Genomic DNA, 71,408 nt, shown 5'->3' on the forward strand with positions numbered 1-71,408 from the left:
GCATAACTGGGGGAAAATTACACAGCCTACAGTCTGCTTTGTGTCTGATGTGGCATTTCTGTGAACCCTTAATGCTTTCGGGATATCAGTACAAGGAAGACATAGACTTGCTGGAGCAAGTCCAGAGGAAGTCCACAAAGTCCACGGACTGAAACAGACCTCTTGTGAAGAGGGCTGAGAGAGGTTGGGGCTGTTCAGCCTGAGGAAAAGGCTCCAGGAAGATCTTACTGTGGCCTTTGAGTACTTAGATGGAGCCTGTAAGAAATGCAGAACAATCTTTCTAACAGCGCTTGTTCTGACAGAACCAGGGGTACTGGCTTTAAACTAAAAGATGCTAGATTTAGATTAGATGTAAGGAAGTAATTTTTTGCAATGAGGGTGGTGAAACACCGTGACGGGTTGGCCAGAGAGCTGGTGGGTGTCCCATCCCTGGAAGCATTCACATTCGGGTTGGACAGGGCTCTGCGCAATCTGATCTAGCAGAAGGTGCCCCTGCTGACAGCAGGGGAGCTGGACTCCATGACTTCTAAAGGACACTTACAACACGAAAACCCTATGAGTCTATCAATCCTTCCTGACACCGCCCAAGAGGTGAAAAAGGAAAACCCAGGCTGTGCAGCTTGGGTGCTAAGCTCAGCGGCAGCCACCCATAGCCCGGCCTAAGGCCGAGAGGGTACTGAGGAGGGGAGTACGGAGGAGCCGGCCGGGAGGGGCGGCCGCCCCTCATACAGGTGTTCTACACTCCCGGGAACGGGTCGGCCGGAGGAAGGGGTTCCCCGCGATGCAGAGCCAGAGGTCCGTCCGTTCCTCGCCGCGCAGTCCCCTGCCCTGACAGGGGAGAGGCAGGCAGATGAGGGGGCCGGGAGGAGGACGGCGCCGCTGCTACCGCCCCTCCCTTGTCCGCGCCTCACCACCCACCGCTCCCCACTAACGGCAGCGGCTCGCAGCCGGACACGCGCCACGCGGTCCTCCCTTCCGCAGACAGACTACACTTCCCGCCGTGCTTTGCGGCCGCCCGCGCCGGCTTCCGGTGGCGCGTGGTTTCCGGAGCGGATCGGAACCCGGAGTCCGGATCCGATCCGGGTCTGGCCATTCCCCAGGCAGGTAACGCCGGTTCCCCGCGCTCCCGCCCGCTGCCCCCTGCCCCTGTCCCACGCGTGGGACCCTCCACGCGGGACCCCTGTCCCGCCGCTTCAAGCCCGTTCCGCACGGCCTGGTGCGCTGCGCCTCATCTCCCCTCCCCACCGCTCCCTAGGGCGCTCGGGGCCGAGGCGGGGGCGGTGGCGAAGGCTCCCAGGCAGTGGCGGCTGAAGCCGTGCCGCCGCCTCCTCCTCCTCCTCCGCCGCCACCTCCTCTTCCATGCCGCCTGTTCTTTGTTACAGCGGCCGCGCCGCCGCGCACGGAGGGAGGGCAGTAGGGAGAGGGGCGAGGCGAGTCCGAGGCAAAACCCGGCGGAGCCGCTCCCGGATCCCGGGTTGGTCCTCGCCGCCCGCCGGGCTCCGGGCGGCTGCGGCGCGGTTCCGCCGGTCTGCGCCGACCGTGCCTGCGGCCCTCGCGTGGCCGCGCCGAGGCCTCACGCCCCGCGCTCCGCACGCGCTCACAGACGCACCGTGCGGCGTCGGGAGGCCCTGGTCCGCCGCTGGGCTGTGCCGGGCGCTGGCACCGCCGGGGCCGTGTGCCAAGCGGGCTGGGGCGAGCGGCGGGCGGAGCCCGCGGGGCGCGGGCGGCTGGGGGGACGAGCCGCTGGGGCTTTGTAATTGCGGCGGGGACGGGGGCGTTGTCCCCACAAGCAGGGCTCGGCCGGTACGCCCATTGGTCTGGGGAGGACGCGGCCCTGTGTGGGAAACAGCCCTGTTGGGGTTGGTGCCGCCGTCAGCAGTGTTTCCTTGAAGCTGCGGGAGCAATGTTCGAGCACGGATTCGCCTGGAGGGTGGCGGGCCGCTGTCAGGTGTGAGGGCGTGATCCAAAGAGAAGAGGATGGGAGGAGGAGGCGGGTCTTGTGGCCCCGTAGGGGAATCGGTCATTAAGGCCGACCCGCTGCCTGGCGGCGCTGCCCGGCCCCGGCCCCCGCCCCCGCCCGGGCTTTCTAGGTGGTTGTCTTCTGCAGGAAGGCGCGATGTGTTCGTTAGAAGACAAAAGGAAGAAAATCTCAGTCTATAATGCTTCATACACACGAATCTCCTGCATTGCACTTGTTTTCTGCCCATCTTCATTAAACTTTGCGAATACTGTATTGACCCTAGGCAGAATGAAAGTAATCGTGGGCAGGCAACATGAACTCCACACCTACCCTGTTAGTGCTCTGTGCTCCCTCTAACTGGCATGGATTTTTTCTCCCCTCTGCCTTCTCAACAAGAACTGATAGAAAGGCTGTAATTTTTTAGAAATATAAAGCCTCGCTGTAGCTTGCCAGGTACTCTGCCAGGTGGTTTCCAAAGAATTTGAGCAGCAGTGTGAAGAAATGGGGCTGCATCATGAAGGAAACCATGTGTGTTTGGAAGTGTGTTGTATTTGCACACAGGTGTTCCCAGTGCCTATCTGCTCGCATTTTCAACTGACACTAGTAGAATCCCCTTCTAGAACTTCAATGGAAAATTGGAGAAAGAAGAAAGGAATACTTTAGTTTTACTTGATTTGCCATTAAATTCAAATACAGATTTATATGGATTTGGCCTATTTTTTTAAATTCTTGCCTCTATTTTTTACTCTGTTTGCAAGAACAGAATTGCTGACCCCCGGAGCCCGATGCCTTCGGCAGGTTTAAGGGGAAAATACGTGTGTACACCAGGTCTTGGGGTTTTTTGGGTAGCTTATGGCTGAAGTGATTCCCTCATACTAGTGCTATACATCATACAACACATGCAGGTACCTGTGATGCTGCAGCCCCTCAGCATCTTCACTTAGGTTCCCTTGAGTATCAGAAGTGTTTGGGGGCTCCTGTTACAGCTTGAGTTCGTAGTGTGCATAGCTGCGTTCTCTGCTGTCAGGCACGAAGTCATTAATTTAATTCTACAAACAGGAATTAGTAATTTTCTGCTCGTGTACCACCATCAGAATTAGGCCTTTTAACTGTAGTCTGATTTCTGCTGTGTAACTTTGAACCTTCATTACTTAATGATTGCTCTCTGGTTTATATAAAATACCCGGAATTCCCAGAGGCTTTGATTATCTCTGCAAGGCAAGAACATAATTATGTGCAATAGGATGAGTGACTTAATGGAATGTTTTTCTGATACAAATGCTTGGAAAGCAAAAAAAAAACCAGACATGTCCCAGAGCAGCAGCAGATGAGGTTAAAAAGCTCTGAAGGCTGTCTTCAATGTCATTGTAGGAGGCTTGCATGTCACTTTGTGACTCCATTTACCAGCTGAAGCAGGTGCTACAATGTCATTTATTTCAGAAAGTCTTGGGAAATAACAATTGGGATTAGTGAGGAAATCTGTGGGTAACAACTTGTATGTGTCAATAAAGCATGATTGTTAAACTCTTTCTGGGGCATTTCTTCCTCTCTTACCCTTTCTTTGAAGTAGGAAAGGGAGAACAAAAGACTGCACAGGAATTTCTGACAAGGTGCAGAGACTAATGCAAGGTAGCCCTCTTTGTACACCTGCATGTTGAAGTGTAAGTTTAGTTTAGCTGATAAATAATACGTTACCTGGTCTTGTTTATTCCCAAGCAGGTCATTTGCTGAGCATAGGAGAGATGGGTGGTGAAGCAGAAGTGTTGTGACGCGCTTTGACCACGGCAACCCCATGCAGAGCTACAGGCTGGGGTCAGAGTGGCTGGAGAGCTGTCAAACAGAGAGGGACCTGGGGGTGCTGATCGACAACCACCTAAACATGAGCCAGCAGTGTGCCCAGGTGGCCAAGAAGGCCAATGGCATCCTGGCCTGCATTAGGAATAGTGTGGCCAGCAGGAGCAGGGAAGTCATTGTGCCCTGTGCTCTGCATTGGTTAGGCCACACCTTGAGTCCTGTGTCCAGTTCTGGGCCCCTCAGTTTAAGAAGGACATTGAGACACTTGAATGTGTCCAGAGAAGGGCAACAAAGGCTGGGGAGAGGCCTTGAGCACAGCCCTGTGAGGAGAGGCTGAGTGAGCTGGGGTTGTTTAGCCTGGAGAAGAGGAGGCTCAGGGGTGACCTCATTGCCCTCTACAACTACCTGAAAGGTGGTTGTCGCCAGGAAGGGGTTGGTCTCTTCTCCCAGGCAACCAGCAGCAGAACAAGGGGACACAGTCTCAAGCTGCACCAGGGGAAGTTTAGGCTCAAGGTGAGGAGAAAGTTCTTCACTGAGAGAGTCATTGGTCATTGGGATGTGCTGCCCAGGGAGGTGGTGGAGTCCCCATCCCTGGAGGTGTTCAAGAGGAGACTGGACGTGGCACTTGGTGCCATGGTCTAGTCATGAGGTCTGTGGTGACAGGTTGGACTTGATGATCCTCGAGGTCTCTTCCAACCTTACTGATATTGTGAGACTGTGACGTGGCAAATGAAAGTGCTTCAAAAATGAAAATTGCGCTAAGGCTGATGGTAATTGAGGTGGTGTGTCCTTATCAGCTATGTGAGGTCTGTCTGAGGGACCTTTGCCCTTTCTGCCCATCACCTTGAGCAATATTTATGCTACTATGATTTCTCCACCCCTTTGTTGCTCTCCTCATCTGATGGTCACTGAAAAAAGCCTGACATTGCTGCTTGTGTAATGCTGCATGTCATCAGTCTGTGCTTTGTGAAAACCCTGGAAGGTGAATCAAGCAGGTCACACCGTCGTATTGCTGGTCTTGCTCTAGGCACTGTGTCCCCTGTGTATCTCAATTGTTGACCAAGGGGAATATTAGTTAATTCAGCCATATTTAGGATTGAGCTATCTAAAAATAGCACCTCTTGAAATAGTGAAGAGCATCCACAAAACATCTTGATTAAAAACCAAACTATTTCTGACATCAGCCTACAATCTGCTTTCTGTGGCTTTTTTTGTGCTGGGTTTCCCTAAATACCTGGGTTTATGATTAAAATACTCTGACTTCCCCTAAATACCTATTGCATTGTTTATAGTGCTTTCAGAAAAAGAGATTTGGGGAAATTTCATTAATTGCTGCTCCTGCTCATCATTGGGCTTTTGTAGTTTGTGTGTATGAGTTTAGTCCCCAAAAGCCATAGCCAAGACAGACCTAACTTGTGCCCCAGATGGGCAGTTCTCGCCCTTTATTAGGGATGGAAGGGGAGTTGGGAAGGGCAGTGCTTGGATGAGCCATGGGAAAATGCCAAGGTGCCCAGACCTAGTGACTAAAATCCTTAGGCCAGATAGCTGAGATAACTGAGGCCCAGATAACTGAGCAGCAGGATCCCTCCTGCCATGACCCAAGAGCCACAGTGACCAGGTGTCCCTTTGTATTCCTATCAGTTGATGTGCTGGCTTTCCACGCAGTCCATCACGTGTGGTGATGGACTTGTTCATGGCTAACTGGGAGTAGCCTACAGAGAGATGAAGGAATCTGTTTGCTGCTTCTGGTGGAGGCTTGAGGTAGAGCAGAGCATGAGTGTGGCTGGCAGCTTCATATCTCCCTGACATGTGCAGATGCCATTGTGGCATTAGCAGCACACTTGACACAAGTATGGAGTCCTTCCTGAAACTGTGAAAGTGGTTGTGTGTGCCAGGGACTTCACTACAGCGAGAATTCAGCAGAGCCAGTTCCTGTGCAGAAGCAGCTGCTGCTCCAGGCTCCAGCCTGAGACACAGTTCCATGGCTCAGCCAGGCAGAGCACATGAAGCATCAGTGTTCAAAAGTAAACTCATAACGGGGGTCCTGCTCCTATGCTGATCCCCACGGTGGTTGTACTTACGGTTTGGCTTGGCATTTGTTGTAGTAGCAAATGCTTCACTTCTTTGCTTTTGTTTTTTTGTTGGTGGTTTTTTGTTTGCTTGGGTTTTTTTGTGTGGTGTTGGGTTTTGTGATGGGTTGTGTGTGTGTGGTTTTTGTTTGTGGGTTTTGTTTTGGTTTTTTTTACAAGGCTATGCTGATTTGGTGTGTCTTTGGTCACATTTCCTCCTCTGTCCTTCTCCCTCTCACAAGTTCAGTCTCTTACTCCTTCCTCTTTTTAACCTTTCTGCTTGCTGGTTTTTCAGCCTCATTCTCTTTTAAACTTTGTTCATGATCTTTGTGTTGCTTTGCCTCACTCTGGGGCATTGGGAAAAAGGAAAACTGCCTTCTAAATTGTGCTTGTGTTGTGATCTTAGCCATGCATAATCAGGCTATTTGTCAGCCATAATAAAATGTTGTCTAGACACTGCTGAGGAGCAATAGTGTTAATGCCAGTTTCTAATGCATACTGCCAAAACTGATCTATGGAAGTGAATATAGATTGTCCTTTCTTCATGGGTGAAAGGAAATTGGTAAGTTACCATTTCATGGAAGGTCAGGGACAAGGGATGGGATTTGTTTTCCCAGGTTTTCTAATGCTTATTGCCACAGTATATCTTTGCTTTTGGTACAAGTTTGTGGTCATATTTGCAGGTTTTAGGGTCTTAAGATTATTGTTTGTATTAAATAATGATTTATTAAATTTACCTTTTGTAGATCATTTTTTTAAGCTACTGTTCAGTGTGCTGAACCAGATAGGTCTTGTTTCTGCAGCAGTTGTTGCTGGCCTGGATTAGTCCTCTGGCTTTCATTTCTTTAACTTTCTATTGACACTGCTGCCCAGGCAGTAATGTGTTTGAGTGTGCTGTGGATCAGCCATCATCCTTACTCCCCAAAAGGGTGTTTCAATAAGAATGGAAAGTAAAAATCATTCAGAACTAACTTTATCATTTGTATTTTGGCAGGTTTAAAAAAATGGCTGAAGATGGCAGTGATGAGCTTATATTTATTTGTAAGTATTAGAAAGGAGAATGATCTAACTGTCGTTATGTCACTTGGCTACTCAGAATGTTTGGAATTCCAGAGTAAACCAGTTTTTATTTAGAAAACTATTTCTGTAAATGAAGCTCAAACAGCTTATGGAGGCATAGGGAGAAGGTTGGTTATTTTAAGCATACACATTCTCCTGGTTTACACAAAGAGACCTCTGAATGTGAGTTAGCAGAACAGCTTTTCATGGTTGAGGTGAGACTGAAGGCCCAACACTAGCCTAAGCCCTTCATTTATACAGCCAGTTTTAGCAACCAGTGGTGTCTGTGGGGAACTCTGACCTCTGTCCTGAGTTGAAGACCTACACCACTACAGGAGGAGGATGTGGGCTCCTTGTTCTCTCTGGACAAGCCCAGTTTGAGATGCAGCAGCTTCCCTGACAGGTCTCACTCACGGCATTCACTGGATTTTCTTGTGCTCCTGTGTCAAGGGTTGGGGATGGGCTGGCCACTAATGGCTGACAAGTGCTATTAAACACCTCTCCATTCCCAAAGGGGAAAATAAAGGGAATAAGGGAGAGAGTCTTATGAATTGAAAAACAAAACTAAAGCTGCTTTAATGAAAATAATAACAATAAAATTAAAGACACATAAATATACACAAAACCAAAATTGAACCCGACCCTGCTGATGTCAGTTAGTCACCATCACCACCGATGCAGATGGCAGAAGTTCCAGACTGGACTCAGTGGCAGACAGGAGATGGATTCTGGAACATGTGAATGGGAATTGAAGGTAGAACAGGCAGACTCTGCCTTGGATGTTGACAGTTGAAGGAGATATTTTGACCCTTGTGATCCTTCAGCTTTATCTTGAATATATGGAATGGAGTAACCTGTTGCTCAGCTTAGGGCCACCTGTACTGTTCACTTCTTTCTGCAGGTGTGGCCTTTTACTCTGCGCCCCCAGTGTAGTACACAAAATTTAGCAGTGACTTTGGCTTGTAAACCAACCCTTGGTACTAACTAGAAACACCAAGTGTTACCACTGCTAGAAGCTAACAGTGTCTGTGAAGTGGTGTTGTAAATTAATGATCACTCTTATGCAAAGGGGTGAAAGAAATGTGTAGCTTACTCCTGCATGTAGTTTTGGACAGTGCTGTCTGCACCTTCTTCTACCTGTGCAGTGGCTATCTGCAGAAGTGAGGGGTGCCTAGGTGCAGTCAAAAGATAAGGGGAATGACAAAGTGCTTTGTTTCCTTTGGCAGCAAAGCTCATTTAAAAAGCCATCACTCTGGCTGTGCCTTCCTGTCCCCAGTGGTTATGACAACTCTTTGTGGATGATAATCCAGTTCTTTTCAGCAATCTGGTTTCAGTGTTCCTCTGTGGCTCCTGCACCCTCTCTAGTTTGGAAATTTGTATTTAATGCAGATAATTTCAGAATCACAAACTGATTGAATAGTAGGGGTCAGAAAGGACCTCTGGAGATCATCTAATCCAGCCCCCCTGCTAAAGCAGGTTCACCTAGGGCAGGATTGCAACCAGGTGGGTTTTGAATATCTCTAGAGTAGGAGACCCCCCAGCCTCTCTGGGCAGCCTGTTCAAGCACTCTGTCACCCTTGAAGACACTTTTCTTCATGCTCACATGGAACTTCCTCTGTTCCAGCTTGTGCCCATTGCCCTTTATCCTGTTACAGGCACCACTGAAAAGAGTCTGGCCCCATCTTCATGACACCTGCCTTTAGATATTTATGAGGGTTGAGAAGATCCACTGTTGGTCTTCTCTTCTTCAGGCTAAGCAGACCCAGGTCTTGGTCTTTCCTCATAAGAGAGAAGAGAGATTCTCCAGTCCCCTAATCATCTTTGTGACACCCTACTGGACTTTTCTGTAGTTTTTTGTCTCACTGGAACTGTGGAACCCAGAACTGGACACAGTACTCCCCATGTGGCCTCACCAGGGCAGCACAAACAGCTGTACCGGCAGCAGTGATGGGCTTGGGGGCTGCGTGAGCTGGTACTGCCGCTTGTCAAATGGGTGTGGATTTTCACCTCTAAGCTGGTTCTGTTTAGAGAAGGAGAGATAATGTGGAACTGTGCATTGTAGTTTAGAATCCCTTTTCCACATCTTAGAAGGAATCTTACTGTTAGTTCACTGAGACAAATACTGGGAGGTAGAGGTTGCCACTTAAGCATAGAGAGTAGTTTACCAGAGGGGACATGCCCTGGAACAGCATGACTTCTGTCTTGTTCTCATCCCAAACAAGGTGTCACCACCCCTACTTTACATTTTCACTGGATTTGCGTGACTTGCCCTTGTGAGCACGCAGCTCAGATGGAATATTACCCTTGTGTGATGATCTCTTAAGCTACTTCAGCAGATGACCAGGCAGGGCAGTTTGACAGATATTTTTCACCATGAAGCAGTGTCTGTGCATTTGAAATCCTCTTAAGCTGGCTTATTTTAGAAAGCCTCAAATTATCCAGGTCTGAAAATTGTTTCATAGGAGTCATTCAGTTCTGAGTAATTTAGAGCCACTTAAACTGAAAGTTAATTTAGGTAAGCTGATGGTGAATTAAGAAGTGGTTAAAGTATATTGCACAGCCAGATGACTTGTTTGGAAAGACACCAGAAGGCACCTCTCTCCACTGTGGGTAAGAAGCATAAGCTGGCCCAGGCATGGCTCTGGGCAGAGCTGGGCTACTACAGCATCCTCATGCCCTGCTAAGGCCCTGTGCCAGTTCTGATACCAGTAGTGGATTTATGCTTCATGTCACTAAAAAAACCCATAAACATAAACACCCCCAGGCTACTCAAGCTGTTCCTAGAAGTCTGGATTCTGGTTGGACTAGATGACCTTTGGAGGTCCCTTCTAACCCAGACCATTCTATGATTCTGTGGTGAAGGTATGGATATGGTTTTCTTTAGCTGGTACATGTTATGGCACTTTGTCTGAAGAATCATGGCATCTTTAAGCAGAGTGCTTGCTGTTTTCTCTTGGAGAGAGAATTTAGACTATTGTTTTCTGATAGTACTGATCATGCTGTCTTGCTACCTCACACAGGTGCAGCTATCAACTTAATGTTCAATGTTACATGTTCTTTTAAGCTATATAAATAGACATCTGCCTCTATATGTATGGATTTTGCCCAGTGTTAGATTTTGTATTTGGCTCTTGAAAGAAGGAGGCAGCTGTCTTACAAAAGTGTTTGCCATCTGCCTTACTGTATGCTGTCTGCTTCCTTTCAGGGTGCGAAGACTGTGGGCAGTACCATGATTCAGAGTGTCCTGAACTGGGCCCAGTGGTGACAGTCAAAGACTCCTTTGTATTGAGCAGGGCAAGGTAAGGAACATTTGTGTTAGTTCTGTCTAACCCAACACCCATGTTAATTCTTTAAATCATATTTGCTATCGAATGGGTGCCATACTGACAGCTGAAAACTGAAGTCTCAATCTATGGAAGCACGTGGCCTTGACTCAATAGAAAAATTGATGCACACCCCTAAGTACTCCACTGAATTAAAGCTGAAAAATAACCTGCTGCTCATCAGGACTTGTCGTCTTTGCTGAGGTTTCAGCTGGGGTAATGACTTCTGCCTTGGTAGAAGACTTGCATCTTTCTCACCTACTCAGAGGTACCCCTGAGAAGTGTGTGAAGTTTTCATAGTCATATGAATGGTTGTGTTCTGCTTGGTGCAACCTCTGTGGTTCCTTCACTGAGAAGCAAAACAAGTTATTCTAATTTTTGTGAGTCTCCAGGAATGTTTAGGAGTATTGTTTCTGTCAGAAAATGTGACAGCACAGCAAAAACATTCTTGCTTGATGAAAGAAACAACTAGACTAAATCTAATGGGGAGAAAACAACACTAAGTAGTGATTTTTACAGGGAAAGGCAATCAGGCATTGTCAGCAAAATCCATTTTAAGGTGTAAAATGTAAAGCTAAAGAGAAGAAATAATAAATCCAGTACATATCCATAAAGGGAGGAGGGTTCAGATGGCTCCACGTATTACATAATGTGTTTAGGACTTCCCTATTTCTTCTTGGAACATCACAGACAGAAAATGTAGGTATGTGGGCAGCAAGCCTGACATGTGCTGGCTATGTAGACCACTCTGTGTATTCCCAGGGTCGTTTTGTAGCAAATACTGAATGTCCTGTGTGTGCTGCATGGGTGCCCTGACCCCTCTCTGCCTGGGCAAGGTGCTTTTGGTGTACTACAGTTACACTGGCTGTACATGTGCAAGGGCTGTGGTTGTTTTTCTGGGCTTTCCCAAAAAGGAAGCTTGCTGCAGCTCCTGCCAGGCACCATCTCCCTGTGCCTGAAAACCTGCATGCATCATGTGGTGGGTTGAAAATTTCCCCCCCCAACATTAAATTTGCCAGACCAGCTCAGTTGGAAGCAAGTGAAAGCTGTTTTTACAACCAAAACTACAATCTACAATGGAATGCAATGAATATGTACAAAATATACAGGATTTACAATATTTACAGGTATTCACAATTAATAAAGAGCACAAGGACCCCCCTGACCAAAGAGCAGGGGAAGCTAATAGCTTCACCCTCCCTGAACCCCCTTAGCCCCCTGCGCATCAAAGGGACAAGAGAGAGAGCAGAGAAGTTAATACCAGTCACAACAAAAGCGATGCAGCCAAGGTCAAGCAGAAGCAAGTCAGTATCTCCCAGCCTGAAAGAAGGGAGAAGAGAGAGATTATTTTGATACAATTAGTTTAAGTTCCTTATCTCTCCAGTGGGATTGTTTAGAGCTATCATTATTTTCCTCTTTACAGCCAGTAATGATTTATTTACATTTTGCTACTTTCTGTTCAAGATCTGTGAAAAAAATTTCAAAGGCATAGCCTAAAACTACCACAGATCATCTTCTGCAGCAGGTGTTGTAAGTTACCACTGACTTACCAGCCCTGACACTGGAGGTACTTTGTTCTTGATGGTAATATCAAAATGCCTGTAGGAATCATAGAAACTGGGGATGAAAGTGTTTTCTTAGACGTGGAAACTGGGCAGGACAGTACATCTCCAGGCTGTAGTAAGCAGGTTGATAGTTTAATCTGTGGCTTTGTTTGGCATTTTTTCCTCATTTATGTCTTCAATTTTTAGATCATCTCTGCCTTCTAATTTGGAGATAAGACAATTGGAAGATGGGACTGAAGGAGTGTTTGCTCTGACTCAGCTAGTGAAACGTACCCAGTTTGGCCCATTTGAATCCAAGAGAGTTGCCAAACTGGAAAAAGAGTCAGTTTTTCCCCTGAAGGTAAGACAGTGTACATAAAAATCAAAAGCAAGGAGTTGTTTCTACCTGTGATAATTCTTTGCTATCCAACACAATGGAAAACAAAATGTGTGTAGGAGAGTTACTGGGGACATCTCACAGCCATACCCTATAACAGTTTAGCTAAAGCATTCTTTGAGCAAGGTACATCAGAATCAAACTAGAGCCTCTTTCTACAAGTTTGAAGTGAGCATCCTCCTAGGAGACAGGGCTAGGATACAGTCAGCAAAACTACTTGTCTTTCACTGTCTACCTGTGATGATACAAGAGGAGCAATGACTCTGGCAGTTCATTTCAATTGTTTCACTGAGTCCCTCTTCAGTTTGTATTTGCTTAGTGTATTTGACATAAGCATTAGGTCTATGGACCATGCAGAATAAATCATGTTTTCTGTCTTGCATTTGTTTTATTCTTCTCATGGCAAGTTTTGGTAGGAAAAATGCTATGGTAAAAAATGAATTCTGTCTTAATTTTCAACAATACCTAACTTAGAAGTAAAGGTTTAGAAATGTGTCTTGGCCTGATGGCTGTTTCCTATTGTGTTGTTTGAATTCCTCTCCATTCTCTGATGATAAGTCATTCAAATTATAAGAGGAACTGGTGGCTGTGGCAAGAATCCTTAGGACACAAGTTCAGTTTGTTCCCTGGTAGTCTGTCCCAGACAAACTCATCTGAAGATGTGACTGATACATGAAACGTGCCTGGTGCAAGTGTTAAGGGTTGTTTTACCTCTAGCATGCATGAATGGAAGCCATTGCAAAAGCAGAGAATGACAATTATTCTTAACTTTGTGTTATTTATTAGGATTTTATTATAAGCATATTTTGCTTGGTAGGTGTTCCAGAAGGATGGGCCCCTGGTATATTTTGATACCTCAAATGAAGATGATTGTAACTGGATGATGATGGTGAGACCAGCCACCAAATACGAGCATCAAAACTTAACTGCCTTCCAGCATGACAATGATATTTACTTCACCACCTCCCGGGACATCCCTCCAGGAACTGAGCTGCGAGTGTGGTATGCAGCTTTTTACGCCAAAAAAATGGAAAAGCCAGTGCTGAAGCAGGTCACTAGTATTGCCAATGGTATGTGTGGGGGCATTTTTTCCTTCCTAAGGGCCCAGTCCTGCTAAGGACTGATAGTACCCTACTGTTGTAGTTAGCAGTGCTGTTCATAAAGGAAGTTCTGACCCTGAGTTTGTTAGACTTCAGAATTAGGTTAGCCTGCACATGTGGTTACCCTGCAAAAAGAAAGGGTGAGATCCTTCACCTTGATGTAGCTGAGATTTTGCAGACAGATGGCCTCTTCAGGGTGAACACACTGGATAAATAGTTCTTAGATAAAGAACTGGTGGTTGCATCACAAACTATCGCAACAAAGGCTGGAGTCAATACAGCTGACCAATATGATCGAGTATTGTTCCTTTATTGTTCCAGTATTGTAGGCCTATGGTGCGAGTATAGCACAGTAAAGTAAAGCAAAGAAGAAAGGAAAGGAAGGGCAGAAGTGTGTATCAGGGGAACTTCTACAACTTATATAAACTCGGAGAGCCTCGTTGGCATGGCTTCATTGGTTCCCTATGAGTGACCACACATCGCACTGTTATAGATCATTGGTCCAACTACTAATGACACGTGAGGTTGTTGATGCAGGTGCATGTGCTCTTGTCCCAAGATAACTCTCTGTATTTATAGCTACCAGTGTCCTGTTTTAGTTACATGCTGCAGGCACAGCACTGTTTTGCTACACTGCTAGCTGGCTCTGCACTTATGCTGAGCGTGGCCTCCCACCATGTCAGGCTCTAGGCCTACACTGCCAGATTGCTCACACTGCTCGTTGCTGGCATTGCCACAACAAACATTTCTGGCTGGAAGAGCAGACGAACCCAAGTGTTAGCGTAGGTCTGAACATATGTGTGGATTTGCTAAAGAAGCCTTCCATTTTCAGTTGTAGTGAAAATGTTTTAGATTTGTTCAGAACTCTTCTATAGTTCTGCACAACTACTTTCATCTCATGCAGCCTTACGTGGGAGCAGCTGGAATAAGATGCGCTCCAGAGCAAGCTGCTATTCCAGACGATTTCTTAGAGTCCAAACTAGAATTTTCTGAAGGCTTTTGTTCCTCCACCCCTTTCCTTTCTTCTGCTTTTCCATTTCTGCTACTAAAAGGCACGATCCTTTAGCATTGCAAGGGCATTTTCTTTCTGCTCTGGAGTTGGAAATACTCCCTGAATGGTTACTACTAATGAGTATAATTTGGGGTGGCAAATGGCTTGAAGAGGAGTTGTTGCCATCATCTTGCTTTATGGTTGATCTTAACAGTAAGGAGAGCCTTAAGTGCTGCAGCTCAATCAATGCAGTTAACGGATTTCTAAATTCTGAGATGTTTGCTTTTGGTGTTAGTTGAGAGTTTTCATCTTTTTCCTCTTAAGTTTATCCTGTTCCTGTATTCTTGTGGTCAGATGAGGATTTATCGTTTAGGCACATCCTGCGTTCTCTCCTAAGTACTTCACTATACACTTTGGGCTATGAAAGGCTCATTGAGTGAGATTCAGGCACAACAGTGTTCTGGTTAGGATTTGATGTGACAATGTTTTTTGCAGGCTTGCTGTAGGACAGAACTTTACGACTGTGGTTACTGGCTCCAGCACAGAGCAAGAGAATCAAAGGGTCTGGAAAGTAAAGGAACTGTTTTTCCTCTTCACAGATATATGCTTGGTAGTTTTGGAATCTGATAAAGAGGGGGACAAAATCTCTTCAAAATCTTCATCTGCTGTCTTGCCCCATAAAAAACCAAAGAAATCCAGCTTGCCAACAGCTGATCCAGCAGGTATGCAAAATTATGATTTTAAGGGAGACAGAGGGCAGATACAGATTTAGAGAGATGTTAGGTGTATCCCTTGTATGCAGATATGGTTATTTAACTTTTGGCAGTCAATTTAGAGAGAATCTGAAAGTCTGGATTTTTCTTTTTATTTTCATGAGCATAGTGTTTAAAATACTTACACAGGTTAGAAAGTGACAGGGGTTTGATAAACCTTTAGGCAGGTGATTTTCAGGGGAACCACAAACCACAACTACTTCTGATTTTCTAGGTGGTTAATGCTGGGGTGGGGGCAATCCCAAAGAAAATATTCAGTCTCTCTGTGCAAAGTGAAATAGTTCAAATGATGAGGTTCTAAAAGGAAACATGAGACTGAGTGTGGACATAGGAACAGTTCTGTTTGGAAATTAAAGAACACTGGCCATCCCCAAATTACCTGAAGCCTGTGAGAGTTCAGACTGTTCTAGATTACAGGAACTCCAAATAAACTTGTGAGCGATACAGATACTTGTGGCAATGAACATCTGCCTCAGGAAATAACCATGGTGTCACAGGAGCTTGGTCCCCACAGTCAAATATAAGACAGTGCCCCCCTAGCCTGTAATCTCTGGTAAGTGCAACAATGAAATTAAGAGCCCACTGAACACAAATTGCCATGTCTACAAGTAAACTCCGAGTATATAGTATGGGGATCAGGACTGAAAGAAAACCATTCTGGGTCTGTTCTTGGTGAAGTTTACTTTGCTAAATTTTGCTTAGTAGTACTAAAAGTAGCCAGGGGAAGAGGAGCAGAGTTGTTGCAGATGAGTACAGAGCAATTCTTCAGAAAATCCATTCATTTAACTTGGATACTGCCACAGCTAAAATATGAAGTCAGTCAGGGAGTTGTCTTTCAGTTAGGCATCATTGATTTTTCCACCCCCCCCAAGATGGGGAGAAACTAGGAAGAATTTGAACAGCTCCTCCTACGTCCTTCATCCTACTTTCCACAAGTGGAACTTCAATAGGAATAAAACGTTGCTTGTTGTACTTTGGGAATCCTAAATTACTTCCAAAACAAAACATGCCTCTCTTGATTCTGACTCTATGATCCAAGCCCCACAAAGCAGCTGCCCACTGACGGATCATTATCCGTCACGTAAACTGGGCTGCCCTGCAGCTGCCATGGAAGTCTAAAGAAGTGGAAACCTGAACAGGACCTGCTTCTGGGCAAACCAGCGCACAGCTAGGTTTACTGCCTGAGGCAGCTAAAGAGCAAGAGTCAGTAAGTGCAGAGTTGGAGACCATTTTCTAAGACAGACTTGGGTTTTCAGGAGTTGAGACTGGGCTAGCCACTAAACACCTGACAGATGTTCTCTGTTAACCCCTCACCCTTCCCAGAGGAGAAAAGAAAGGGAATAAGGGAGAGACTTTTATGAGCTGGAAAACAGCTTTAATTAAAATAATAATAATGAAAGAAGATACATACAAATGCATCCAAACCCAATAGTGAACCCAGCCCTCCTGATGGCAATTAGTCACATCATCACTGATGCTGCAGCAGGCACTGGGCAGGTCACAGACTGGATTTGACAGGAGACAGGAACCAGGTGCAGAAGCTGGATTCTGGAACTGGATTCAGGAACTTGTGGATTGGGATCAAAGGCAGAACAGAGAGAGATGCTGACCATTGAAGACTGGAGCTTGACCCTTGTGATTCCTCAGCTTTACACTGAATGCAATGTACACAGAATAGAATACCTTGCTGGTCAGTTCAGTGTCCCTCCTGGAAGGTCAGCCTTTTACTCTGTGTCCCCAGCATAGCACGCAGGATTTAGCAGTGACCTTGGCCTGCATGCCAATTCTTGCTACTAGCTAGAAACGTGTGTTATCACTACTAGAAGCTGACACTTCAAAACCATGCTGTTAACTTCAGAAAGTGCAGTCTCTTAGAAGAGGTGTGGCCGAAAAGTAGAATCCCCCAACACAGCTAGTGCTGTTCTAACTCAAAACCAGGACAGTTTTGCAGATAGCACTTTGTCAGTTTGGCTGGCCTGCAGCCTCATGAGACAGATACAGTGGCTTCCATGTTGCTTACCAATATGACTTTTTTTTTTTTAAGTAGAATTGTGGGGGTTAGGTTTGCTGATTTTTTTGCCTTCTGGACAGAGCTCTCGGGTAAGTTCTTTATGCAGCCTATGAAGAAGGAATTTCTGTTGCTGAATTGTTATTCTTTATTACAGCACAGATGAGATCACACCTCTGTAGTACAGAATGCTGAATGTAACTTGTAGCAGGGAATGACCTCTTCCTCAGAGCATCTTTTTTTGGTGGGGTTAAAAACCATCGTTAAAAAGGATGATGTACTCAGGCAGAGAGAGATGAACTCACTTGCTGATCGTACAAGAAACATCATGGCAGAAACTGAGGCAAAGTTTGAACCTCCTGTGCTGCCATTCACTTAATCATTATTTCAGTGCCATCTTCCTCCTTAGGGGGAAGGAGGAACTGGAACATTCAGCTTTATCGGTACAAAAAATTCCCTGAACCAGTCTGGATTTATCAGTTGCTGTTGACAAATTCAGGCACATCATCCAAGGATTTAAAGACAATGGACTGTGAACAGAGTTAATTGTTCTCCTTTTTTTTTTCTGTTTCTCATTCCAATTCCATGTTCCCCTAATTTCTTCTTTATTTATTTGACATGAGCTGTTAATTAAAGCATTAATATGGTGGCTCCTAGAACATCTCATTAGTAAAACTGCTTAAAACCTGATTTTCATTGTCCTTGCTGTTCTATCCTTTAGTCCAAATGTTATTACTCTGCAGTGCTCTTCACGGAGAGCAGAGAGGCTTCTGCTTCTGTCCTCAAGTGACCCAAAAAAGGACTGGTAACCCTGGCTTTAAAGGTGCTAAAAATTACTTCATATTGTGCCTTTGATAATCCCAGTTCTTTGGACCCTCAGGACTTTACAGGAATACAGACACTCTCTTCTGACATCATTTAATTTATGTTCTGACTTCTTACCTTCACAGCTGGAAAATCCTGAAGTGTTCCCAGCTGCCCCTGTGGACCTCTTACTGCTTAATTTGCAACTTTTGATACTCAGGGAGTTCTCACAGGATAAACAAAGCTATGGGGATTTATCACCTTCCTGTTTTCCAGGCTTTTTAGTATCTTTTCTTGTTGTGATTTAGTGAATGCACCAGAAGGCAGTGGAGCTGCAGAAGCAGAGTCCAGCCAGTGGACATGTAAAGTGTGTTCATCTGCTTTCCAGGAGCCCCAGCTGCTGACAGGTAAGAAGTGCTAGAAATCAGTGAGAGAGTACTGAGATGTATCTGGAGAATTCTGCTCCTCTGGAGCAGGACACTAAAGCCATGTCCCATCCACAATGCAGTAAGATAAAGATTATCATTTCTGTGTTCCTTTAAGAAAGGCTGGCAGGGAAGGTAAAACAGTGATACTTTGAATATGGCTGTGGTCAGTCTCTGGATGAAAAGCTGTGATGTTGAAGAAACAAAACTCTTGTCTAGAAGATGCAGCAAGGTGCCAGTGTGGCAGGGTGAGACATACTGGAGTATGTCCAGAGAGGGGCAATGGAGCTGGTGTTGGGTCTGGAGGGCAGGTCTGGTTGGAGGTGGCTGGGGGAGTTGGGGTTGTTTGGTCTGGAGAGGAGGAGGTTGAGGGGAGACCTCATTGCCCTCTTCAGCATCCTCGGGGGAAGTTGGAGTGAGGTGGGGAGTTGATCTCTTCTCCCTAGTATCAGGTGATAGAATGAAAAGAAAGGGCCTAAAACTGTGCCAGGGGAATTTCAGGTTGGATGTTGGGAAAAGTTTCCTGAAGGAGTGATTAGGCATTTGGAACAGGCTGCCCAAGGAGGTGGACCCTGGCGGTGCCCAGGAGTCAACCCTCCTTGGAGGTGTTCAAGAAACCCATGGACATGGCACTTTGGGACATGGTTTGATGGTAGTGGTAGGTTGATCGTTGGACTTGATTATCCTAGAGGTCTTTTCCAACAAAAAGAATTCTGTGGTTCTAAGATAATGTGAATATTAGGAATGCCAAGGAACCACCTGACCAATGTGTAAGGTCAGTAATAAGGTCAGTTGTTAGTTGTTAGCCATGGGAATGTGCTGCCCAGGGAGGTGGTGGAGTCACCGTCCCTGGAGGTGTTCAAGAGAGGATTGGATGTGGCACTTGGTGCCATGGTTTAGTAGTCATGAGGTCTGTGGTGACAGGTTGGACTTGATGATCTTTCAGGTCTTTTCCAAGCTTATTGATTCTGTGATTCTGTAATATCTGTTTATGCTTAGTGATACCTGCCTGATATTTATGGCACAGATCTAGTCAAGGTAATGAAATGTTGGTTTTCTTTCTTTTTCTCTTTTTTCCTCCCTCCATTTCATTTGCAGCTATTTCATGCAGCTTTCAAAAGAATTTAAAATAAGACTTCTGACTATTTGATGAATTCTTTTGAAAAGGAGACATACCCATTATGAGGGAGCACAACCTTTTTAACAGTGATATCTAACACATCTCTTTAAAAACTCAGTCCCTATGAATAATCACTGTCGTGTTTGATAGGTGCTGTGCTTTTATTAAGGAAGGTACTGTGACTGCTTTTGAAATAGTTTGATGTTGAGTCTCTGCTAAGTGAGATTGACCTGATGGATAGGCTGCAACTGAATCAATCCCTTTGAGTATTCCATGACAGTTTCTTTTAATCTTCTTCTCTTGTTCTTTCCCATCCACCCAGAGCACCTGCTGAGTCACCTGGAACAAGCTAAAGGTGCCCCCCAAACCGGCCAAAACGAGGCTGTTGTGGAGAAAGCATCAGAGGCTTCCCCTGAGGACCAGCCAGTGGTCTGTAATGCAGCCAGTGGCAGTACAGATTCAAGGAGGAAGGCCAGGCGGGGAAGAAAGCCCAAAGCAGCAAAAGCAGAAACACCTATTGTCATTGTTGAAGATGAAGATTCTCCAGGTAAAACAAAACTCCCCATTCACACATCCCTTCCTGCATCTGTATTGGTGCCTTCTCAGGAAAGTTTCAAAAGTAGCAGGGAGACAAGATGGAGGTTTTTAGTTAGACCACTGAGCCAGATGATTTATGAATTTGTTAGCAGTCTCTGAGGGCCTTGTCTACACTAAATGTTGCAGCATCTACGCTTACATCACCTGCATTCTCCTGTGAGGGTTTTAGCAATGGAGAGGCTCAGGGCAGTGGGTAGGAGAGACCTGTCTAGCTTTTTGCAAGATGGAACAGCAGAGAGATACCTTCCTCTGTCTACCTTAAGGTTCATTCTTCAAAGTGGCCTTTTTCAGGGCCTCATCTCCCATCAAGGGATGTTCTAGTAGGAAAAGTTATGATGCAGACCCCTTAGCTATAGGCTGAAAAGGTAAGAAATTATCTCTCCTTAAGAGTGGTTGGTTACATCTTACTTGTCACTCAGTAGCCATGTTCTCTGTCTTGCAAGTGTTATCTACTCATTAGCCATCCTTTATTTGTGAGTGGCAGCTAATGTGCTTGTGGACAAATAATGTGCTCAGTGCCACATCTCATTACAGATTCTGCATTTGAGATGTTATGTGTAGGATATCCACATTAACACTGTGTCTTTATCATGTTGGCAGCGGAACATGGAGCTGAGGTTGTAACTGAGGTCCCCCCAGAAGAGGTAGCCCTGCCTTCAGCTACAGAAGAGAGGATTATGGAATTGGTTTTAGGAAAAGTGCCTAACACCACAAATAGCATCAGTCCAGTGACAAAGTAAGTGCTCTGGGATGCAGAGTTTTTGTGTAGATTAATTAAGGTCATGTAGCATGTAACCACTGTGCTCAACTTCTGGGCCTACAGACGCTAGGTTTTATTAGCAAAAAATTGTGTGATCCTGCTGCTGCTACAGGAGCTGACTTTGAGTGCCATAAAGATGGCTTGTGCACTGAGAAGAGTGCATAGATGGTAAGGTGTTTGTGCTACAATGTTAGAGTATAAACCCTAAGATTTCCATTTTGCATCACGTTACATTTTGTTCAGTGTGATTCCAAAAGCCTCCTGCAGCTGTAAGTTGAAGTATCACTGCTGTTGAGTGTTGGTGGTAAATCAGGAACAAAGAGAGTTTTGTTCACAAAATTATTGCAGTTATTACTATGCAGTCCTTCCTGTCACTCTAAGTCAGGAATGACTTCATGTGGATTTGTGCATGTGGTACTTCACATTTAGAGCAGTGGGAGGGGAAAACTGCAGTATAGTAGAACCCCAGGGAGACGCTTAAATATAATGTGATTAATTTAGATTCCTTTATGTTCTTTTGTCTTGGTAAAGTCAGCTTTTTGGATAATTTTTTTTGTGTAATAAAATACTTAATTAAAAAAAAAAAAAAACAGCTAGTTGCTGTATGTTGAAGTCCTTTGCAGAGACAGAGCCACCAAAAATGCATTGCAGTGGGTGGCTGTGTTGGGAAGTAGAGCAGTCCTGCTTCTTGGTGCCCTGCTGTCCTCTTACATATGCCTTTTGCATGCGAACTGCCAAGCTTTCTAAACTGAGGGAGTGCTAATGTGCTAATTGTCAGAGCATAAGCAGAACAGATCCTTTGTGTTCCTCTGAGGGGCCTGCTAAGAGAATTTCTGAGGCTGGTGAATGCTGCTTTTTTCCTCTTTAGTGCTGGGTGAAGATAATTTGGAGCAAGTTGCACTCTGACATCTGCTGCTTTCAGGGGGTGGCCAGGAGGGTACCTTGGCAATGAGGAAGCTCCAGGCATCCCTCCCACCCACCAGAGGCTTAGCATTACACTCCTCTAGCTTTTGCCAGCTGGTGGAGCTTTTTTGCAACCTGTGGGATACCTTTCAGTCCCTGCCTTTCTTTCTCTAATCCAGTAGGTTTGCTCATCACCAAAACACCATGTCCCTCAAAAGAAGTTTAATTCTCTCCAGTAGACATGGTATACGGCGGAAGCTGATAAAACAGCTTGGGGAGCACAAGCGAGTCTATCAGTGCAGTATTTGCAGCAAGATCTTCCAGAACAGCAGCAATCTCAGCAGGCATATCCGTTCCCATGGTGAGTTTGGCTTTGCCTTGCTTGCATATTGATTTTTGTCTCTTGTTGGTTCCACCTTTGATTAAAAGAGCTAGGCTGTTTTTAGGTCATAGAATCATAGAATTGTCAGGGTTGGAAGGACCTCAGGGATTACCTAGTTCCAAACCCCTTGCCACGGGCAGGAACACCTCACACTAGATCAGGTTGCTCAGAGTCACATCCAGCCTGGCCTTAAAAACTTCCAGGGATGAGGCTTCTACCACCTCCCTGGGCAACCTGTTGCAATGTCTCATCACCCTCATGGTAAAGAACTTCTTCCTAACATCCAATCTGAATCTTCCCACAGATACTGGGAAACAGTCGCTAGTTATGCAGACCAAAGCATGTGAAGGTGTTTCACTCAGTGGCTTGGTGACAATTAAAACCAGGGGATTTGAATTTTGATAAATATTTTGAGTGAGAGCGAGGGTGTGATGTTTCTTTCCAAAACTATTCTTGCCTTTCGGTGTGTACATCTATATTGACCCCAACTTCACAGGCACATGAGTGACACTGCTGCGTGTTAGCTGAGTGCTTTCACAGAATATGTCTGGTTGGAAGAGATCTTGAAGATCATCCAGTCCAAACTTTGGCCCAGCACTGAAGGGTCAGCACTAAAACATGTCCCTAAGCCCCAGGCCCAAAGGCCACTTGAACACTCCCAGGGATGGTGACTCCACCACTGCCCTGGGCAGACCATTCCAATGTTTAATAACCCTTTCAGTGAAGAAGTGTTTCCTAATACCCAGCCTAAACCTCCCCTGGTTGTAGCTTGTAACCATTTCCTCTGGTCCTGTCACTTGTCATCAAGGGAAAGAGGCTGCTCCCTCCTTGCTCCAGCCTCAGTATCACAGTAACACCAAGGTTGGAAGAGACTTCACAGGTCATTGAGTCCAACCTGTCACCACAGACCTCATGACTAGACCATGGCACCAAGTGCCCCTCTTGAACACCTCCAGGGATGGTGACTCCATCACCTCCCTGGGCAGCACATTCCAATGACCAATGACTCTCTCAGTGAAGAACTTTCTCCTCACCTCCAGCCTAAACTTCCCCTGGCACAGCTTGCGACTGTGTCCTCTTGTTCTGGTGCTGGTTGCCTGGGAGAAGAGACAACCCCTTCCTGGCTACAACCACCTTTCAGGTAGTTGTAGAGGGCAATGAGGTCACCCCTGAGCCTCCTCTTCTCCAGGCTAAACAATCCCAGCTCCCTCAGCCTCTCCTCACAGGGCTTATGCCCAGGCCCTAAGTACCACCCTTGATGTAGTCATAGAGAGTGATAAGGTCTCCCCTCAGCCTTCTTTTCTCTAGACTCAACAAGATCAGCTCCCTCAGATGCTCCTCATAGGCCATATGCTCCAGGCCCTTCGCCAACCTCGTTGCCCTTGTCTGGACATGCTCTAGCACCTCAATGTCCTTCCTATAGTGAGAGGCCCAGGACTGACCACAATACTTGAGGTGTGGCCTCACCAGTACTGAGTACAGGGGCATTATCACTTCCCTGTTCCTGCTGGGCACATTTTGATATACAAGCCAGGATGCCTTTCTAGCTTGTGGTCTGCAGTTCCCGGGGTCCATAACCTATTTGTAAAGATTCTGTGACAAACAATTGCTGAGAAAGGATGGAGGGACCCAACCAAGTTACTGGAAAAGGTGAAAATCCACCATTTGGATCTCCTGAATTGCTGAATTTTCTCATCACTAGCCTGTAGTTGTTTGTGCTTTGATTCCCCCTGTCTTGCCTGGAGTTGATTATTAGCAGTCACTGACTGCTTGCTTTGTTTTGTTTTACCTCTATTGATCCCCTCAGGTGACAAGCTATTTAAATGTGAGGAATGCGCCAAGCTGTTCAGCCGCAAAGAGAGCTTGAAGCAGCACGTTTCATACAAGCACAGCAGGAATGAAGTGAGTGGCAATAACTAGTAGGCTATTTCTGAGGTCAGATGAAAACATACAGTGAGCTTGTAGGTGCTAGCTGGGGAGTTTGGGCAGTTATGTTTGAGCAGATATCCATGTGAGTTAAATGAGACCGATAGGGAGAGGTAACATCTCCTGTTACAACAGCTGATGAATGTTGTAAAGTGTGGACAAGCTCTTGAGCATTCAAGTCCTTTTTCATGTATGAATTTCCTGTAGAAAGCTTTTTCAGACATAAGTTACAGCAAGACAAGCTGGAGTTAGCGGGACCTAGAGTTAGGGAAGACCTGACTTCAGTTTTTGCTTCTAAATAGAACTGTTCCAGTTTTGCTTGCTTGTCCTATTTCATTTGTCCCCACCTGCAGCATCACTTCATGCATGAACTCTGTGAGTACTGGCTGTGTCATAAAGGCTGTATGCACCTGTAAATGTGCAGTGTTTGCAGGAGCAGCACTATGCCTGTTGGCGAGGGCCAGCCTGTGCTGCTGCCATATAAATCTCAAACATGCCTGTAGTGGGGCTTTAGCAGTGAATATTTCTGTTGCTGCTTGGCATCAAGGTCCCAGGATCTCCGATTGCTGCCATGTGTTTTAGAGCAGGAGGATGAGTCAGATTGCCTCTTCTCAGAAATTCTGTCTCTGTGCTGGACTGGGGGTTAGCAGGAAGGCTGTTGCATGCACACAGGTGCATGGTCTACTTTTAGTTTTGTTTGAGAGGGAGAGCTCCTATGTAGGAACATGGCAGGATGATACAGCATCAGAGCTGTGCACTGTATGCAAACATCCTGGTGAAGGAAGAAGAATTGAAAAAGAGAGAAGTAGAAAAAATAATTGAGATTTAGACTTTTCTCTGTCAGACATGACTTTGCTTTTTTCCCCTCTTCCTGCTTGCCATCCTCAGGTTGACAGCGAGTACAGATACAAGTGCACCACATGTGAAAAGGCCTTCCGGATAGAGAGTGCATTGGAATTCCATAACTGCAGGACAGGTGAGAATGGCTGACCCTTCTGCTTCCTGGTGTCTCTGCTCCTGTGTTGTGGGGATGGCCACAAATCCTCCTCAGCACAGTAACTGCAAAGGGGGAGTAAGCATTTAGATTTATTTAATAATCATAAGAAGCAGCCTGCCTCTCTCCTTCCCCACATTGCTGGGATAAGAGAAGTGTAGGCAGTAATCTACAGAGCAACAAATCTGCTTCTGTGTTGCTTCTTTCAGTGTCTAATGTCCTTACTGGTATTTCATTTGCATGTTCACAGATGCCCTGTTACCATCTCTCATTGAGTTTCTTTCCTGAAACTAAGTTTCACCTAATTTTTTGTGAGCTAGAGGAACTGGAAAGGGGGCCAGGTTTCTGGGATTGTAGTTTTCTTCTGCTTCCTCATGCTTGCTTTCTTTAGAGTTGCAGTAGTCTCACTAGGTGTTTTTTCTTGATGTCACTAAAACCTGTCCTTTTGCCCCATAGCCATCCCTTGTGGTTATTCATGTTATTGATGTTGAGTGATCTTATGCTTAGAAAGTGACATCATGACTACTTTTATGGACCCATGATAACTGCTAGTCCAGAATCATCTGAGTAATTGTCCTTTACAGCATCATTCAAAGCAGGCTTTCTCACTTACTTTCAGACATTACAGCTTGTGCAAAACCACAGCCTTATGAAGGATGGGAAGTAATGCCAAGTGACCCCACTATTGTATTTATTCAAAGGCACTAACTCATTTTTTTCCCCAAGGTGACTGTCACCAAAGTGAGCAGCAGTTTTTGCTGTACTCTTTGGCACATCAGCCTGTTGCTTCTTTGAGAATTGCTGTAGCATTCCACATGAAGGTTCCATCTACAGGGCTGTGCTTTCATGTTCCAACAAAAGTCTCATCTACTGAATGCAAAACAAATTCCCCATAGGTCCGTGGCAACCTAATGGTCTGGAGATTTTATACTTCTGGAATATTCAGTATTGGCTGATATTAGGAACCAGTACTGGCAGCTGTTCATGTAGTGTTGTGTTGCTGTATGTGCAGTGATTTGAACAGCATTAAACACTTGAATCAGCTGTAACAGAATCTATTCCAAACATAGTTGTGTTATGTGCTAGACTGCAATGGAAATAGTCTGTATGAAGAATCACAGAATTGTCAGGGTTGGAAGCGACCTCAAGGATCAACCCCCCTAGCTGGAGCTTAATGATCCTTGAGGTCCCTTCCAACCTCCCTGCCACGGGCAGGGATGCTTTTCACTAGATCTGGTTGCCCAGAGCCACATCCAGCCTGGCCTTAAAAACCTCCGGGGATGGGGTTTCCACTGCCTCCCTGGATAACCTGTTGCAGTGTCTCATTACCCTCATGATGAAGAACTTCGTCCTAACATCTAATCTAAATCTCCCCTCCTGTAGCTTGGATCCATTCTGCCCAGTTCTATCACTACCTCACACTCTGAAAGTCCCTCACCAGCTTTTTTGTAGGCCCCCTTCAGATATTGGAAGGCCACAATAAGGTCTCTTTGGAGCCATCTCTTCTCCAAACTGAGCAACCCCAGCTCAGTCTGTGCTCATAGGAGAGGTGCTCAAGCCCTCTGATGCAAGAGTCAGCGTTCAAGTTAGCATCATATATATTTATTGCCTTTAAAAAGTATTCTCCAGTTCATTCCAGTAATAAACTCATAAATAGCCAAAATTAATTGAGTAGGTTGATGGTTTTTTTTAAAGTACAAGAAAAAAAACCCCATGTTTTTACATTTCTCCCCTCAATCCATATGCTGATGTATTGTACGCTGAAACTCAGGTCTAACAAAAGAACATGTCACAAAGTATGGTTAAAGTACAGTATCTGTTTTCATCTGTGAAGAGCCATGTGGTTTCTCTTGCTTACAGATGACAAGACATTCCAGTGTGAGATGTGTTTCAGATTCTTCTCTACAAACAGTAATCTTTCAAAACACAAGAAAAAGCACGGGGATAAGAAGTTTGCATGTGAAATCTGCAATAAGATGTTCTACCGGAAGGATGTCATGCTTGACCATCAGAGACGACACTTGGAAGGTAAGTATATTGCAGATCAACCTAACTACTACTCTTGAAACAGCAGCAGAAGTGAGAAGGTTAAGAAAATGATTGCATATTAAGATTCTTCTGGATGCTAGCTGTCTTTTTCTCTTCTTTATTTTTTTTGTCAGTTACCTGATCTGGAGTAGCAGCTTTCAGCAAAATCTGACATTCATTGCAATTCATAGTAGCAGATCCTCGAGGGGAATTGTCTAATTCTATGAAAAACGTCCTAAGAGATGATCCTACTTGTTGTATTTTAAGCCTCATGTGACTGTATCCAGTGCTACTGCTTAACCATGCAAAGGTTTAGCTAATGTTAGAATCATAGGATGTCTTAGGTTGGAAGGGACCTTATAGAGATCATCTACTCCAACCTCCCTGCCGTGGACAGGGACACCTCTCAGCTAGGCTCAGCTGCTCAAGGCCTTATTCAGCCTGGTCTGGAACATCCCCAGGGAGAAGGCATCTGCAACCTCCCTGGGCAGCCTGTTCCAGAGTCCTGCTACCCTCATACTGAAGAGCTTCTTCCTAAGATCCAGTCTAAACCTACTCTCCCTTGACTTTAAATCACTCTTTGAATTCTATTGTTTTTTCCTCAAAAAATGCGTGGTAACTAGAAACTGTGAAGATGGCCAATGAGCTTGCAGTGGACATTTGGAAGTGACTACTTTAGAAATGTGGTACAAATGGAATGCTCTGTGATGGTGTCCTTCAAGACCCTGAGAATGTAAGAAAATGAGATTCTAAGGGTTTGCTGTTCCAAATCTCAAACATCTAAGGATGTTATAGATACTGAAAGGCTCTGTGAAAACCTGAGTGGTGGTAGATTGCCAAAACGTGGATTAAAATGCCTCTGGCAATCCTGATGATAAAACCACAAGGGATTCAGATGGGGCTGACTGGCACTGGCTTGCTCTTGATTTTTCAGACCTTTCTGTTGTGAACTAAAGGACAGCTAGAGGACAAGGGGATAAATGGCAATGACAAGCTGTCTCATGTTTAGGTGTCACAACAGCAGCAGCTCTCTTCCCTTCTGAAAGCAGCTGAGAAAGAGGTCTGAAATCCCCACTGAGCATTAAAGATGATGCTGGATGGTTGCCTCTCTCTGCATAAGAGACTGTGAGGGGGAATTTCTGGGCCAGGTAACTGATCAAAGTGGCAAGGCCCACAAGATCTGCCTATTTCTAGGTGTTGACAATAAATGCTTGGTTTCAGACCCTTTACAATTGCAGTGTAGCCATATTACATCACTTCAGCAGGCTGTTTTGCATTCTTAAGACACGGTTTTAATCTAGAAATGATCCTTTTGTTAGCAATTAAATTCTGCATTGAGGCTTTTCCCGGTGTTTCACTCTTCTTTACAGTATTCACCTGAAAAGGGGCTGCAGATTGGAGTGGAAAACCATGGTTTTATTTTGTTTTGTTTTGTTTTTTTGATGGGGACTGTTCTGTTAAGGGGTGAGGCGTGTGAAAAGAGAAGACTTTGAGCACAGCACAGAAAACATGGTTCGCTACAAGAAGGAGCCTTCAGGATGCCCTGTGTGTGGGAAGGTAGGCATCTTTCCTCATGTGTGCCATACAAAGCTGTTCACTGTAGCTCCAGGAATACTCCAGAGATACAGTGTGCCTCAACCCAGTGCCTCCAAATGAGTGATTGTGGTGTAACAACTTACTGCCCGTGTGTTAAACCACAATAGCAGCCTACCTGAATATGCCCACCGCCTGCCAAAGGGTTGAGGTAAAGGATGTACGCTTGGGTACGTGCCAAGTCACATTACCTTGCAACCCGAACAGGCACGTGGTCGGTTACTAGTGAGCTCTGCTGCCCAGTCCAGATGTTAGGCTTTAAACTGCCTTAGCTTCATTACATATCCAAGCACACTGTGGCCAATGGGTGGTGGGGTAAAGGTGAGAGCAAAACTGAATTTCAGCCTAGACAATTTTTCAGGAGGCGTAGCGCAGTGTGGAGTGTAATGTGTCCACTGGTGTATGTTATTTAGAGTGAAGCTCTTCAGCTGGAACATAAACAGCCAAAGCTGACTGTGTGCATCAGGAATCATTTTCTGTTAGGATTAATTTTCTATTAGAAACCAAAGTGAATTCATGTGAAATCAAAATGAAGTCATGACACTGCTGCATTTGGGCGTTTAACGCTCATGATCTAAGTTGCTGTTAGCACGAGTTCCAAGACTCTGGGTTTAACTAGTGATTGTATTAATGATTCATAGTGCAAGATATGCTCAAGCAAGTGAAGTTGGTGTGTAGATGCTGGCATGAATGAGGGTAGATTTTGTGGATGCTTCTTTTTGTAGATAGGTGGAACATTCATGATTCCAAAGATACTGCAGAATATTTCTTAATCTACCCTATGTAATTTTGATGCAGCTTTTTTGCACCTCTGATGAACAGCCAATTGCAGTCCTTGGAACTGCACACCTGTATTTTGCTGTACCAGAAGCTTCTGAGATAGCCTGCTGGCTAGATAACAGGAGCTCCTACGTGTTTCAGGCCCAGATGAACAAAACAGGGCAGTAACTATATTCTGTGCTATCCACTGGGTAACTTGCAAAGAACTATAGCCCTGCTGGGCCTGATACAAACCCACTTTCTTCCTTCTTTTCTTTTAGGTATTTTCATGTAGGAGCAATATGAACAAACACCTTTTAACACATGGAGACAAGAAGTACACTTGTGAAATCTGTGGACGTAAATTTTTCAGGGTGGATGTGTTAAGAGATCATATTCATGTCCATTTTAAGGTATTGTGTTAACAAGTTACTCCAAAAGGCCTGTTACTTAGCAGGCACATAAGCATATCAATAAATATATTGAGACTGTTATGGCCACATGTTCATACTGGCAGCGCAACAATGATTATGCACCCTATGCAGGGATGTTTCTGCAGCATCCTAGCAGAGTTGTTCTCTGATTTACCTGTGGCTCTGTTTCTGTATCTGGATTGCTGCAGAGTATGTGGATTATTGTGTCTGAAGGATTTTAGCTATGGCTACAGAGCACTGATCCTGAACACTACGGAAAAAACTACCCCTGTGGCCTTGGGTGAATCACAGAGGTTGCTCAATTTAAAGCAGGAAGAATAATTTACTATGAAGGCTGCAGACAGATGTGCTGTTCTAGCTGTAGTTTGGTTGGGCTGAGGGGTTACTGTCATCCTCTGTGGGGGGGGGAAAAAAAAATAGAACTTATTGTTCCTGCTCTTCTGACATAGGGGATTGTGATTCTCTTGTATATGCCAACTTAACTGCCTGTTTATTGAGTTCTTACCTGGTTTAATCAAAAAGTTCCAAATCACAAAAAACCCACCCACCCTGTGGTGGGGTGGAAGGGTAAGGCCAAGAAGCCTCCTCCCTTCCCCCTTGTAAGGTAAAAGGGAAAAAAAAATTGAAGGGAAGGGAAAAAAAACTCACAAGCTGAATTAGCAAAGCAGTGGAGCTATATTTACAAAGCAATGTAGGATTTGCAGGGGAATATTTACAAATTTACAATATCTACAATATATACAAAGATATACAACAGAGTAACACAGAAATGAGAGTAACCCCCCTCGGCAGAGGGGGTTCCCCACCTCCGCTCTCCCCTCTCTCCCCCCCTTTCCCCAGAATGGGATAGAAAGAGAAAGAAAAGAGAGGAAAAAAAATGTTAGAAGCAGTTCGTGTTAATTGGAAGGGAGTTAATACCGGCCTGTATCTGGTCTTCAAGGCCGAGGCCTTGGCAGAAAGCCGAGCAGAGAGAGAGAGCTGCTGCACCGTGGAGAGGCGGAAGCAAGACTGACAGAGAAGTGCTGGAAATGCCCAGTTCACTCCCAGTTCAGAAGGTGCTTCCTCCCACTTCACCAATGAAATAGTTTAGATTATTCTTTCCGTTTACCAACTTCCGTCCACCATATTCCCTTTCTTAAGGGGACAGCGTCAACCGGCCACACCACCCTTACTGGTCAATCAAACCCAGCTTATCTTGACATAACTAGGTTAATGCTGAATTGTGAGGAATTGGTTTGGAAGAGAATCATACCACTCAGTGGTGCTCATAAAGAAGCTTTTATGGGTGTAACACTGTGCAAGTTGAGTCTCTGTTTACAGTAAAGTTCCTTCCATACGCAAAAACATGGAGCATTATTTGCTTGGATAAACAGTTGTTCCTTGTTTAGTCATGGACAGAGGAACTTTGTTTACCTGGAATGAATGAAGCAGGAGGATACTTTAAATAAGTAATGCTACAGCAGTTGTTAATGTAAAGCGGTCAGGATGGCGACAAGAACTGACTAGGTGTTAACCTTTCGAAACAGAAGTAAAACCTATTAAAACAGAGTATTCTTTCCTACCCACAGGACATAGCTCTCATGGATGATCACCAGAGAGAAGAGTTCATAGGTAAAATTGGAATCTCATCAGAGGAAAATGATGACAACTCTGATGAAAGTGCAGATTCTGAGCCTCACAAGTATAGCTGCAAAAGGTGCCAGGTAGCTTTAAATACTTTCAAATTAATTTGTTTTGGGATGGGGGGAAGGAATGGAGATGTCTATAAATCATTCAGAATTTTAAGCAACGTTAATGTTTCACAAAGAGAAGGCCAGTCCACAGGGCTGCTCTTTTCTGCAGTGCTTGTTACCTCTAGTCTATGAAGTGATGCTGTTCCCTGGAGACTGTAGATGGTGTTCTGTGAGCCGAGTGCTCAATGCTTGAAAAGAGAATATGCATATGTATGCTTACCTGTGTGTAAGGAAGGAAGGAAGCAAGACTGGAAGAAGAAACAATAAAGGAACATTCAAGTCTTGTGCTACCTTTTCATTGCATGCAAATTAAAATCATTATTGCACTTCTGAATTATATACAGTCCACAGACTGCTTAATTTTTATGAGCTCAGATGGTCCTCAAGTGGATATCCAGTTTGGAGGATTAAGACTGTTGCTTATGTTCGGGGTGACTTGGCCTACTCTCTGACTAACAGAATAGCATTAGAACATGCAGGAACATAGTTTACTCAGTTGTCAGCAGAGAGAAGACTTTTTAAACCTCTTACTACATGTTTTTTGCCATTGATTAAATAAATTATGGGGAAGAATGGGGTCCATAAGACTCATCTGGATTCAATGTCCTTACTGGGCAAGGATGCTGTGCTAGGGTGAGTGGGATGCAAGAGCAATCAGTGGGAACAGGAAAAAGCCAAACTGACACATGAACAAGGGAATTCTGGAAGTTAAGCCACTGCCTTGGCTCCTGGAAACCAGAGTTTATTTCACAGTTTACATTTAATGTGGTTGAAGTGCTTAGTTTATCTTCATTTTAAGAGATACGGAGATAATGATACTTCCATTTTCTGTTCCTGCCTGCAAACTGGTTTTGTGTCAGTAAGCATAAGAAGATATGCTTTCAGAGCAGTTAATCACAGGCTTGCTTTCAACATGGTCATTTTAACACCTAACACTTAATATGTGCAACTATAAACAGTATATAAGCTATATAATATTGCATACTTCCAAATGAGGGTAATTGTGTCATTCACATTAGAAAGCTCTCTTTGGAAGAGGGGGCTTTTAGCACTTGTGCAGGTGTTTTTGAACAGATGTGTAGGCAACAGCTGTGGAAAAGGAGTTGTTACCTAAGGTAAAAAGGGAAAGCTCTTTTTTGGATTAAATGTATCTGTTCTCCTAAGGGAGAACAAGAGATGAATGAGTCTTAGTGAAATAGCTCTTCTGAGCTCTTAAGACTCTTTGGTTTTCCTTCATCAAGCTGTGCAGTGCTGTGAGAAATGCCCAAGTAGTTCCAAAATCAGAGCAAAAGATCATATCGTTGTGGCACTTTACCCTGATGTGTTGGAACATATAATGCATGTGCAGGGTTGCTTATCCCAGGGAGCTAAGTAGTGGAGCAGCTGTCTGTTGTAGCACTTCCAAGAGCTGAGCTGGAATCACTGCTTTGCAATGCCTAGAATTACCATCTGCTCTAGAGTAAGTGCCCAAGCCAATGCCTAGAATTACCATCTGCTCTAGAGTAAGTGCCCAAGTGTGCTATGCAGACTAGAGTTTGCCCTACCCCAAAGATGCTTTCTCAATCTGCGGTGTCATTGCTTTGGCAGCTCATGGAGGTTAAATGTGTTTATCTACAAGGCTTCTCCTCAGTGCATAAATAACTGAAGATCCTCCTCTTGTGCAGTGTGAGAAGCAGAGATGCTATCTCAAGCTGGTTTTCCAAACGAGTTAACTGATATCCTGTAGCAATGCCGTTGTAGTGGCCGAAGAGGTTCAGACCTAAATCCAACTTTCAGTCTTTTCCTAGTGATGCACAGGATATTTATGTCTGCTACCTCTGACTCCTATCAATAGTGTCACTAGATGGTTGCTGTTCCCAAGACCTCTATTTTCCCTTGCATTCACTATTGGTTCATTCCACAGCTGACTTTCGGCCGAGGGAAGGAGTACCTGAAGCACATCATGGAGGTTCACAAGGAGAAGGGCTACGGCTGTAGCATTTGTAACCGACGTTTTGCCTTGAAGGCAACTTACCATGCACACATGGTCATTCATCGGGAGAACCTGCCTGACCCTAACGTGCAGAAGTAAGACGACACACGTTGGACTGATAAGAGGAGCTGGGTTTTTTAAGTTGAAGTGATGCTTTTGGAGAGTTGAGCTATACTGAAATATCTGAAACTTCATAATAAGTGTTAAAATGTTTATTAAAAGGTTGAAATCCAAAAAACCAACTATACATACATATATGCCACTAATGAATCACTTCACAATGTGCTGCCAGCTCTGCTGGGTCTCCCACCCACTCTAGGAGCAGCTTAGCCAGGAAAACAGCCTGACTTGCACAGGTTATCAGGTGCAGAAAGGGTGGAGGGAACAGATCCAAGCTGCTCTGGCCCCATGAGCAAGTCTCTTGGGCTCTTCCCCATGAGGGTGGTGAGACACTGGCACAGGTTGCCCAGGGAGGGGGTAGAAGCCTCATCCCTAGAGGTTTTTAAGGCCAGGTTGGATGTGGCTGTGAGCAACTTGATCTAGTGTGAGGTGTCCCTGCCCATGGCAGGGGGGCTGGAACTACATGATCCTTGAGGTCCCTTCCAACCCTATCAATTCTATGACTCTATGATTCTATGAGCTGACATCCTCCTAGTTTGAGTTTTGTGAAGTATCAGTCCGTGATTTTGGTAAATAGTTCCTAAAACTGTGATTCAAGCAATGCCAGACAGCTCCAAGCTTGCAGAGCATAGTGGGTTTTTTGAGGCTCATATAAAACCTGCATTCATGTTTCAAGGAATGCTTTTTAGTAATTACTATTACCAAATGAAATGCAGTTAGTGACAGAGATGTCTCAATACCAACTCTGTCTCAAGAAAAGAATGACAGGTTCTGGTCTCTTTGGTTTCAGATACATCCATCCATGTGAAATCTGTGGAAGGATTTTTAACAGTATAGGAAATCTGGAAAGACATAAGCTTATACATACAGGTAAAAATATTCTCTTTCTTTATTATTATCAGTATTAAAAAGAAATGTGTCCAGTTCTGGGCCCCTCAGTTTAAGAAGGACGTTGAGACACTTGAATGTGTCCAGACAAGGGCAACAAGGCTGGGGAGAGGCCTTGAGCGCAGCCCTGTGAGGAGAGGCTGAGGGAGCTGGGATTGTTTAGCCTGGAGAAGAGGAGGCTCAGGGGAGACCTCATTGCCCTCTACAACTACCTGAAAGGTGGTTGTAGCCAGGAAGGGGTTGGTCTCTTCTCCCAGGCAACCAGCACCAGAACAAGGGGACACAGTCTCAAGCTGCACCAGGGCAGTTTAGGCTGGAGGTGAGGAGAAAGTTCTTCACTGAGAGAGTCATTGGTCATTGGGATGTGCTGCCCAGGGAGGTGGTGGAGTCCCCATCCCTGGAGGTGTTCAAGAGGGGATTGGATGTGGCACTTGGTGCCATGGTCTAGTCATGGGGTCTGTGGTGACAGGTTGGACTCAATGATCCTCGAGGTCTCTTCCAACCTTAGTGATACTGTGAGACTGTGAAACTTCTGTTGCCAGTGCCTGCCTTATTTTTTTTTCAGGAAATAAGTTATGCATTGTAACTGTTGCAATAAGATAAATGTTATCCTTCTAGAGTAGACTAGTTTTCCAGAGGAGTTAGTACTAGTGAAGGTGTTTAAGCACACAATCCAGATTCCTGGTTCATGTGATGTAGGATTCACCTGCTTAAAAATCCGAACTCTGTATTCTTTTCTTCCTCAAATTCTTCATGCCACCTTCTCACCATTACACAGGCTGAAAACTGCTATTGCAAAATCATTTGTAACAGCTCATTACTATTTCATGCTATTTGGTGTTTTCCTACTTCAGGGTTTGTATTTATTTTATCTTTTTCCCCCAGATCTCACCCAACCCCCCAGCTTTTCTCTGTCTCTCTCCAAAGTCTTCTAAGTTAGTTTGGGCCACAATATGCATGAGAGATGTGGTTGACAGCACAGGTGGACTGTTGCCCTTCTAATTCACCAGTTTAGTCAGTTTTTCTAGGAGGTGCACATTTTTCATTAACATTTTTTTGTTTGTTTATGTTGTCTTTTACATTTATTTTTAAGGTGTAAAAAGTCATGCTTGTGAGCAATGTGGCAAATCATTTGCTAGGAAAGACATGTTAAAAGAACATATGCGAGTCCATGATAATATCCGAGAATACTTGTGTGCAGAGTGTGGCAAAGGTATGTCTGATGCCTTGTTTTCCATTAATTGTGATACTGAATAGCAGGTGAATAGCTGAATTAAAACCACTGCCATTCTGAGGATAAGGGGAAGGTCCCCAGAGTGCTGTAAAGCCTGTGTTATTGAGAGGTAGAAACCATATTAGTCAGGAGCCTTATGGATACATAAACTGCTCCTCATTTTATTTGATCTAGTTTCATGGCCTGTAAGACAAAACAATCATTTACAATCATAAGAGTGGTGAAGCCCTGGAATGGGTTGTCCAGGGAGGTGGTCAAGGCCCCATCCCTGGAGGTGGTTTAAGACCAGGCTGGATGAGGCTCTGGCCAGCCTGATCAAGTGTGAGGTGTCCCTGCCCATGGCAGGGGGGTTGGAACTAGATGATCCTTGTGGTCCCTTCCAATCCTGACTGATTCTGTGATTCTATGATAACAAAGTGATTAAAATCATAACAAAATTTGCTTTTGCCAGACTGAGGAGTGCTTGCCCAAGTTCCAATGCATTTGCAGCACAAAACTGAATAGAGGCTAACCTTTTCAGTATTAACAAATGAGTCATTTCTGTCTCTGAGAGTTGTTTTTACTTCATTAATTGTTTGTGTTTTAACCTGGAACAAATCTGAGCTGGTATTTTAGTGGAAGGCAGTAAGTCTGACATCTCTAATGATGTTCTGTCTTTGCTTATCCCTGATTTTTTTTGACCCTTCCTGATGGGTGACTGAGATGTTTTCCTTTTGCCTGGAATTTAATAATGCTAATGTGCAGCGCTATCTAAACAATTAAAAACACTCAATGGTGGACATGCAGCAGGTATAGACTTGTAACAGCATGATCGTCCCAGATCATCCTTGGAAGGTGGGAGCAATGGCCTAATGGTCATACTGTACTTTTTGTCTCACAGGGATGAAAACAAAGCACGCACTTCGGCACCACATGAAACTTCACAAAGGGATTAAGGAGTACGAATGCAAGGAATGCCACCGGAAATTTGCTCAGAAAGTTAACATGCTGAAGCATTACAAAAGACACACAGGTGAGGTCTCTGGAGATGTTCAAAAGGGGCACTGAATTGATTAAGTGCTTCCCAAGAGAGCTCTTGCCCAGAGCAGTCAGAGTAGAAAGAGCACTAGTTTTAAAATATACATATTCTGCTTTTTGAAAAGTGAGTTCTTGTCCTTTTGTCAGCTGAGGCCACCTGCTATACAGTTAAGATACATAGCTTGGTTGGTTTAATGTTTTACTTTTTGCAGAGAGCTGGGTTTGGTTTTGGGTAGGCCTAGAGTTAGTTTAGAGTTAGTCTTCAGGCTCTCATTTCCCAAATGAACATTTTGTCTCCCACATCAATTTCTCTTGGATTAATTTTCTGTGAGATACAATGGCATGGCTTGGATAAAAATGAAACTGTGCTGCTTCTACTTGTTTGGATGTTGTCTTTGTTAGTAATATGAGACTTGGTATTGTCCCAGACACTGTAGGCAATTTTGACTCTGGTGTCAAATATGCTCTTCATGCAGGAATCAAAGATTTCATGTGTGAGCTCTGCGGCAAGACATTTAGCGAGAGAAATACAATGGAGACTCATAAGTTGATTCATACAGGTAAAGCCTCTAAAAAACAGTACCCAAAGACAACAGCTTGATTTTGTTTCTAGGCTTGCTTTAGATTTGCCAACCTTGGAACTAATCAAGTTACCAACATGACATTGTTCCTCTTGCTGAGATGTTAACAATGCAGTACTCATCTTTGGGGCCTGTTGCTAACAGCACTTCCTTCCGTATGTCACCAGTAGGAAAACAGTGGACATGTTCAGTCTGTGATAAGAAATATGTCACTGATTACATGCTGCAGAAGCACATCCAGCTCACTCATGATAAGGTAGAAGCCCAAAGCTGCCAGCTATGTGGGACAAAGGTTTCTACCAGAGCATCCATGAGCCGACATATGAGACGTAAACATCCAGAGGTGAGTTAGTTTGGCAGGTAGATTGTGGAGTGGTTAGCTGTTATTTTAGTTTCTTTTAAATATAGCTTATGGCCTTCAGTGACCTGAAAGGAATTTATTCTTTTTATTTGTATTTTGTTGTTCTATTCTTTTGGGGCCAGTTTTGCATGTTGTCTATTAAGCATGCACTTAACTGAATCAGCCTTCTCGTTACCTTTCAGTAGTAAACCTATCTGACTGTCGGTCCCTAAAAATGAAATTCTGGTTATTTTAAATCCCTTTTCTTTTCTCTGCCTCAGCTTAAATGTATGTTTGTGCATCTTTTGTCTTCATCCATTAGGGAGTATAATTGATTCTTTTTTCTCCATTGTGTTCTCTGTATTCAGAAGTGATCTGAAAGAAGTGGATGAATAGAGAAGTGATGGCAGCATCTGCTGATGATACAAAATTATTCTTACTATTAAAAATGAATGCTGACTGCAGAGGAGCTGGATTAGAGGGATGTTTTGTCTGACCCCAGTGGAGCTTTTTTTCTCTGTTCTACATTTCTGAATAGCTATTGTGTTTCTCTTCAGCATTTCTTGTTTAGGTTGACTAAGGCTTGTCCATCCTTTGAGTTGTTTTGGATTTTTGTAAAGACCACTTTGTCATTAGCATTGCTTTACCTTGAACTACTCCTGGTTTGGTTTTTTTATCATCATGACTGGGAAAGAAATCAACAAAAAGCTTTGTTAATTGACTTTTGCATTCAAAGTGCAGCTACATATCTGCAATCCAGAAGGTAGTTTTCCTCTGTTCTTTGATAAGCTGAGATGTACAGATTTGGCTGATAGTACTGGAGCAGGACACAGTTGATAGGCTTATAAATAGAAATCATCCTAAAATAATTTCTTCTTTTCCAGATGCATTGTTTCCATAGAATTGATCACCTCCTAGTGGGTTGTGTTCTGTCTGGAATATGAAAATAAACATATTCTTCTATTATCTTTAAACTTTGCTGGGTTTCAGCGAGAAAGACAGTGTGATGTGCCATGAAGTTACGTACAAAAACCCCATAGTTGCATCCCTTGTATGCAGTGATACTTGTGAAATGTCAGCTTACATAATTTTTGCTTTGTGACAGGATTTATTAGGGCAATGCTCCATTGTTTGCCTGTGATGTGCACTGTTGCAGTTCACTGACTAATCCTTCTGCCCACAGATTATTTCAGTGAGGATCGATGATTTAGAGCAGCTGCCAGAGACAACTACCATTGATGCCTCCTCAATTGGGATTGTTCAGGTAAATTCGCCGTTGCAGAATTCTGGTGGCAGCTAGGTTCCAGGCCTACTGAAGGGTGAGGTGAGGATGTAACTTTTTTGGTACATATCATAGCTGGGCATAGGCTGACGGACAAGGAATGTGCTTTTTAAGAGAGTTGGCCCTGGTTTAACGTGTATAAGCAGATGCGAGCCGTGTTGCTGCGTAACGTGGGTGCTGTTGAAGGGGAGGTCGTTCGAGGAGGAGTTGTCATCCCCTCAAACCAGTTTTTTTCCTACAATTTCTTCACTTGAGAATTGAGAGTGAATCAGATTCAGGTGATAGTCTCTTACTTGGAACTTCACTAAGCGAAGTGACTTTGTGTTTTGTTTTTAAATGTATTGCTCCAGCCGGAATTAGCCTTGGAACAGGGAGATTTACCAGAAGGGAAGCGGCATATGAAAACTCTTAAACGTGGCCAGAAACGAAAACAAAAGTCAGGTGAGGAGGAGGAAGCTCAAGTGCCTGATGAACCTGCCTTCAGTGAATACACAGAGAAGGAAGGTGAATTCACAGGGAATGTTGGAGATGAGACTAATTCTGCTGTACAGAGCATTCAGCAGGTGAGCTCCAGTAGCAGGATGATGGGTAGCAGGCATTACTTAGAGGGGTAACAATTCTTCTTTTTTTCCTAATAGCAAACACTAAACAATGATTGGACCATTTAGGGCTCACTTTATTAATTGTGGTGACACAAAGTTTAATAGAGACTTTAAAAAAACAAGGAGCTGGACTTGTGAGCTTGTCAAGTTTTTACATTTCCTTTGGTCTTACCATCTCCTTGTTTGCCAGATAGCACTAGCAGGATGAAGGTGTGACTAAAAAGTATGGAAGCTAATTTGGCTGCTTGTTTTGAACGTTGCATCTGCCTCCCTCCCATTGCCTTCTTATTGCTGTACATGGAAGTTGTTACATTCCAAGCTTTCTCTGTTGCCTTCTGTGTGTGTTACTTCTCTTGCTGGCAGTACCAACACGTCAGGCCATCATCGCTCAGCTCATCTTTCTTTGTGCTTGGTGTTTTGTTTGTCAGCTGCAAGATAGAAGGTTGAGGTTCCTTTTCTGTTTTTCTTCAGGTGGTGGTGACCCTTAGTGACCCAAATGTCACAGCCCCTTCCAGTTCTGTTGGGCTGACAAATATCACTGTTACTCCTATCACGACGGCAGCTGGAACCCAGTTCACAAACCTGCAGCCAGTGGCTGTGGGCCATCTGACCGCACCTGAGCGCCAGTTGCAGCTGGACAACTCAATTCTCACCGTGACGTTTGACACTGTCAGCGGTTCCGCCATGCTGCACAACCGCCAGAATGACATTCAGATTCAGCCACAGCCAGAGGCAGCCAACCCTCAGTCTGTGGCTCATTTTATAAACCTGACCACCTTGGTGAACTCCATTGCTCCTCTAGGGAACCAGGTAACAGAACAGCATCCTCTCTCGTGGAGGTCAGTGCCTCAGACTGACGTCTTGCAGCCCCAGGCACAGCCAACGCAACAGCAGTCTGGACAGCAGCAGGTTCAAACAGAACAACAACAACAGATGTATAGCTACTAATTTATATTTTGAAAAGGTTTGAAATGGACAGTAGTGAGAGACAAAAACACACAGACATTCAGAACATTTCTAATAGGACTGTTTGCTGGATACCAAACAGAGATGGCAAAATGTTCATACAGTGAAATGTAAGTAAAATTGGCAGAGCGCCCTGCAGCACCCTGACCTTGAGATTCTCATGCTATCTCTACATCTTGCACTGTTACAAAAAAAAAAAAGGAAGGAAGGAATCTGACCATAAATTTAGCACCCCCTTGCAGAGTGTATTTCGTGCAGTAAGATTGAGATTTGACAGCAGCGCCATACTACATCTTAACCAAAGCAGGGAAAACCTAAATACTATGGCACTGGTGATCCAAAACCCTCTGAGCCATACCATGTCAAGTCTTTCCAGTCTGAAAATTACATATGAAGACCTTGCTCAGAGTGATGTGGAATGCACTTGTGGTCAGCTGGTAAAGACTGAAATGTGAAGATACAAATGAGCGAAACAATAATTGTCCTGGGTTTTATCTTCCTTAGGTCTTGTTTGTAACAACACTGATAAAGTAGGCAGAGGTTGGGGCTTTGGGGTGGGGATGAGTGTGGTGTGGAAGAAAATAGACCAATTTCACAAAGTATTTCCATTTTAGTCATGGGAAAAATCCTCTACCCATATCACAGCGTTAGTGCTACTTGATAGCTGGTTTCATGCTAAAGCCACTTCTATGGTCTTCTAGTCAAGTTTGAATCAAAGCAGTTATGAACTGAAACAAAGAAGAACGGGGTAATGGTTTTATGGAACTTTTCAAAACTGCTCTTAGAGTCTTACTTTTAAGGTAATAGGTCTGAAGAGCAATCTGTCCTCTTGGATCAAGTTCAGGATGTGAATTTTTTTCAATTAGTCTTCTTTCATTGTGTAATAAACATTTGAGAAAACATTCTTTTCATATATCTATAAATATATGAACACACACACACACACACACACGTATATATATATGGCCTTTATACTTCACTGTGTGCTCCTGCTGAGTATTTGTGTGGAAAACCAGCCCTTACAATGATTCCTTATGTTTTTCATCCCCGTGTTGCCCTTTCTCACAGAAATAATGTATGGATTCCAAAATTTATTTCCAAAATTCATGGCATTTTCTTGCATGGTGAAATGCAAGGGGGAAGGAAAAAAGAATGTCTGAAGCATATTCTGCCACATGGAGGCAGCATGCCCCAGTATATACCGGGAAGGTTTGCATGACTGTTAGGGGTGTAAGTAGTGGGTTAGGTCAAATACATTGTTGCTGATACTACGCTCTCATCCATTCTCCATACATTGATGTGCAGTCTGGACTTTAGTATGCCAAGAAGATAGCATTTTTCCCACAGAGGAAAATCAGGTGATATAAAAAAGGAATAAACTATTAAAAAACCTGACAAATCTTTCCTTCCAGCTATGGCTGAAGTACAAGGGCCTTTGGGGCAGCAGGCTGAGCCACAGGGCTGTGCTAAAGGTTTTTGCTAAGGGTAACGCAGCTGCTGTGTTGGAGAGGTGAAGATAGAGTAATGGTTGTAAAAATTCTGTCTGTGCCTATCGTATTTATGGAAATGTTTTATGTATTAGCAAGAATGACTTCAGCTTTGAAAGCCTGTGTTAACGTGGCCTACTTGACCCCTGAAAGATGCCTTATAAGCTCTACAACAAATTCTTCCAAAGTGTATACATCTGGATATTAAAGGTAACCTCCAGTGGTTTTCTTGGTGCTGCAGCAGTGTCCAGAGGCTCACTGTGCTGGGCTCTGCTCAAAGCTTAGTTGCAACAAGACAGGTTTCTGGTGACAGATGATGACGTGTCAGAGGAGCAGAACTATTTTGTTGTGAATGCCAAGAAGCCTGTAAAATGTTTGCATGGGAGGGACTTGCACCTGATGGGACAAGAATACATATCAGAAAGATATATTTGCTTTTACTGGAGTGGCAAAGAAATGTATTTTCATTCTCTAGCTCCTTCTGTCTTCCTCAGATCCTGTTAACACATTACCGTGAGATCCTATCATTTTATCAGCCTCCCAATATCCTGAGAAGTGCAGTTTTATGCCCCTCTTATCACCTGGATTATTTCACCACTGGCTTGAGAGAGTTAAGTTTCTCCTCAGCTGTCCTGCCCACATATGCTTTGCCTCCACACTAAACCCACTGGTCAAGAGGAAGCTAGGTTTTGTTTATAAAGTATGTTGTTTATGTACTTGAAACGTTTCTTCCCCTGTGTTTGGTGCCTAATTAGTAAAGGCATGTTGTCTTTTGGCAGAGTAATTTTAAAGAGGGGAGAAAAAGGGTGGGGGTGGAAGGAAAGCAAATGGAGAGGTCCTAGGTCACATTGTTGTGGTAAATAAAAGATGGCTAACATCTAAAAAATACATATATATATATGTGTGTGTGTGTGTTTGTGTGTGCACACACTCAGAGGGTTACGGTGCTGCATATAGGGCTTCTGCAAGATGAGAGGTTTGTTTAGACATATGTAAATGGTGATTGAGCTTTTAAGTGGGGAAGAGGGTTTTTTTTCCTTAGCTGCAGAGTGGGTACATCTGTACTATGTTAATACTACTGATAGTAGTGTTCCTGATGCATTGAATCAGCTCGAGTTTGTTTAGCCTGTAGTTGCCTATTTGATAGGAATTGCATACGGAGGTAATCGACTAGGAGAGAGACCTCCCTGACTTCACACAAACTCTTTATCCTAACATGATCATTTGGTATTCTCTACTCTTACACTGCCTAGCATCCTTCCCACATCTTTCCCACTCACTGGAGTGAGTGCAGAGGAGGGCAACAAAGCTGATGAAGGGCCTGGAGAATAAATCTTGTGAAGAGCAGCTGAAGGTGCTGGGGTTGTTTAGTTTGAAGAAGAGGAGGCTGAGGGGAGACCTCATTGCTCTCTACAACTACCTGAAAGGATGTTGTGGAGAGGCTGGTGCTGGTCTCTTCTCACAGGTAATTAAGGACAGAACAAGAGGGAATGGCCTCAAGCTGTGACTGGGCAGGTTTAGACTGGACACTCTGAAAAAGTGTTTCCCAGAAAGAGCAGCATTGGAATGGGCTGCCCATGGAGGTGGTTGAGTCACCAACCCTGGATGTGTGTAAAGGTCATTTGGATGCGGTGCTTGGGGATATGGTTTAGGAGTGAACCTTGTAGAGTAGAGTTACTGGTTGGACTTGGTGATCCTGAGGGTATTTTCCAACCTGAATATTTCTGTGATTTTTCTGTGATTAACTGGCCTATATAATCCCATCTGGGCAAATTAACATCTTGCCTTTCTGGTAAAGACTGATTCTAGCTGATTTTTTAAAAGGGATGATCACACAAGAAATGTTTGCATGTTGGTGGTCACGTAGAAAAGAAATATGTCTCTTCAGTCCCTTAGTTTTCCCAAAATCATAGACTCATCGAGCAGCCCAGGTTGAACAGGACCCTGAAAGAAAGCTTGGAAAGGCAGCCTAGATGTGGTTATCTAGCACCCTGTCCAGCTGCATCTTTGCCACCCCCAGTGACAGGGTCTCTACCATGTTTCTGGGGATGTTGTTCCAGGGGATGATTGTTCTCACTGTAAAACTTTATCCTAAATAATACTCTGCCTCAGGAGGGAAAAACACTGGAAGGGTTTTGACTAGGCCAGGCAATTGAAAGTTCTCTACAAGCTCATCTTCCCTCCTCCTTTTAATCACTCTGTTTAATATGATCTTCACTTTGCCTGCAACTGTGCCTGTGGTACCTCATCATCCCCGTGTGATTCTGTTATTGCTACTAACATGCCTATGACAACAGAGCTGTATCTTGGGTTTTGCTGCAACATGAAACATTTCAAAACAAATTACTTTGGTTTTGCTTAAAACATATGATTTTGTTTGGAGAAGTTGTAAATGGATGCCTTTTCAGACAGAGCTTCCTTTGGAGAGCCCTTGACTGCCAGCTGCCCTCCCAACTAAGTCTTTTTCAGGTGAATGCCAAAGTTACAGCGATGCTATTTCAAACTGCACAAGAAATATAACTGTGTAAGGGATGGATGTGCAATCTGAATGTCCTTTACCAATTTGTTGCTAGCCTTGTTGGCTATAGGATGTGAAGGTTACTGTGTTCAGCCATGTGTGGGAGATTTTGCATACCCACTGTCGAGTAACAAACTGGAATTACTCTGAGCCAAAGGAGCGATGTTCTGTACGTTGTCATTGTTTGTTACTAAGACTGTTGTTTAATGCTGTCTGTGGCACATAGGCTCTGAAGTAAAGGAGCATCAAGGTACAGAATCCTTTCTCTAGCAGTGTTACTCTTTTCTGGTCCTCAATTGATGCATCAAACTTTTTCTTTTTTCTTCAGATGACACAGATTTGCTTCAAAAGTGAGAAGCTTCTTTATCTCGTAGAACTTGGCACATCCCAAAATATATAGGAACACTAAAATATTTGTTCTATAGCCTGTTACCGAGTGATAATGGAAGGCAGTGGAGATTAAATCTTTCTTGGGTACAGTCTGTGGTGAGTTCTCTCAGGAAAAGCTGCTGTATCAAGTGCTGCTACAGTCTCTGAGATTAAAGTGTTCTTTTTAGAAATGTCAGTATGAAAAGTGAGTGTTTTTGCAGGAACCTGCCTGTCAGTCTCCTATCAGTCTAACCAGTCCTGTTTCTGTACCTTTGTATTGTACCAGAAATTGTTTGAAGTTAACAGCCAGGTAACAGCTGAATTCATTTCCAGAACTGCATTTTTGATGGTTTAGTCATAGTGATTGACTAATGTTCTGCACACCTAGAGGTGCCTCCATTTCTCAACTTGAAAGCTGGGAAGGAAAAAACACACCATACATCCAATGATAATCACATAAAAACTGTAGGTACCACGTGAAAATGGATAAATTGCTTTGCTAGTATTGCTTTGTGAATTATTCTTCAGTCGAGTGATTTCCTTGGTGCTATTTAAAGTGACAATAATGCCACTCCTGATTAACTTTTGGCCTGACATTTATTACTGATACAAGCATACCTCTTGCAAAATCGTTTGTGCTTTGGCATACCTTTTCCCCATGGTTGTGCGTTGGCCTCCTGTGGTGTAGAAAGGGAAGGATCCATACCAGTGGAGGATACTGCTGATCCCCACCCTGATGCACATCAAAGCTCTGCTTGAAGTAGATTTGGAGACAGACTGTGCGGCCAAGTGACTTGCATCTGCAAGATTTGTTACCAAAGTTTGTGTTCACATAAGAGCTTTTTCCCTGTAGCAAATCCAAAGTGATGTGATGCCAACAGGAGAAAGCAAAGGTGTTTCCATCATGCTTGTCATCAGCTCAGAGTCATTTTTTTCTGTATTGAGATGCTGCTAGGATATTCGCACTGCATATGGCAAAATGCCATTAAATTTTCTTGATTGAAAATGTAACACTGTGAAAAGCCACAAGCCCTTCATCATACAGTGCAGCCATGGTTGGGAAAGATGTTTCTTGCCCTAAAACACTTGGAGGAAGCTGTTCTGGATTTACTTTCTCTCCTGGATGCTGAAGTACTGTTGCCATTTCAGCTCAGACCCTGCTTCAGCATACTGAGCCCTTGCAGTACAGCCAGCCATGGCTGATGTGTCTGATTGCTTTTCCAGAGAGTCCAGCCTCACTGTTGCTGAGCTTGGATTGCCAGCAGCTGAGCTGAAAGGGGCAGAAGGGGCATGCTTTGAGTGTGGCAGGGAAAGAGGGACTTGTCCAGGAGTCTTCTGTGTCACCTTTGGAGTTAGGATTTTGTCAACATTTGCAGTGTAATGCTGTTGTCTTTCTCCTTATCCGTGGACTGGTTCTGACCAGTTACCATGCCCTGGCAGTTCCTAACAGTTTTGAAAAGATGGTTATTAGGTGCAATAGCTGTAGAGCAGCTGATGTTAAAAGCAGTATTTAAGGTCTTTATGGGTTTATTTCAGCTAAAACAAGAGTTCTAGTGTCTTTTTGCTGTCAGTTGGGTGCTTTCCTGTATTCTTCTGTTTACTTCCAGATTTTCATTCACAAGAAGTTCTAAAGGCTTCCTGTAAGTGTAGCAAAATGTTAAAAGGCTACAAAGAAAGAAGTGTAGTAATGGCAACACAAGGAGTTAAAAGTTGGGGAAACTAATGATACCAGTTTTCTACAGATTTATGCCCTTCTGCTGCCCACGTGAGCCTGAGGTTCTTGCCGTGACGCTGGCTCAGGGAGAGAGACGTGTTCGCGTGGGGATTGAGGTGTTGGGCGTCGTTAGTGAGCGCAGACACCAGCTGAGCGCTGGCAGCCTTGCCTTCAAGCCACGTGCTCGTGTCAGCCTCTCTTCACAAGGCAGCTGGCTGTCTTCACAGGGCTGACAGGAACGTGAGTATCTCTGAGCTTCTACTTCTCACATGTAGCGGTTGTCAAGTAACAGATTCAAACCTGGAAAGAGGATGCCAAGAGCTGAGAGGCAATAAAAATACAGTAGAAGTGTAGCTAAAAGCTGTGTGGGAGAACACATCCTTTGCCTGCTGTACCAAGCAGTATGGTAAGTTGTGGTGACTGCAGTGCTGTTACCTAAATACTACTGATGAGTGTGTTGAGGAGCCTTGTTGTTTTTTTTTTTCCTGACCATGCCAATATTCTGTTGCTTGTACAGGAGACAGTGTCAGTGTGTGTTCAGTTTACCATGAATTAAACTCAGAGGTGAAACACACTCAGGGTGTTATGTGCAGCAACAGGCAAAGTCCAAGGGTAAGATACACAGCCATTAGAGAATGAAGCAGGTTCATGTTTCATCACTTCTGGGAAGAGGGAAAGCAACATTGTGGGCAGCATTTTCTCGAGGGCAAATGTCCTTTCTCGTACACAGAACAGACCTGCTCTGTTGGGTACGTGATACCTGCGGGCAAGTGGGGCACAGGGGTGTCGTAGAAGGGATGGCACTGGTGGAGAGAGGAGTGGTTTACAATTAAAAAGAAAAAAAAAAAGATAACCAGCTGATCAGAGGAAAGGGTGGGGAATCTCTAACACCAGTTCCTTGCTGTGCCAAGGAGAGGGAGATAAAAAAGAATGTCGCTCAGTCTTCAACAAGGCCAAGTGCCAGGTCCTGCACTTGGGTCACAACAACCCACGGTAATTTACAAACCTGGGGATGCGTGGTTGGAAAGCTACAACCTGGAAAAAGACCTCGGGGTATTTGTTGACAGTCAACTGAACATGATTCAGCAGTGTGCCCTGGTGGCCAAGAAAGCCAATGGCATCCTGGCTTGGATTAGAAACACTGTGGCTGGGAGGAACAGGGAAGTGATCATCCCCCTGTAGTCAGCACTGTTGAGGCCACACCTGAAGTATTGTGTTCAGTTCTGGGCCACTCACTATAAGAAGCACATTGAGGTGCTAGAGCATGTCCAGACAAATGCAACGAGGCTGGTGAAGGGCCTGGAGCACATGGCCTATGAGTAGCATCTAGGGGAGCTGGGGTTGTTCAGTCTAGAGAAGAGGAGGCTGAGAGGAGACCTCATCACTCTCTACCTGAAGGGAGGATGGAACAAGGTGGGAGCAGCCTCTTCCGCTTGACAAGTGACAGAACCAGGGGAAATGGTTACAAGTTACACCAGGGGAGGTTTAGGCTGGATATTAGGAAACACTTCTTCACTGAAAGGGTTATTAAACATTGGAATGGTCTGCCCAGGGCAGGGGTGGAGTCACCATCCCTGGGAGTGTTCAAGTGGCCTGCAGGCCTGGGGCTTAGGGACATGTTTTAGTGCTGACCCTTCAGTGCTGGGCCAAAGTTTGGACTGGATGATCTTCGAGACCTCTTCCAACCAGATATATTCTGTGATTATATGATCACACTGGCTGTGTTGTGGGCAGGTGAATCATAAATCAACTACATGTGTGAGCTCCTCTTCCCTTCTCTGGAGACCTACACCTAGGTTAAGACCCTGGTTTGGGCTTTCAAAGGAGTAACTGCCTTTGACTGGTGTACAAACGGCCCTTGTGCCCAAAGGCCCTAGTTACCATCTAGAATCCATGATTGGTTTACAAAAGTAAATACAGGTATGTAAGTTGGGAGTGTTTGGGCAGGAGAGGGTTTGGGGGCTGGGGGCTGTGTGTGTCTTAAAAAGTAAAGAATGGGTGCTTCATTGCACACCTGCAGTGTCCGTGCTGACGCCAATGGGAGATTTTTGCTGAGGAGGCAATGGAATCAGTGACAAAGCACCATTTTAACGACGCAAAAGAGAAGAGCTTAGATTGCATAATCAAAGAGAAAAATGAGAAACTTTGTCCTGAAGGCAAATGCAACTGCTTCTCATTCACTCACCTCCCTTTTCCACTACTTTTTTTTTCCCATGAAATACATGCAAATCCCAACATGCTCTGAGTTTTCCTCCAGGCATGATATACTGGTGTGGTTGTTTGAGTAAGAAGTAGGTTGAATAGAGATAGGAGGTGTTCCCGGCAGAAAGGTCTTGAAAAGAGTGCTCTATTTAATGCTGTTGTTTTAAAGTAATCCACTCACCCCTGAGAGCATTTCTAGTTAGTAAAGGGATAGCTGTCATTCTGAGTATACAGCATACACATTGCCTTCTTAATTCACTTTGTCTTCTCACAGTATAATCAGTATTTCCCAGTCTACCTACTTTAAAAATAAGATGTCTAGAACTTGGGTGTAAGCATTTTATCAAAATGAAGAGTGGGTTAAGAAGTAATTGAAGTAAAGCAAGAACTTGCTGTAATCAATTAATGCCTGCAAGAAATAACAAATGTTTGCTGCATGAGACAGCATCATAATCTGGAAGCAGTAACTAAATGTATGTGGTTTCCTATGCCTGGCTACAAAGACCTCCAGCTCTCAATGTCATGCACTGCCAACTAATCCATTCTTATCTGTAATGGTCTCTGTGTTTGGGTGTGAAGGATATTATAACAAAAAATAAAGTAGGGTTTAGTCTAAAGTGACACCACTATAAACAGAAAAATTAGAGGGCAGTTGGTGGGGAGTGGGATTGCTTGCTGGTAGCTACAACAGTAGTCGTATGAAGAGGTGTTTTAACCCAGCCTAAATGCCTTTTCAGCCCATTGTCTGCTTCCTTTCTCATCCAGACACTTGCCTCCCACCAGCAGCTCCCCCACTTCTGCTTGAGAGCTGGCCCTTCAGCCTTGGATCTAGCACCAGAAACAGGGTTCTGTGAGATGTGTCACTTTCTACTGCCAAGGCCCTCTCGCCCTGGAAACTCCCTGAGCTGCACACCCTCAGTAGCTTGCACCACAAAGGAAGCAAAATAGATTAAGTCCAGTGAAGGTGCATCCCCATCACTGTTCACCACAAGTCCAGGGTTCTTCTCCATGAAGCAGCAGGTCAAACCTTAACCTGTACTGGTGCCTGGTGTGGTTCCTCCCCAGGTGCAGGCCTCTCCGCTTTGTTGAACTACATTAGGTTCCCCTTTGCACAGCTCTCCAGTCTGCCCTGATGGGTGGAGGCGGCCTATGTGCTCCTGTTCCATCCTCACTGTGAGGGGAGAAGCCAACCCACTCCCCATGTTGGGCACAGCAGGTCATGTTTGTACCTGTCTTGCCCCTGGTGTTGGTTAATCCTGTCGGTCAGGCATGCTCCGCCTGTCAGGTGGGGCTTGCCCTGCCCCTGTCCCTGCCCTGTAAGCAGCTATGGGTGGCTGAGGTGGAGTGTAGAGGCAGCGGGAGGGGGTTGTGGTTAGCTGTGGTGGGGTGCAGAGGCAGCAGCGAGAAAAGGAAGACACTGAGGGTCTGTGTTGCTAAGGACAGGAGGATTTTCATGCTGCTTCCAGAGTTTTCTCTCCAGTCACTTTTGGATCTTGTCTAGTCTGCTTATTAGGATATCCTCATTGGTCAATTAGAATAATTATAACTTCTAGTATTTTGTCCCAGTACTATTACACTGTGCCTGGAATAACTTTAATAAAGCACTTGACAGTGGATTATTTGATGTGTAGCTGAAGTGGTAGGCTTCTTACCTTTCAGTCTGTCTTGAGGGATGCCAGCATTTCCTGCTTCAGGTCAGTAAGACAGGGCATTGGTGAAATAAAAGGGTTGGTCGTAATACTTTAGATCAAACTGTGCAATGTCAGAAGAGTCCTACTTGCAATCTAAGATGATAAGCTTTCTTAGAAGCTCTCATGTAAATTAACTTGCTGGTGGGGGAATGGGTACTTTTAGTAGCCAGAAGTACAAAGATCCAAAGATCCTGCCAGTTACATTGGCAGTGCCTACTTAACACCATGGAGTCAGCACACTCATTCCTGCACGGTTTTCCCATTGCACATTTATTTTTTTAACCCAGTATTATGTCAGACATTTTTTTAATCAATAGAATCATTAAGAGCATCAGAGAAGACGCAGTCAGGCTCTTACAAAGAAGCTTTAGGCTATTGGACAGAGTTTGTCTTCCAGATCCATGCATGTTGATGAGACAATGAGGAACCTCCTCCCAGCTGCTTGTTGCCATCCTCCTTCCAAAGTCTGCCGCTGACTGAGATCCTTCAGCTGATCTGCTTGGAGGCTTTTTAGACTCTTACAACTAATCCAGATTGCTGGGAATAATGCAAATTAGGGAGTGGTCCTCTGAGCAGCTGAACTGGCAGGTCTTTGAGGGCAGTAACACATGGAAGAATATAGGAGTGGAAAACCACTGAGAATGGGCCAACAGTATTTAATAACGTTTGCTAGTATATCTATTCCGACTCATGAAAAAGAAGTAGTGGAAATATTTCTTCTTGGTGTATATTTCTTTTACCTCCTTTATACTGAAAAACATGCATTCAGTTGAGCAGGAAACTGATTCAACTTGCTTCCTTTCTTGCCTTCCTTTCTTGCCTTCCTTTCCTGCCTTCCTTTCCTGCCTTCCTTTCCTGCCTTCCTTTCCTGCCTTCCTTTCCTGCCTTCCTTTCCTGCCTTCCTTTCCTGCCTTCCTTTCCTGCCTTCCTTTCCTGCCTTCCTTTCCTGCCTTCCTTTCCTGCCTTCCTTCCTTGCCCTCCTTCCTTTCCCCCCTTCCTTCCCTCCCTCCCTCCCTTTCCTCCCTCCCTTTCCTCCCTCCCTTTCTTCCCTCCCTCCCTTTCCTCCTTCCCTTTCTTCCCTCCCTCCCTTTCTTCCCTCCCTCCCTTTCTTCCCTCCCTCCCTTTCTTCCCTCCCTTCCTTCCTCCCTTCCTTCCTCCCTTCCTTCCTCCCTTCCTTCCTCCCTTCCTTCCTCCCTCCCTCCCTCCCTCCCTTTCCTCCCTTTCCTCCCTTTCCTCCCTTTCCTCCCTTTCCTCCCTTTCCTCCCTTTCCCTCCCTTTCCCTCCCTTTCCCTCCCTTCCCAAACCTTCCCTTCCCAAACCTTCCCTTCCCAAATCTTCCCTTCCCAAATCTTCCCTTCCCTCTGTCTATAGGTCTGTCTATCATTCTCTCCAAGAATCAGATTCCAGTTGAGTCTGTTTTCAGCTTAGTGCTTGGTTGTGCAAAATCCAAAGCTGGATCTTAAGAAGAATAAGAAGGGGCAGATGGAAGCGGCCCTGTTCATTGGGATCACAAACTGATGTCAGGCTAAGGTGTCTGTAGAATTGCACTCCTGGCAATGGCTACTTTGGTTTCTGTTTGGAAAGAGGGTTTACAGTATGGTCATGGAGTTCAATTACAATAAAGGCTTCCTCAGCAGATGTTTGGGATGTGACCATAGGACTCTTACTGCAGGGTTGTAATGGAAATGTTACAACTTGTGGCTTCTGGCAAGGTGTAAATGTCTGCAAAATATGGCCTTGGATTCCTAAAATAACATGTCCAGTAATTAAAAAGAAAAAGTAAAAAACAACAACAAAACAAAACACAAAACACCCAAACAAAAAAACCCCAACCAACCAATCAAAAAAAAAAACCCCAAACCCCCAAAACCTGTGTGATCTAGGATCCTGCACTATTAACTGCTATTTTCATAGGAGAGATTTACAGAAATGTAATATGATAGCTAACACAAATATAACATGATAACTAACCCTCCCCTGCACTTCTAACAATTTTAGGCAGTGGCTCCTGGGAGCAAGTTTAAGAACACCGAATGGATATTACCGTGTGGATGGAAAGAATGCTGCTTTGCAGGGAAAGGGCAGGGAGGAATTTTGTAATCATCTTGTGGAACACTTGGGAGAGTACCTACAGCACCCCCTGGAAGCAGCGAGTCATTTATGTGTCATCTGCCACACAGATTGCATTGAGGTTTAAAAAGGGTGCTCCTAGCCTAGAATGCTGACTTCAACTGACCTGCACTTTAGCTTTTCTAAGGCCCAGCTGTATCAAGTCCTTATAAAAGGGCTTATACTTGCTTTTGGCTTCATATCTGATTGCTCTGGATTTTTGTTCTTATTGATAGCTATTATTAGTATGGAAAGAGACTGGAAAGGTGATGTCATGAGAAGCTCTGCTGAGGATTTTTTTCCTCGGGCTCAGCAGGTGCTATTGTCTAAACCCTACTTTAGCAATTCACTTTTGAATGGTCCTGGGCGATCTGCTCTAGTTGAGGATGTCCCTGCTGACTATGGGGAGGTCAGACTAGATGACCTTTGGAGGTCCCTTCCAGCCCAGACTATTCTATGATTCTCTTCCAGGGACCTGGCCTGCTGCTGAAGAATTCTAAGTTTAAAGTTGCACTTGTATGAATCTTTAGAGGAAAAAACATGTAAAGTTTAATTGTTTGTATGGCATTTACCTTATTTGGATACATACCACTGGTGGTGTTTTTATGGCAGCTATTGCATTTTACAGCTTTTTAGTAGTTAAATGTACTTAAAAGGAAAACCAAGGAAAATAAAATCCAATTTTGCAGAAAATTATAGGCAGTCTCTGTGGATGTAATAGGAATAATATACTAGACTTTTTAATATAGCTATTTTGGCTCTTGTGTATCCTGCTCTTTATTCTTAACACTGTAATCAAGTGTAATTATAGGTGTAGACATTTTAATTAAAGGTGAATGAGCTTTAATTAAAGGTGAAAAAAGTAGAATTGGACCAACGTTAACAATGTCTTTGTGACCTCAGCTGAAGAGTGTCATAGTATATACCTAAGAAAACACTCACTTTTACCAAATTTTCCTATTGACTCCCTGAAATACATATCTGCAGAAAGTTGTGGATCAAGGTACAAAAAGCACACTGGTATTGCTGCCGTTGTGGTTTAAGGTACAAAAAGCACACTGGTACTGCTGCAGTTGTGAGACAGTGGAAAATCTGCTTGCCACTGAGATTTGCAAGTTTTATCTAGTCCATTATCAGCAGATAGCAGTTGCCAGCTTCTCTGCTAAGGTTCGTTGCAGACTGTGAAGTTATTGCAAATGTAAGTGCTGTTGGCATTCTCACTGATGTGGCACACAGCTGCAGATTCCATGCAGTGTTCTGTAAAATGTCACTTCTTGCTCATGTTTAGAGCAGTACTGGTGCTGGTGGAGGAGCTGTGAATTTGGGGTGACAGATCCCGGAGAGCTGATAACAACACATGTCAATTCTCACAGCTACCACACCAAACTCAAATTCATAAGCTCGCAGATATGGGCATTGCACCATGATTTGCCACTGTCTTTGCAGAGCAGCTGTAGCTTGCATCAATTAACAAAGACTTCAGAGGAGTTTGCTTGCCATTGGGAGAATTGTGATGTAAGTGATGTACCTTGAGATACTGCCATTGCTTCTTCCTTTCCTAATTTCGCCTTAGCATTCTTGGGATTTGACTCACTACTGGGAATTTTTGCTCACTCTTTGAACAATGCTTTGCAGTATCTTTGTAAGTAATGCATTGTCATGATTATGGTAACATTCACAAAAATGAAAAGCAACATATTGGCAAAACAGCTGGGACCTCAAATTCACAGTTTCTTTTTCTGATGGCTAAAACCATCTTTTTGACAAAGGATCGTAGGATGTTAGAGGTTGGAAGGGACCTCTGAAGATCATCAAGTCCAACCCTCCTATCAGAGCAGAACCATAGAAACTAGCACAGGTTGCACAGGAACATGTCCATATCGGTCTTGAAAGTCTCCAGAGAAGGAGACTCCACAACTCCTCTTGGCAGCTTGTTCCAGTGCTCTATGACCCTCACAGTGAAGAAGTTCCTTCTCATGTTGAGGTGGAACCTCCTGTGCTATAGTTTATATCCATTACCCCTTGTCCTATCTCAGGGTGCAATGAGAAGAGCCTGTCCCCTCCTTGACACCCAGCCCTCAGATATTTATAAACATTTATTAAATCCCCTTCCAGGCTTCTCTTCTCCAGACTAAAAAGCCCCAGGCCTCTCTGATGTTCAAAAGTGGCCAAGATAAGTTTCAGCTAAAAATGGTTTATATCTTAACCACTACTTAGTGCCTTGTATTAAATAAAATCATTATCCATTCCATTTTAGCTGTGCTGCTTCTGTATCAAGAATATTAGCAGCTGCTATCGGTTTTGACTTTGTTAACATAAATAGTGCTACCTGTAGAGATTTTCTTTCTGCTCCTTGGAAGTGTTCATTCCTGATCAAAAGTGGCTTCATATTGAAAGGACAGTATAGGGAAGCACTTTCTCTGTCACTGTTGGCCTCAGAATCTCAGGTTATTTATGGCTAGTGAGCATTATCTTTGCATCTGCAACTGTAATGCCTTGCAGGTGACCTTTTCTACAATCTCCTTTCAGCTCACTGTTGAGCAACATACTTGATTAGGTGGGTTTGATAATAGGTTGGGTGTGATGATCTCGAAGGTCCCTTCCAACCTGGTCTGGTCTGGTCTGGTCTGGTCTATTCTATTCTATTCTATTCTATTCTATTCTATTCTATTCTATTCTATTCCTTCCAGTTTCCTGTTAACATTTCAGCATATGAAAAGTGAGTGCCTCCTCACTTTTACCATTACTGGACAGAATGTCTAGAAATAACCCATTTGGCTCTTCAGAATTTAGAATATCCGTACTTACATGAAGCTGTGATACCTCTCTTTTCACTATTTTTTCTTACATAAATCTGAGAGTGAAATGACACAGAGAAATACTTCTGTTAAGTCAAGCTGTGAGAAAGTCTATCTCTGTAAATAAAAGCTTTTATTTAATTTTTTAAAATTATTACTTTCAGAAATGCCTCTGCAGTGAGCTGCAGGGACACCTCCAACTAGATCAGGCAAACCAGGGCCACCCAGGGCCGCAAAAAGGTATTTTATCTTTCCCTACCTCTTGGTCTTGAATTTGAATGTAGTCCTTGATTCTTGAGTCTTTGATTTGGTCCATACTATCATTTCACCTCCCTAAAATAGTAGCTTTCTGCATAGCTTGTTAGGTAGGTGTGTGAGAGATTTGTGGCTGCTGCTTCTTATGGGAGGAGGGTAGGCTATTCCTTCACATCTGTCTGGAGTTTTCTCCTGGAAGTAATTCATTAGCTCCATTTACACCAATACATTAACCTACTCAGGACTTTTCCCTTATTTGTCATATGTTGCATTGTCAATACCCAGAACTTACTACTTGTGCTATTAAAACTTGTACTACATCCACAGTACCAGGCTGCTCCTGAGATCCTCAAGAGATCACAGAATGACAGTACATTAGAGGTTGGAAGGGACCTCCAGAGATCATCAGGTCCAACCCCCCTGCCAAAGCAGGATCACCTAGGACAGTCCACACAGGAATGCATCCAGGTGGGTTTTGAAAGTCTCCAGAGAAGGAGACTCCACAACCTCTCTGGACAGCCTGCTCCAGTGCTCCTTCACCCTCACTGTAAAGAAGTTTCTCCTCATGTGGAGGTGAAATCTTCTATGTTCAAGCTTGTACCTGTTGTTCCTTGTCTTATTATTGTGCACCACTGAAAAGAGCTTGGACCCCTCCACTTGACACCCACCCCTCAGATATTTATACACAGTGATGAGACCCCCTCTCAGTCTCAGTCTTCTGAAGACTAAACAGTGCCAGAGATCTCAGTCTCTCTTCATAGAGGAGATGCTGAAGTCCCCTAATCATCCTCGTGGCTCTCCATTGGATTCTCTCCAGCAAGTCTGCTAAGTCAACCTGTGAGAAAGTCTACTCTGTAAATAAAAGCTTTTGTTTAATTTTTTAGATTATTTTCAGAAAAGCTTTTATTTACTGGTGAATCACACCTGCCAATAGCCCATTCTCTTCTTTTAAAGCTTTTAAAGCCTAAACATAGAATACAGGAAATTACTTCTTAGAAATGTAGGGTTTTTTGCATAGTTTGAGTAAAACCTGTTGTTACTAACAAATCTGATCTCCATTACATCTCCTAGCTTCTAGGAATTGTTTCACACAATAGATATTTTTGTTATGAATGCTTTTTAATATCCACCAACCACTCTTTCCTTACATACTGCCAAGAGTGGTCTATTTTCTTTTAAAACTTAAGAGGTTCAGACAAACTTCCAAGCCCTCAGAGTTGGATTTTGCTGCTTCTGTTGGTGAGCATGGTAATGGTAAAACATGCCTTAAAAAACAAAACCAACCCCAACCCCCAAAACCAAACCAGAAGAAAAATCTTCCCATTGATTGATTTCATGTTGTGTTATTAATTTCTGTAAGTGGGCAGTTTGGGCTGATGGAATCCTTTAGTCCACAGCATTTGGCTAAATCTTTGTATGCATGTTTCTTCAAGTTCAAACTATGTTGTGAATTTTATTAATTAAAAGGATGTTTCTCAACTTAGTAGGCAGGCTAGACTAGACCCAGGAGGTGGGGTAGGGCACCCTGCAAAAAAAGGGAGAACTTTGAGGGCAGGGAAAACTGCTTACCTTTCTCACCCTCCTGCAAATATGTTCCCACAGTTATGACTATAATCCTCTTTGAAAATCATCCATACTGCTTCCCCCAACACTTGTGACGGCTCCTACTGTGTCAGATGCAGTTTCCCCAAAGGTAAAGCTTCTTGACTCAGGCCAACAGCCCCAAAAACTTCTCTCCTCTCCCATTTGCTACAGAAATACTCAGGCAAGTTTAGCTGAAACATTCAAAGGGATGGTGCCAACAAATTAAAATGGGTTATTCCCCCCCTATGGTTACTCTGATTATGAAGAGGTTTTCAATCACTGTCTAGCTCAATACTTTTAGTCAATTCACCTTAATATGACTATATGTTTTCATATATACAAGACCTGGGATCTCTCAGATCATGTTTCAAGCCCTTCAGAGGAAATAAAGGCTTGTCTCCCTGAGGGAGTTATTGTGAAATACATCGGAGCATGAATTTGACATGCAGCAATTTGCTTGTATTAACTCCTTGTGTGAATGTTGTGTTCTGTGCACAAAATGCCCAGCAGCTTAGTTTATACACTCTGCTAAGATTAGAATGATTAATAATGGATAATATTCTTTTTTATTTCTATTTTTTCTTTTAACTTCCCCATGATGTTTACATTTGAATCAACTGTACATTATTCACCACTGGCAGTATCCACCTAAGAAGTTTCACGTTTCCCCTTTCCTGTCCTCAGTGTTTTCATTTGGTTGAAAGCCAGGCCAATTCCTTGGCCCAATTCAATATGTAACCTTACAAAATGTTATGACTACAGCAAAGAGGGTAAAGGGTTAAATCATTTGGAACCGAGAGGAACAGTTTGAATTGTGTCTGATGACTGAATGGCACTCTGTGTTACCTGAAGAAAATGCAATATGCAGTCTGCCTTCACTCTGCAGGTGTGAATTTTTGTGGAGTGAGGCAGAGGCTAATTAAGGTTTAGTCCCCCTTGTCACATAAGTACTGACTCATGGAGTGTTGTGTCCATAATACATAATTCAGTTTAATCATTGTGCAGCCTTCCCACTTCTGTTGGAATTATCTGCACTGCTCTCTCATAGCCTTCTCCTGAGTAGGAGCAGGTGGATGTGAAGGGAGGGGAGAAGGTAAAAATATACCAAAGAAATAAATCAATACAAATACATTGAGACACATCCTTGCCCCAAAGAATGGGTAACATTCACTCAATTAGTTTAGACAGAATTTTCAGCTACTAGATGCTAAGTGAAAATTCAGGACCTGGTTTGTGTGGTGCATACTGCAGAATGTTCTATGTTTTTGTAGGTGATGTAATTGTCTCTGTGTTGGGGTGAGTTAATTAAATGTTATTGCAATATTTACTGGTGTCTGGTTTCTAAAAGCACTTAATTCTATGTTCCTGAGAGTTGATTCCCTGCCAAAGCTATCTTGTCTTCTGCATGCTTCTTTTTTGGTTTTAGGTTACCTTCGATAACCCAAGTATGGTTTTATCAACATGTGTCATAGGCTGTGCCTATGCTGCTGCAGAAGAAACTCTTGCAAATTGAAGCAAGCTGTTTGTTCTCATGATAAAGGTAGTTTACATTTTAAAAATACATTTCAAAAAGTATTTCACTGTGAAGCATTTCTTATCAAACTCAGTGTTACAAATTGCATAGGCACTCCTGTGAGATCTTCAGATATTTTCTCATCTAGCTTAAATAGTTGCAGAAACGTTTCTATTTTACATGGTTTAAGGTACCATGATTTAAGTACAATAGTTCCTATTGTCCATGGTGTTGAATCACAGAATGTTAGGGGTTGGAAGAGACCTCTAGAGATTACCTAGTCCAAACCCCCTGCCAAAGAAGGATCACCTAGGGCAAGCCACAGAGGAATGCATCCAAGTGGGTTTTGAAAGTCTGTGGAGAAGGAGTCGCTGCAGCCTCTCTGGGTAGCCTGTTCCAGTGCTCTGTCACACTCACTGTAAAGAAATGTCTCATCAGGTTGAGATGGAACCTCCTCTGTTCCAGCTTGTACCCATTGTTCCTTGTCCTATCACTGGGCAAGAGACTGGCACCTTTGTCTTGACACCTACTTCTCAGATATTTATAGACATTAATAAGATCTCCTTAACTCCCCGTTAGTCTAAATTGAGAACTGCCAGTACAGGGCTGGGTTTCCTCATAATCCTGTCTGTGGTTGATAGTTCATATAGCTTTCCAACAGACTTTTAAGTTCTACCACTGAGGATCAGGGTTGTCACCCTTGCAATAGTATCGTATAGTAAGCTCACTCTTTGCTTTCCCTCATCTGTTCATTCAAATCAAGGGAAGTGAGCACACCTATTGCCATCCTGGTATTTTTCATGCACTCTCTATATTGCTAGCTACCTCCTGTGTTAAAATTAAAAGCTGGTGTTATGCCCTTGGCTCTACCATAGAAGCCACATTCCATCGACAGTCTTTCATAGCAGATGCCTGTATTGTTTGAGTAAGGACTAAACTATTTGGACTGCTATTTGATGTGCATGCCATACAGCTTCAGACCTACAAAGTGTATGAGCAGAGCCTCTGCAGAAGAAAGGATTTTCTGATGAAGAATAATTGAGGCAATTTGTGGGACTGTTCTTGGAACAGATCGTTCCATGCTTGCTTTAAAATAATCAGTTTGGCTGTGTCTTTTAAAATGTGTCAACAAAGTCTGAGTTTGATTGGAATCCTCATGGGGAACTCCCTAGATGTGTGTGTCCTCAAGTTGTGGGTTCAACTTAGTTTTAGGGTTAGCTTTTCACTGCAATAATGCAAAGTCACATCAGCAGATGCGAGGTGACATAATTTTGTTACTTTTCCCTCATGTGATTAGCTGACAGATGCACAGGGGGGTTTATGGATGGGTAACTCACTCCTGTGACCTGATAGAGTAGAATCTGTCATCCTCACATCAGTGTGAGCAGAGCTTCAGAAAATATAGCTCATTCTCACGTGTGGAGGGGCTTCCCTGGCTGTGCAGCCTGAATAGCAGAATGGGGAAAAGGGAAATGGGGAAGAAAAGGAACACGATGTACCTCCAGGTATGTTAAGGAATGCCTTGCTGTTAGGAACAGCTGTTCTCCATATCTGTGCTAGAAAGGATGAGGTGTAATGAGGTTCAGTTCTAACAAGAGAGGTGCAAGATGTAAGTCAGGGAAGCCATTTTACCAGGGGATGTTATAATTCTGTAGTTGTTGCCAGTGGGACATTTGGAGATTGTCTATGGCTTGACAGTTTTCACTTCTTTTGAGACCAAGGTGAGGTGATCCCATCTCAGAATAAAAGAGTAAGTTCTGGATTTTACAGGGTCTGTTGTAGTCTGTGATCTTGACATTCAGGGTGGGGATATTTGAAAGTGACATAGGGAATCATAATGCCCAGGCAGTGGAAGGCAACTTCTCATTCATACCTCCAAACTTAACAAGCAAGGACAGGCAAATGTAGTCTCATCTCTGCAAGGAAGTAGCTGTCTTGAAACTGGGATAACAGCTAGAAAGTGATCAGCCTTTTCCAGGGACCCTCAGTGTACTATCTGGCAATCTGAGTTGGTTTAAATTGGTGAAGGTACAGCAAGAATGGGCTGCTCAGCAAGGGAAGGCAAACTAGGAGCTAAGGGTGACAATTTATCAGGCAGGAGCCTCACTGACAGGGTGCAGTCTCACAGAACCTGAACAAGAAGGTGCTACCCAAGGTCAGCCACAGCCCAGTGATCAACAGCCAAGTCCACTGTGATAAGAAAGATCTGATAAGATACTTCTGGCCAGGAAGTCCGGATAGCAAGTCAGAGGTAGGGCCAGTGAGGTGCAGCTCCCGTGCCAGAGAGCACAGGGTGTGTGAGTAGAGGCCCTAGACGAGGCTTCTTACTGCTCTTTTTCACAACTCAGTTGTTTTCACAGAAGTGTGTTACAGCAGACCTCAAACACAGATGACTAAACTCGTAGATGCGTGAAGTGGAGCTCCCTGCAGAGGACTACAGACAAAGATGGTTGCATCTTCCTCTGGTCAGGGCAACCAGAGGCTGTTGGTATACTCAGGGCCCTGGCAGAGTTCACAAAGGAAACATGTAAGAGAGAGATTCCATCTGATGTATTGCATATTACATTTTGAATCTGAGGTTAAACAGAGAGAAGCTCTTTGTGATGCACTAGCAGAATAACCGGGCCTCAGGCTTCAGATTGATTCATGGGAGCTTGTACTTTTTTCTATAGCTGCACCTGATTGGAAGCATTCTGTTCACAGTAAAGAGACACTGATGATCCTCTCTCTTCATTGTTTGGCAAGGTGAGGTTTTAGGATTTCTTTTTTTCTTCTAATAAGGAGTCTAGAATTCTGTCCCTTCACTAGGAATGTTAATCTGGAGCTCAGAATTCCTTTCTGAGAAACTGCTTTTATTCTACCTATTGCAGTGGATGTAGGTTGCCATCAAGGCTATCACATTCTTGTTCTACTTGAAAGTTCTGGTGAATAGAAGAAATGGAACCCATGACAGGCATACTTGTTAAATGAACTCGATGTATTCATTTCTGAGACCTAAAAGTATCCTGTCGCTAAATTTGATTCACTTAGTTACTCCTATCATGTGTCATCCACACAGCTTCACAGATTGCATTGGGTTGAAATGGACTCTCAAAGGTCATCTTGTCGAGTGCCTCTGCAGTGAGCAGGGACACCTCCAACTAGATCAGGCTGACCAGGGCCACCCAGGGCCACAAAAAGGTATTTTATCTTTCCCTACCTCTTGGTCTTGAATTTGAATGTAGTCCTTGATTCTTGAGTCTTTGATTTGGTCCATACTATCATTTCACCTCCCTAAAATAGTAGCTTTCTGCATAGCTTGTTAGGTAGGTGTGTGAGAGATTTGTGGCTGCTGCTTCTTATGGGAGGAGGGTAGGCTATTCCTTCACATCTGTCTGGAGTTTTCTCCTGGAAGTAATTCATTAGCTCCATTTACACCAATACATTAACCTACTCAGGACTTTTCCCTTATTTGTCACATGTTGCATTGTCAATACCCAGAACTTACTACTTGTGCTATTAAAACTTGTACTACATCCACAGTACCAGGCTGCTCCTGAGATCCTCAAGAGATCACAGAATGACAGTACATTAGAGGTTGGAAGGGACCTCCAGAGATCATCAGGTCCAACCCCCCTGCCAAAGCAGGATCACCTAGGACAGTCCACACAGGAATGCATCCAGGTGGGTTTTGAAAGTCTCCAGAGAAGGAGACTCCACAACCTCTCTGGGCAGCCTGTTCCAGTGCTCCTTCACCCTCACTGTAAAGAAGTTTCTCCTCATGTGGAGGTGAAATCTTCTATGTTCAAGCTTGTACCTGTTGTTCCTTGTCCTATTATTGTGCACCACTGAAAAGAGCTTGGACCCCTCCACTTAACATCCACCCCTCAGATATTTATACACAGTGATGAGATCCCCTCTCAGTCTTCTGAAGAATAAACAGTGCCAAAGATCTCAGTCTCTCTTCACAGAGGAGATGCTGAAGTCCCCTAATCATCCTCGTGGCTCTCCATTGGATTCTCTCCAGCAAGTCCCTGTCTATCTTGAACTGGGGAGCCCCAAACTGTGCACAGTATTCCAGGTGAGTATTTCAGATCTGGGGACATAGCTATTTGCATGCAAAGATTGTTTGGTGGATAGCTGATTGCTTGTGGTTAACCACTCTGTGCATGTCTGTGTAAATACAGAAAATGTGAAGATGATAAACAAGCCAGTGAGCAGAGCTCTTGAAGATGTACAGTTGACATGTATTCAAGACCCCATCTGTTCTCCTGGTTCTGCAGAGACTATGGCAATTGTTGGAGTTCTGGGATGGGGGGGAGGGGCAACAGAAATAGTAATGGATGTTATCTATGAATGTTATCTCTATTGTACTGTATAAACATCCACATGGATTCAAAAATGCTGACACACGAGGGTGGCAAGCAGAGCAGCATGCTCTCTAGTGATTCAAAGTTAAAATCTTTGTAAGACAGACATGGCCAGCATCTTGAAGAATTCTAATTACTGACAAATAATCTAGCTTTGGAAAGGTTTTATAGGTTTAGGACTAATACTATTGGAAACAAAAGTTTTCCAGAGTATTCCCGAATCCGAGAGGGCTGGACGTCCCCAGGGGGTTGAACAGGACATTGTGAGAACACAAGCCCTATGAGGAGAGGCTGAGGGAGCTGGGGTTGCTTAGCCTGGAGAGGAGGAGACTCAGGGGTGACCTTATTGCTCTCTACAACTACCTAAAGGGAGGTTGTAGACAGGCAGAGGTTGGTCTCTTCTCCCAGGCAGCCAGCACCAGAACAAGAGGACACAGTCTCAGGCTGTGCCACGGGAGGTTTAGGCTGGAGGTTAGGAAGAAGTTCTATACAGAGAGAGTGATTGCCCATTGGAATGGGCTGCCTGGGGAGGTGGTGGAGTCACCATCACTGGAGGTGTGCAGGAGGAGACTTGCTGGGGTGCTTGGTGCCATGGGTTAGTTGTTTAGGTGGGTTGGATTGGTTGATGGGTTGGACATGATGATCTTGAAGGTCTCTTCCAACCTGGTCTGGTCTGGTCCTATTCTATTCTATTCTATTCTATTCTATTCTATTCTATTCTATTCTATTCTATTCTATTCTATTCTATTCTATTCTATTCTATTCTATTCTATTCTATTCTATTCTAATGTCATCCCATAGGTCTGCAAACTTCTATAGAATCTGAAGTACACCCTGTTCTCACTCATTCTTCTTTTCTCACTTTTCTCCTTGTACTTTGCTTGCTTTCTCCTCACTTTGTTTGGGTTATTGGTAAAGTTGGCAGGGACTGGGAGAGATGATATTTGCTAGCTGCATAACAGCTTTTGGGTTTTTCCCAGGGGAATCTGAGCTATTGCTGGGTTATTTGTATGTATATGTTTATTTTCTTTTACACTTAGTTTACTTTTGTATTTAGTCTACTTTTGTAAATATTGAATTCATTTAACCTCCAAATTCTACGCAAGTGTCATTATTTACTCTTTTTGAGTAAATTCTGCATTGTGTTCTGGTGCAAAACCAGCACACATGGGTATTTGCAGGGTTCACCATCACCTGATGTTTAATAATGCCAGCCTGTTGTTTGGTTGGTTGTTTTTTTCTCCTAGAAGCAGCTTTTTTTACGTGTTTCTAAAATATAACAGTAAGAGTATGTAACAGCCTCTTCTGTTTCTACTGAAGAAAGAGTACAGTATTCATGTGCAGCCTTTTTTGTGTTGTTGTTTGTTTGTCTGGTTCAGATCTCTTAGGTGTATTGAAAGGAAAGCACAGTGATACATTATCTTAGTCTATAGGCTCACTTAAGAGCCCACACACATGAAAAACAAATGTAGAATATCCTGCTAGTGGAGGAATGTTCTCCAGTCATACTAAGGTGTTTTATCATGCAAAAAAACCCCAAGTTTCAGAAAATAAGAAGTGGATATGTTCTTATCTCTGTTTGTTTCAAAGAGATTATCATTTAAGGTGCTTTGAAGTAATATGCTCATGTGATTTCATTAATATATCTATTTTTTATACAAGTCAATTGCATGAAAGCAAAGTTTACTCCAGGAAGGCAGCTGCTTCCATAAAGCATAGATGTTCTCTTGATCTTGCATGTCTGATGAATTAGGGTAATGAGCCTGAGCAACAGAACACCCTTAGAGTCACATTTCATCAGAAAAGCTGTCCACTTGGCAGCTGTCTCTCTTTCCTTGGTGCCCATGGTATAGCATGATGTTCCACTGACACTGAGAAACTGCCTGTGAGTGGGAACGGCTTTTGATTATTAAAGAGAGAAACTCCACAAGAGGCAGGCTTGGGTCAGGAACTGGCTGGATGGCCGAGCCCAGAGAGTGGTGGTGAATGGTGCCACAGCCAGCTGGCAGCCAGGCACCAGTGGTGTGCCCCAGGGATCAGTGCTGGGCCCTGTGCTCTTTAACATCTCTATTGATGATCTGGATGAGGGCATTGAGTCCATCATCAGTAAATTTGCTGACGACACCAAGCTGGGGGCAGGAGTTGATCTGCTGGAGGGTAGAGAGGCTCTGCAGAGGGACCTCAACAGGCTGGACAGATGGGCAGAGGCCAAGGGCAGGAGATTGAACACATCCAAGTGCCAGGTTCTGCACATTAGCCACAACAACCCCAGGCAGTGCTGCAGGCTGGGGTCAGAGTGGCTGGAGAGCAGCCAGGCAGAGAGGGACCTGGGGGTACTGGTTGATGGTAGGCTGAACATAAGCCTGCAGTGTGCCCAGGCAGCCAGCAGGGCCAATGGCATGCTGGCCTGCATCAGGAACAGTGTGGGCAGCAGGAGCAGGGAGGTCATTCTGCCCCTGTACACTGCACTGGTTAGGCTGCACCTCGAGTACTGTGTCCAGCTCTGGGTCCCTCAGTTTAGGAAGGAGGTTGACTTGCTGGAACAAGTCCAGAGAAGGGCAACAAAGCTGGTGAGGGGTTTGGAACACAGCCCTAAGAGGACAGGCTGAGGGAGCTGGGGTTGCTTAGCCTGGAGAGGAGGAGACTCAGGGGTGACCTTATTGCTCTCTACAACTACCAAAAGGGAGGTTTTAGAGAGGTGGAGGTTGGTCTCTTCTCCCAGGCAGCCAGCACCAGAACAAGAGGACACAGTCTGAGGCTGCACCAGGGGAGGTTTAGGCTGGAGGTTAGGAAGAAGTTCTATACAGAGAGAGTGATTGCCCATTGGAATGGGCTGCCCGGGGAGGTGGCGGAGTCACCATCACTGGAGGTGTTCAGGAGGAGACTTGATGGGGTGCTTGGTGCCATGGGTTAGTTGTTTAGGTGGGTTGGATTGGTTGATGGGTTGGACACAATGATCTTGAAGGTCTCTTCCAACCTGGTTGTTTATTATTATTATTATTATTATTATTATTATTATCATTATTATTATTATTATCATTATTATCATTATTATTATTACAAGATCTCTGCAAGTAATCACAAGACACATTTAACTACTTTCAGGTCTAAAGTCAATTTCTTTTTTTCCTCTTCAGCTTTGCTTTTCCAGTAAGTATTTTCTTCACCAGAACACTCCCAACTGTGTATCTGGTGGCATGCTTTCCTGCATGCTGAAGAGGGAGGGAGAGGTGTTTTTTCTGTTTTTAAGTACTTAGAATACATTTAGGAATTGTGGGTGTTTTGGTGAGGGAAAGTAGTTGCATTGTAGGTAAGTGTAGAGAGCTCAAATTTCAAACTGTTGGTGTGTTGAACAGACTATTATTATTATGTTGAGGATAAAATTAACTTACTAATAAACAATTCTTTTTCCTTAAGCCTAAACTACATTTTATTCTGAACAGTGTTGGTAATTAAAAAGAATATTGAAACCATCTCTCTGCTGTGTTTATTCATGAAACTGGCAGCTGTGTGTTCCTAATTAATAAACCTGTCATAAGTTATTTGTATTGCCACTAAATAGTTTCTGTTTAAATTCACAACAAGTATTTGTTTGCCAGAACTGTCAGAAGCATTTTGCCAATGAAAAGCTGCTATGAGATCACGTGAGGGGACATGGCACATCAGAGCTTTACAAAATGTAATGTACTTTTCTAGAGGTCACCTTGCACACACCAGACTTGATAAACTACAGAGTTATAAGTACCATTATGTCAGCTAACAAAATTACTACACAAAACCAGAGCAACTGGGGGCTGGAGTGTGTCCAGAGAAGGGCCACAAGAATGATAAGAGGACTGGAGCACCTCCCCTATGAAGACAAATTGAGAGAGTTGGGGCTGTTCAGTCTGGAGAAGAGAAGGCTCCAAGGAGACCTTATTGTGGCCTTCCAGTATCTTAAGGGGGCCTACAAGAAAGCTGGGGAGGGACTTTTTAGGGTGTCAGGTAGTAATAGGACAGGGGGAAAGGAGCAAAAGCAGAAATGGGTAGATTCAGATTGGATGTTAGGAAGAAGTTCTTTACCGTGAGGGTGGTGAGACACCGGAACAGGCTGCCCGGGGAGGTAGTAGAAGCCCCAGCCCTGGAGGTTTTTATGGCCAGGCTGGATGGGACTCTGAGCAAACTGATCTAGTGTGAGGGGTTGGATCTAGATGATCCTTGAGGTCCCTTCCAACCCTAACAATTCTACAATTCTATGGTTCTAACTGCGTTACTAATTCTGGAAGGTAAGAATTTCATTGCTGGTCCCTCTGAAGCATGGAAATGCCCTTCTTCATGCCTTCTGATCAAAAAGTCTGAAGGCTTCTTCTGTTTTGCAGTAGTTTCCATGCAGATGCTTATTCTTCGCTTGCATCTCTATTTACCTGCGTGTGTGTCTAGGGACATGGTTAAAGCCATGCAACGCTGTAGCTTGGGCTGCAGCTCTGCTCACCTTGCAGTGCATAATCAGCCTCACTCAAACTCATTGTCCTAGCCACAATATCCCTGAGGTCTCCAGATTATTCCCACGAGTTATGGTACAACAGCTATGACTTGCTGGGAAAGAATCCTTCAGCATCTAAGCACAAGGAAATGGTTGATGCTGCTGTTGGACGCACAGGAAATGCAGAAGCTGAGAGGTGGGTGGGAATGTTTCAACCATGTAGCCAGACTTGGGTGCCAGTCATTTAGGTTGTATAAACATATAAGTAGCTTTGTGCAGACTTGCTCAGTCAGGACAGATTCTGCTTTCTAGTTGCGTTTTTACAGCAATGTGATCTTTCATTGTCTACAAGTCAACACACTGATGCTTAGCATCTGTGCATTTGATTTGGTGCTTACTGTGACCGACCAGGACTGACCCTGTTTGTATCTCAATATTTTAATAGCTGACATGCGTCTGACTAAAATGCCTGAACTTTATATTTAGTATTAGAAATCAGAGAATTTTTTTGTTTACTAGATTAGTTTTGTGTCTTTGTCTCAAAGTGATTTTGAATAGAAAATGGAAATAACTACAAATTCATATTTGTTTTGTTTTTATTAACTGATGAAACAGTTTAACTATGCTGGTTTGGTCTCATCAAAGCACAACACACATTAAGGTAGATTTGCTATATTAAATAAAGCACATGGCTAACTGAGCTATTTGCTTCTGGTCACTCTGGTTGTGCTTGTGAATTGTGCTGGCTGTTCTTGTCCACTGATCATTCAGACCATGTTCTGCTTACACAGTCAGGGAAAATCACCAGGTGGCTGAACCTAGGAACAAGGATGTTGTGAACCTGTGTCATGCTCCAGGAAGCCACAGAGAACCAGCTGCAATGTGAACTTGGCTGAGGGAGCTGGGAGGCATTCCTGGATCCAATTGTTGAGGCACAGCCTAAATCCCTGCAGATACTGCAGCCAGTTACTTCTATGGTTCATGATTCAGCTTTCTTTAGAAGTCCTGGCATCATATTTGTCTGCATGTCAGCACAGACTGCTAGTGCAGACATGGCATTTGCAGATTCTTGCCCCAGTACATTTCATAATCGCTTGCTGGTATAGATAAATATTGACAATTCTTTTAAAGAGTTTGCCTACCTAGAAGAAAATATTCTGAAGTAAGCTGTGATGTGAATGCAAATGCTATAGGTACTCTGAAATCACTTCTTATGTAGACATAGCTACACACCAGACAACCAAATAAGCTGCTGGGGACTCCTCTTTCAAAAGACTGGTGAATTTCACTGATGTAGTTTTCTAGTTCTAAGCTCTTCCAGACTCAGTTTCCCCATGTAATTACTGATTTTAAGGAAGGAAAAAGAAAGAAAGAAAGAGAGAGAGGGAGAAGGAAAGAGAGGAAGAAAGAGAGATGGAGAGAAAGAAAGAGAGATGGAGAGAAAGAAACAAAGATGGAAAGAAAGGAAGGAAGGAAGGAAGGAAGGAAGGAAGGAAGGAAGGAAGGAAGGAAGGAAGGAAGGAAGAAAGAAAGGAAGAAAGAAGGAAAGGAAGAAAGAAGGAAGGAAAGAAAGTCCTTTTTTCCTGGTTTAAGAAAAACTATGAGGAAAAGTGCCTATGCAGGGAGTGACTCCAGAATAGTTACAGTACATTACATTTGCTTCCTGTTTTGAGAAAACATGAGCACTTCAACTGCAGGATTTTCTTTGGTCACCTGTAAAGCCCTGGGCTGATGATAAGACTGATATGCTATTTCAAAATCTGAGAGCAGGTTATCTAAATCTAAAGCTCTGTGTTGAGACTCTTCCTACTGCATCTTGGAGACTTGATGGGGTGCTTGGTGCCATGGTTTAGTTGTTTAGGTGGGTTGGATTGGTTGATGGGTTGGACACGATGATCTTGAAGGTCTCTTCCAACCTGGTCTATTCTATTCTATTCTAGTCTAGTCTAGTCTAGTCTAGTCTAGTCTAGTCTAGTCTATTCTGTTCTATTCTTCCATCAGGTTGCTGATTCATATGCAGCAAAGCAAGGATTTGTTCATCTTAAGATGTTCGAGCCTGCCTGCCAGTCTGCCAGAGGTTCTCTCTGGTTGCATAGTTGACCTGTGCCTCAGTCACTGCAGTTTACAGCCTGGCAGCTTAAATGAGCGTATCTGAATGTGAAAGGGGGAGGCGGAGGACAGACACAGATTCTTTCTGCAAACGTTTTTATGAGTGGTAATACTTTAAACACTACAGGTAGATTTGCCAGTGCTTGCCTGTCAGAAGGCCTCCAGACAACATCCACTTTTTGCAAATCCTCCCAAAGTGCCAAGGGCAAGAGGATAATCAGCGTTTTTGTTAGAGCTTAGAGAGTGAAATGCGATCCTCGGCATCTTTTTCCCTCACCACCCATTTTTTTTCAAAGTAACTTAAAACATTACAAATTTGACTATTATTTTACCACTCTCTTTATGCTGTCTGCAGTCTATTTTTGTATTTTTTTTCTGTGTATTTTACTCCCAAACATATTGTAATCTGTTCATTTTAATATTATGTTTTCATACGTCTATCCTATCCTATCCTATCCTATCCTATCCTATCCTATCCTATCCTATCCTATCCTATCCTATCCTATCCTTCATGTTACATCATAGGCAATATCTTGGTGAAGCTGTGATACAGAACTAAAAGTATCTTACTTACTACTATTCTTTAACTAATCATTACTTGTGCCCTTTGTGATATGGTATGCCCAAGTGTCACCTTACTGAAAGCACACATCAAATTCCAACACTGTGATGAACATCCTTTGCATGTTCAACCAGTGACAGAACAAGAGGACACAGTTTCAAGCTGCACCAGGGGAAGTTTAGGCCAGTGGCATGGGCTGCCCAGGGAGGCGGTGGAGTCACTGTCCCTGGAGGTGTTCAAAAAAAGATTGGATGTGGCACTTGGAGCCATGGTTTAGTTGTCAGGTGGTGTTAGGTATTAGGTAATAGGTTGGACTTGATGATCTCTGAGGTCTTTTCCAACCTGGTTGATCCTGTGATTACCTCTGTGACAGCAGCACAGAAAATTTGAGGTTCATAGCTGTATGAGCAGAACTGTAGAACCAAATTAGTGTTTTACATGAGTTAGTAAGGAAAGAAAAGTTCTCAACCACAAAATCAACTGTTCAATGAAAAAATCTAATAAAGATTCATCTACTGGTCATCTGCCTTCAGCTGCTGAGACACCAAAGTTTATCATCTGATGGTTCATGGAGGACTGATGCATTGAAAGGCAAATTTCCTTGGTACTGAGTTTTTCTGCCAGGGCTGTGGTTTTGCTTCACAGACTTTACTAACTTTTAGACGGCATTACAAGAGAGAACATGTGGTGAGTATATTAAAGAGCAGAATAAAATATCTTGCTCTAAATGAGGCTAAAGTTTCAAATGTAAGACTGTACATTACAAAATGGTCATCGTGACAAGATGAGAACTGCAGCCGTTGTGCTGGTTGTTTGCTTAAGAGAGTCGGAGAGATTTTTCTACAACAGGCTTAATATACCTTCTGTTGTCTTGCATTGCCATTTTTCTATGGGAGTTTCTTTACTGCTTTTAACTTATGATGCCACACAGCAGTGAAATAAAACAAAATTAAAAAGTAATACTAAAAGGGATATTGTGCTGTGACAGACCAGTTTGCATATATAAGCATTGGCAAATTATGTTTAACTTTGCCACAGGAGATGAGAGGTCTAGTGTGCTGGAAGTGGGATAAAGAGTCTGGGTAGACAGAGGAAACAATCTGAATTTCCAGACCAGAGACAAGGAAGTGACTGATCAATAATGAACAAGAACTTTCTCTTGTGTTAACAGGAAGAGAGGCTGAAGCCTTGCAACCATGGCTGTGGAA

General features: G+C 43.8%; 1 protein-coding gene across 9 annotated transcripts; it reads left to right on the plus strand.

The window, feature by feature from the left end:
- The first annotated feature begins 1,041 nt into the window (after positions 1-1,041).
- Positions 1,042-45,037, plus strand: PRDM15 (PR/SET domain 15). 9 transcript variants are annotated; one of them, XM_068155229.1, is made up of 25 exons: positions 1,042-1,100; positions 6,818-6,864; positions 10,088-10,181; positions 11,957-12,110; positions 12,964-13,216; positions 14,837-14,959; positions 18,131-18,229; positions 19,690-19,914; positions 20,565-20,700; positions 21,807-21,988; positions 23,817-23,911; positions 24,824-24,911; positions 26,790-26,957; positions 28,420-28,514; positions 29,591-29,722; positions 31,312-31,446; positions 33,380-33,543; positions 34,359-34,438; positions 35,550-35,669; positions 36,571-36,702; positions 37,184-37,267; positions 37,459-37,631; positions 38,812-38,892; positions 39,261-39,473; positions 39,984-45,037. In XM_068155229.1, the coding sequence occupies exons 2-25, from the start codon at positions 6,828-6,830 to the stop codon at positions 40,458-40,460; spliced, it is 3,540 nt and encodes a 1,179-aa protein (XP_068011330.1). In that variant the 5' UTR covers positions 1,042-1,100; positions 6,818-6,827; the 3' UTR covers positions 40,461-45,037. The 9 variants fall into 9 exon arrangements, with proteins under 9 accessions (XP_068011330.1, XP_068011329.1, XP_068011333.1 ...); XM_068155228.1 differs by having other exon boundaries at positions 21,810-21,988; positions 37,456-37,631; XM_068155224.1 differs by having other exon boundaries at positions 1,043-1,100; positions 37,456-37,631.
- Positions 45,038-71,408: the final 26,371 nt, after the last annotated feature.

Source organism: Melanerpes formicivorus, unplaced genomic scaffold (assembly GCF_026170545.1).
Source record: "Melanerpes formicivorus ecotype bairdi unplaced genomic scaffold, bMelFor1.0.p_v2 SCAF_30, whole genome shotgun sequence".
Classification (NCBI taxonomy): domain Eukaryota; kingdom Metazoa; phylum Chordata; class Aves; order Piciformes; family Picidae; genus Melanerpes; species Melanerpes formicivorus.

Bases quoted from the DNA above. Each gene is read 5' to 3' on its own strand.
- PRDM15 (XM_068155224.1), top strand. From the start codon at position 6,828: ATGGCTGAAGATGGCAGTGATGAGCTTATATTTATTT. The intron at 6,865-10,087 runs GTAAGTATTAGA...GCTTCCTTTCAG, and splicing joins TGATGAGCTTATATTTATTT to GGTGCGAAGACTGTGGGCAG. The intron at 14,960-18,130 runs GTATGCAAAATT...GTTGTGATTTAG, and splicing joins GCCAACAGCTGATCCAGCAG to TGAATGCACCAGAAGGCAGT.